The sequence below is a fragment of the Tamandua tetradactyla genome, chromosome 12, assembly GCF_023851605.1.
Source record: "Tamandua tetradactyla isolate mTamTet1 chromosome 12, mTamTet1.pri, whole genome shotgun sequence".
Taxonomy (NCBI): Eukaryota; Metazoa; Chordata; class Mammalia; order Pilosa; family Myrmecophagidae; genus Tamandua; species Tamandua tetradactyla.
Genome location: NC_135338.1, coordinates 91,072,852 through 91,137,822, shown reverse-complemented (window position 1 = coordinate 91,137,822; position 64,971 = coordinate 91,072,852). Strand labels below are relative to the sequence as shown.

Here is a 64,971-nt window from a genome sequence, read left to right as displayed (position 1 = left end):
TGCTTGCCAGCCCCGGGGGCCCCCTGCCAGACAGTAGAGCTGCCTTTCCACTGAGCCCGGCTCTGCAGAGGGACAGAATGGACGAGGGCAAAGCCAAGACCCAGGCCCTGTTCAAGGAGCCCACAGTCTGAATGGGGAGACAGCCGGGACGAGGCAGCTGAGGGAGCACAGGCTCCCCACCCACTGTGGGGAGGCCCTGTTCTGGCAGTGGGGACGTGCACGTGAGTCAGAAGGATGAGGCCCCTGCGCTCTTGGACATTCTAGCTGTGGGGCTGGTGCGGAGGCAGGCCCTCCAAGCAGCGAGAGAACAAAAGGTCAGGCATGGGGCTCGTCTGAGCCGGAGGAGCAGGGGTCTGGGAGGTGGGCAGATCTGGGTTGGATCTGGTAACATTCCTTACTGCCCCAAGCATGGGCTCCGGAACGCGGTTTTGGTGGGGATGAGTGAGGTCACCGAGCAGGGCATGTGACGGGCTCGGCACCGTCGTCATTATCAGAGGAGGTCACCCTTGCCACCCCAGCACCCGGGGGGGGGCCTGTGTGTGTTTTGGGCTTGGTTCCCACTCTCCCAAGCTAGGCTTGGGGGTCCCTGAGTGAATGTGCTTCTGGAACCTTCCTGCAGGGGGCAGCAGAACTCCATGGACACCCTGCCTGGGGCCGCCTCCTAACCCCACCTGGGGTGTGGCTGCCGCAGCGGTCATTCTCCCGCCAGCAGCTGGAGATTCCACGGTGGAGGCCCAGCCCGAGGCCTGACCTCCCCATGGCCACCCCGTCCATGCCCCAGGAGACAGGGGCAGATGGGAAAGGTGTGTGGTGTGGATGCGTTTCCTGGTCCCCGGGGCCTCACTCTTCCTTGGGTGTCCTGGGCCCCGGCTGGAGGGCGGCCTCCGGGCAGCAGTCAAGCTGGGAGCTCTCTCTCTAGAGGAGGGGTGCAGGCTCCGGGGGCCTGGAGGCCGAGCCAGGCTGGGGACTCAGGCCACTGTGGCCTGGGAGATTTGAAAGTAGTTAGTAGGCAATGGCTGCCTGCTGCTCCGGGAGTTAACCCCTTCCTTTGTTGGATTGCTGGGAGGTCCGGGCACCTTAGGATGGAGCCAGAGCGGCAAGGGCTCAGTCAGCAGCTGGGCCCTAACCACCGTGCTATAATTCCAACATCCTAGCACCCTGGGTGAGTGTGCAGGGGGCAAGCAGTTCACAGCACAAGCGGTGGGGATGGAAGGCTTTCCCCGGGAGGCAGCTGGGCCCTGGGCAGCACTCTCTGTCCCAGATGGAAGGGGGGCGGGAACAATGGCCTGTGGGTGGCACAGCAGAGCGGAGGGCCCAGAGGTCTGCAGAGGAGGGACCCGGAGTCCAGCAAGGAGTTCCAGGGCCCCGGTGGCTGGCAGGGCTGAGCGCATGGGCTCTGGCAGGGACTGTCATCGGGCCAGTCTGGCTGTGGCCCTGGCTGCTCGCATCCTCACCTGTGAACATGGGGGCCGGCACACTCCCCTCTGAGGCAAACCGTGCCTGGCATGCACCCAGCATGCCCGCTTAGCCCCAGCAGGGCCTGGCCAAGCCCTGGTGACCTGTCTGGACGTCAGGCGCGGGCTCGCTGCCCTCCTTGCCCCTGGAGAGGCTGGTCTTTGATGGCTCCTTTTGGGGTCTCCTCTTCTCACACTGCTCTGGGATCCCACGGCCCCAGCCCACCACCAAAGGGCCTCCGCCTCTGGCCCCACCTTGTGTCACTCTGTCTCTGTCCCCACTACCGCCCCAGAGCCTTGCCGCTCCCTTCACTTCTCTAGGAGTCCTGTTCTATCCAACAGCGGGTGCAAACAGTAATCAAGCTCATTTCCGCCTACCGGTGCACTGCGTCAGTGCCCTCCCCACCCCCAGCTTGGGGCCTACAGACTTAGCATGGGGGGGGGAGGACCACAGGTCTTTGGAAGAATTTTTTTTTTTATTTAAGTTTTCGTTTCAATGAATGTATTTTTAAATCAATATAAACAAATCCTGAATCTTTCAGAAGGGAAGGAGGAAGAACAGAAGTGAGTACCCTAGGGTGGCTCGGGGTGAGAGATCCATACCATCCTGACCTCCACGGGCCGATGGACACACACCGGGCTCCGCAGGGTCTGGAGAGGGAAGTGTGGACGGGATGAGAGCGGGTGGGCAGTCCCGGCCTTCGTCACATCGAAGTGTCTATGAAACAGCATCCTCACTTCAGCGCTGTTAATGCATGTTGTTTCGGGCTCGTCCTTTTGTTTCAGTTTAATTAGTAAATGCATCTGGATTTTATAGTTGAAAGGAGGTATAATCTCAAGGAGGGTATAGCTGGCCTTGTGAATAATAAAACAAATCCAAGTCTAATCCACAGGGCCTGGAGAAATATTAACCCTTAGAGGGGTTTGTACATTATTTATGTGTGGGAAACCCTGACTTTGTCATGACCTCAACCTGCTGAGGGTTCCTGGGTGCCAGGCCCACTGCCTGGCCATTTTTTCTTATTCAGTCCTCACACTAATCCTCCGAGGTAGGTTTTATCCCATTTTACACTTGAGGATCCTGAGGCCCAGAGACATTAGGTAATTTGCCCAGGGTCACACAGCAGTGGGAGGTGGTGGAGCGCAGATCGAGCCCAGCTCCACCGCACTCTAAAGGCCAAGCTTGTCCTTGCTCTATTTATTCATCGGCTTATCCTACTGCCACCCAAGTGCCTCTGCAATGGTGTGATCTTACTTGGCTCTCCCCACCGCCCCGGGATTAAGATCTAGTATGACCCCCATTTGTTGATGACGGAAATGAGGCTAGGATACAGCAGGTGAGAAGCCCCTGGTCAGGGAACGAGTGCGTGAGCTCCTGGGGACAGGGCTGTGCCGCTCGCCTCCACCTCCTGCTCCCAGAGCCCTCTGCACCCCGCTGCGCTCTGCTTCCTTCATCCGCCCCCCCACCCTGGCTCCCCCTACATCGCGCTTGTTTATTGCCTGTCTCTGGCTACTAGGATGTCATCTATTGGGATCACTGTTGTATCCCCAGCTCAGGGCCTGGCACATGATTTGCCCTCAGACGTTTGCTGAGTGAGTGAACACGTTCCCCCGTCTAGATGATGTCCTGCCGCAGAGGGGATGCTCCTGCAAAGTTCTGCAGGAGGAAGGAAAGGATGGAGGGACAACTCTCCTTGAAAAGTTACACCAAGAAAATCAACATCTCAAGGGGAGGAGAGCCAGGACACCTGCCTTGAGGAATTAAGCTGCGATCATTAGCAAGCAGGGAAAGAACCAGTTAACTCAAGAAATTGTCCTGCTCTGCTTGAGGAGAGGGGTCCTGTCCCTGCAGGCCTTGGCCCTTGGTCCCTGGTGGTGCCCTTGCTGGGAGAGAGGCCTGCTGCCCGGGACGTTGCTGCGCTAGCCCCTCTGATGGCGCCTGGGGCCTCCCAGCCGCCTGACCTCCAGGAAGGTGGTGGCTTGAGAAATCAGCGTTTGGATCAAGACCTTGGCAGAGTGCCTGGCACATGGCAGGTATCCCCAAAATAGAGTTGCACGCCATCGGTGGGTGACTCTAGTCTCCATGCACGGGGGCGTGAGGCCCGTGAGAAGCACTGGAACATGTCTGGCTCTGCTCAGAAGGCTGGACCCTACCTAGGAAAGTCAGTGGCCGCCCCTGGACCGTGATGACCAGCCGAGGGCCCCCCGGCACCCGTGAGCCATCTCCTCCTTTGCATCCAGGCCTCGCAGGCAGCAGATCTGGGGGACACAGTTGTCCTGCCCCGACCTCTTCTTCTTCAGTCCCGGGTGTGAGCCCCCCGACCTGCCCACCCCCAGGTGCGGGCCTGGCCCCTGCAGGGAGCCGTGTGGCTTGAAGCAGGTCACTTACCCTTGCTGGGCCTCTGTCTATTCATCTGAGCACTAGGGCAATGCCACCTGCCATCTAGCGCTGCTGTGGGAATCATGTCAGTGTTGCAAGACTCAAAGGCAGGTTCCAATGGAAGACCCGCTTCTGTTTCTCTAGGAGGTGGGGGTGTATGCCGGAGGATGGCGAAGGCGGCAGCCAACGCCGCGGGCTGGGCGAGAGCTCGCTCTGGGCAAAGGCAAGGCCGGCTGCTGGGTGGGTGGCAGGAAATTGCCACCTGTGATGTGGGTGGTGGCAGCAAACTGTGACAACAGTGGCAGTTCTGAGGCCATGCTGTGAACCAGCTACCAGGCTTCACTCTTTCCATTTACTCCTCAGGACGGCCCAGGGAGGAGGCTGTTCTTGTTATTCCCTCCTCACAGTTGTCATAACTGAGGCTGAGAATGGTGAAAACTCACCCCACGCTGTACAGCCAGTAGATGACAGAGCTGGGATGTTCTTTCCTCTGTCTCTGACCATCCAGGCCCACCAAGCACAAGGTCACTAGCCAAGGTGAGCCAAGGCAGGGCAGAGCTGGCCGGATGAACAGGGCAGGGCAGGGCAGAGCTGGCCGGATGGACGGTGCAGGGCAGGGCAGGGCAGAGCTGGCCGGATGGACAGGGCAGGGCAGGGCAGAGCTGGCCCGATGGACAGGGCAGGGCAGGGCAGAGCTGGCCTGATGGACAGGGCAGGGCAGGGCAGAGCTGGCCGGATGGACGGTGCAGGGCAGGGCAGGGCAGAGCTGGCCGGATGGACGGTGCAGGGCAGGGCAGAGCTGGCCGGATGGACGGTGCAGGGCAGGGCAGAGCTGGTCAGATGGACGGGGCAGGGCAGGGCAAGGCAGGGCAGAGCTGGTCCGATGGGCAGGGCAGGGCAAGGCAGGGCAGAGTTGGCCGGATGGACAGGGCAGGGCAGGGCAAGGCAGGGCAGAGTTGGCCAGATGGACAGGGCAGGGCAGGGCAGAGCTGGTCCAATGGACCAAGCTCTTGCATTCCTTGGGGGGTGGGGGATTTGGGGATGGTAGCTGGTTCCATTTCCAGCCCTTCTCCTAATCCTTTAATCATTCTGCTCTTAGCATGTCCCTGCCACCCCACCAACCTGCTTTAACAAACTGCCAAGCTCCCTTCCCCCATCCCTAACTGTTGACCCTGGATTTGTTGCACAAATGGAGTGTAGGGTGAGCTCAAGACCAATTCCCCAGATGAAGCCTGCCAGACCATTCCCAGCATACCTTGCTCTTCCCCTGCAGATTTGCTTGGCTAGGTGCATTTAACTTTGGCTTATATTTGGATGCCTTGGGCCTGCCGAGGACTCGGATTCCTAAGGAAGGGGGGAGGGGGAAGGAGAGGGAAGGATAGGGGTTTGGGTTCAAATGCGGACGAATTCCTGAGCCCTCTAGGGTTGTCCTGGGCAAGGACAGGGTGGCACAGGGACGTGGCTGCATGGCCTCAGAGGGCTGGTCTGTCTTGAATCCTGTTCCCGATTCCAGAATCATCCCCTGCCCCCACCACCAACTGCTGCCCATATGAAGTCTGTCCTGCTGGGGCTTTCTAAGCGCGTGTGTTTCTGTCCCTCTGACCTCAGTGTTCTTACAGCAACCCACACCTCAAGCAGGAAAGAGTTAAATGGTCCAAAGTGCAGAAAAGCCCAGGAGGATGGGGCGGGTAGCTAAGGCGAAGCTGTTGCAACCCAAAGATTTGCGAGGCCCTTGGACTCCTGATTGAGGAGTTGGGGATTGTCTTCCCACTGGCGCTTGGCCAGAAAACCAAGTGTCTTCTGCATAAGGAGCCTTCAGCTGCTTCAACCATCCGGCGACTCGCACCAGTGAGACTAAAGAGGTGATTCCTGGGCCTTCATCTCAGAGATTTGCACAGGAGAAAGGACACTGGACAAAACCTGGCTGCTGCCCTTGAGGCCTCGGGGGTCTGCAGGGGAGAAGGTGGCTGGAGGAGGGGCCCCCGTCCAGCCGCCCTTTCTCTAGTCCATGACAGTCAGCCCGGGGGCAAAGTGGGCACAGAAAACCGCCATCATTGCTGCCCGCGGAGATTTGCTCAGAGAATGAATCAGTGAACTTGGGTGGCCCCATTCAGGGCGCCCTGCCGGGGTGTGGGGATGGAAGGGGGCGGAGTGCGTGGCGTTTGCTCGGTGCTTTCTTGTTATATTCTCTCTCCGGCCATTTCTCCTGTCGGTTTTCTCAAGCACGCAGCGTGGGAACCAGGAGGGAGGAAAAGGGTCGGCGCACAGGCTGGCCGGGGTGCTTCCAGGAGCTGAATCTCAATCTTTTGAGCCCCAGGGCCCAACCCCCACCACTCGTGACTGCAGCCAGTAGACGTGGGGAGTCTTACGCCCCAGCTTCCCTTTTAATTTCCTTTCTTTAATGTTAGCATCATTGTCTTCATCAGGCTCGCAGTCAGGGGTAAAAAGGAGTCTCTGCTCAGGGCTCTGTCCCCCTGCACGGGACCTGGACAGTAGAACGGATCATTTAATGTTCACGAATACGAATGACCGTGAAGGGCGGACACAGCCATGTCAGTCACATTCCCACACTGCGTCCCCACGCTGCTGCAATGAGGCAGGGCGTGAGCGTTAGCTCCCGGGCGTTCCAAAACGACCTTGGGAGTAGATACTCATAATTCCACTTTTTTCAAATAAGGAATCTAAGGCTCAAATAAATCCAAGTGAGACCACACAGCCAGCGACGGGCCGACCTGCTGGGTGGCCAAGTCTGCTGCCGCCCCAGTCCCAGGCCCCGCTGTGCCCCACTCTGGGCTCAGCCTTGGCTGCCCGCGCCGCTCTGGCCGGGCTCGAGCTGGCCTCTGCTGAAGTGTCCCGCTCACTGCTTCACCCCAGGATATGCCCCCTCCGTTGTAAACGGCTCCCACTTACTTGCTTCAAGCCTCCCTTCTCCCGTCTTCTTCCACCCTCACATATCGAGGTTTGCCAGGAGTTCTCATCACACCTGGGCAAGTAGGTGGGGTGGGGTGGTGAGGAACGGGGCCGCAGCCCCATCGGGGCAGGCACTGGCCTTGGGCTGAGTGAAGCTGGCACAGGGGCGTCTCTGCTCCAAACCCAGCCCGCCGTGCAGGACGAGGCCACTTCTTGGGAATCACTTCACCCTAGACAGCTGTGTTCCATATTCATGACGACATGCAACTTTCCATGTTCACGATGGCAGCCAGTAGTACGGTACTTGGAAAAGAATTCCAGCTGGTTAAACGTAGGGGCCTGAAAAAATTCCAAACCAAGAATATTTGCTGGCAAGTGCCTGCAGTGTTTCCATCTGATGGTGAACTAGAGACATTTTTCCCTCCAGCCTGCCCTGGCTTCTCAATAATCTATTCTTCCGGGCTGGCCAGGTGCCAGTGGTCTGGGCGGGGCTGCCCCTGTCTTCATCTTGGCTTCTGCTGGAGGACGAAAGTCACATCACACCCACGGTCAGAAAAGTGGGCAAGATGTGGGGGTATGCTCCAGCCCCTGTTGGCCCCTCCAGCCTGTTGGTCCCTCCAGCCCCTGTTGGCCCCTCCAGCCCTCCAACCTGAACGAAGGCCAGCGAAACCCTCCCCTTTGCATCTGGCCCTCCCGCTCTGCTGGGATGGGGGAAACGCTTGCTCCTTGGTTATCTCCCCTGGCCAGCCTCGGGCCCACTTCCCCCCAAAGCCCCAAGGTCTTTGCAGTCCTCTCCCTCTCCTCCCATCACCATCTCACTCACAGCTCCTCTTGCTTTGGGACAATTGTGACAACACTAAGAGTGGACGCAGACTGTGGGCCAGGCCTTGCTCCAGCACTTCACAGGGGTTAGCCAGGGGACCTTCTGAAGGTCCTGAGTGACGGGCAGGCCCTATCATCCAGAGGTGGGAACTGAATGGCGGCCCAGAGGGTGCCGAGTCCCTGGAGTCCTGGAGGGGGGGTCAGTCCTAGATGCATACCCTGGCCCTACTCTTTTTTTTTAAAAAATTTTCTTTACTTTTTATTTTTTTCACAATCAGACAGTCACATTGTTAAAGCCTGTATAGTTGAACAGTCTTCTTTAAGAACAAGGCTACTGGAATCCAGCTCAACAGTTTCAGGTACTTCCCTCCAGCCACTCCGATACACCATAAACTAAAAATGGGATATCTATACAATGCATAAGAATGACCTCCAGGATAACCTCTCGAATCTGTTTGAAATCTCTTAGCCACTGAAACCTCATTTTGTCTCATTTCTCTCTTCCCCCTTTTGGTCAGGAAGGCTTCCTCAAGCCCTTGATGCTGGGTCCCAGCTCATTCCGGGAGTTCTCTCCCACTTTGCCAGGGAGATTTACACCCCTGGGAGTCATGTCCCACATAGTGGGGAGGGCAGAGAATTCACCTGCTAGGTTGGCTTAGAGAGAGAGGCCACATCTGAGCAGCAAAAGAGGTTCTCTGGGGGTGACTCTAAGGCAAAATTATAAGTAGGCTTAACCTCTCCTTTGGAGGAATAAGTTTCATAGAGGCGAACCCCAAGTTCGAGGGCTCGGCCTATTGATTTGGTTGTTTCTACTGCTTGTGAGAATATCAGGAATTCTCTAAATGGGGAAATAGAATATTTCCTCTTCTCTCCCCAGCCCCTCAAGGGGACTTTGCAAATACTTTGCTATTCTCTGTCCACATTACTCTGTGCTCTATGGGGGCATCTGGGATTTATCGGGGCATCACATTAACCTGGACAAACCAACAACATCGCACGCCCTATTCAAGATTCCATGTAACTATTGTGTTCAACTCAACTGACCATACAAGTGAAATTAGATAATATGCTACCCAAAATACAAATTTTGCACCAAATAAACATCTCTCCTGTGATCTCACACAGAGGTTGAAGTGTGAAAATATGTTGGCCCTACTCTTGCCAAGGAACTCTAGGCAAGTCAGTCTCTCCAAGCCTCAGTTCCTTCATCTGTCAAATGGGGGGGAATTTGCTCCTGACTCACTGGGTACTTTATAAGGATGAAAACCTGGCAGGAAACCTGGTCCCGAGCAAGCCTTGACCTTCTCCCCGATGTGGGCCAGTGGTGGCCCCTGGAAGTGCCATCAGCCTGCTGTGGGAGGATGGCAGTGACGGCCTCACGCTGACCGCTGTGGCTGAGACGGAGTGACCGGGGACCTCAGACTGGCCCACCCAGCCTGGTCAATGGCACTCAATGTCCTGCGACCACAGTGGCCTCAGTGTCCCATGCCTGGGCTCCAGCTTGGACAGAGCAAGAGAGGAAACTGGGCCCACCGAGCCCCAAAGCCAGGCTACCATAAAGACGCAACATAATTTCAGAGGAGCAGGGGGTTTGGAAGTGACATCACTGCACCCTGAGAACACATGCCACCCCCCGCATGCACATGAAGGACGCTCCTGCCACCTGCCCACCCTCCATGCCCGGGGACCAAAGCCGGTTCAGAAAATAAACTCAAAGACGTAGTTCAAAAAGAAATAACAAAACGAAAACTCAAACTTTACTTGCATTTAGCCATTAATAAATAATTTACAGTATGTACATGCGGTGACACTCCACGCAGGTCAGAGACGCAGGATGCAGCGAGAGGTCCCCACTGCCGGGCAGAACGCGATCAGACACAACCAAAATAAAGTGCTTCACTTTTCACTTCCAACACAGGGACCGTCTAAGAACCAGCAGGAGGAGGGGCCGCCTCTGCCCACCCACCCCGTTTTGGCAGAGAGGGCGGGACCTCCGGGGGGAGCGGGGAGACGCAAGGTCTGCAGCCTCCTGGGCCAGTGTATGAGAGGTCCCTGGGGGGTGCAGGGGGGCTGCCCATGGGGACTGTGCAGGGGCCTCCGGGGAAACCGCCTTCTGGGTGGGGGAGCCCATTCCTGTGCGGGGTCCCGGGGGGTTCAGGGACAGCAGCAGAGCCAGTCTCTTTCAGGGCCCCCCATGGCAGATCTGGCACTGGCTGTGTGGCCCCAGGACTTATGGGAGAGGCTACTTACCCTAAGTGGGAAGGAGGACACCCCGCTCGGGGCGTCCAAGGCTGCAGCGCCTTCCAGACCCTGTTCCTCTGCCCAGAGTCCGGGCTGGGAGGACGGGGGTGGGGCGGGGAGACAGCGTCTGCACCTGGTGCTCCGGGGGAGAAGGCAGGGGTCAGGGCCCAGGCCAGCTGGCCCTGTCCTCCGAGGCTCCTGCTTGTGCCCCGCGGCCCCAGCTCCCCTGCCTAGGGCTCTGCCCTCTGCTGGAAGGGAAGGAACGGGGCCGGAGGGTCTCTTCTCTGTTAAGCATTTAGAACTGAGGACTCAGCTTTCTAGGCAGGATGGGGGGTGGCTGGGGAAGGGGCCAGAGGAGGGGTCCGAGCTCACGAGGGGCTTCGCTGACCGTGTTGGCCCACGCGTGTTGTCCCCGGGCCAGGCCACCAGCAGCCAGGGAGGACATGGTGGAGTCCCCTCGGCCAGGAGGTCCAGGCAAAGGCCTGTGGGGGAGCGGGTGGGGGTGGGGGGGTCACAGCCTTTTGGCCGACAGGTCACATGGATTTGCTAACAGTGCTCAGGGGGGTTCCTAGTCCCAAAGGGAAAGGGGATGGGACATGGATGGCCTGCCTGGGGATCGGGTCTTCCCGGATGCCTCAGCCCTACCCCCCCCACCCCCCAGAGGCAGCGGCTCGGTGGGGGCGTGTCCTCCGGCGTCGCGAGCGAGTGTGCGAGTGAGTGTGCGTGGGTGGGCGCCCCCGGGTCGGCCTGCAACAGTCAGCCTGGCCTGTTTCAGTGCATTTCAGGGAGGAGTGGGCTGGGGTGGGGGCAGGGATGCGTGGGGTGGGGGAGGGCGGGCTGGACTCTTGACAGTTCCCAGTGTCTCTGTCTCTCTGGGGGGAGGGGTGGGGACCCTCCGCCCGAGGGGCTCTAACTTGCACATTCACACAGCGGGGGCTGGGGCGGAGGGGAGCTGCTCTCCCTCTCACACCACTCTACTGTCACAAACACCACTGTACAACCAGTCACCACGGCCTCGTCACGGGTGCTCGCCAGGGGGCAGCTCCGAGGCGACCGTCCTGCAGGCTCCACTGGCCAGGCAGCATCCCAGCGCCCGGACAGAGCAACCAGGGGCAGGGACAGAGGGACGTCTCTCCTCTCTCTCTCGCTGTCCCGGGAGGGACGGCCTACAGGAGCACAGGGGGCAGGGCGTGGAGGAGGAGGAGGAGGAGGAGGGCGCCGAGCAGGGGCCGGGGGGCGGGGGGCCGTCCCGGGGCGGCGGCCCGGCCGGGCAGCTCCCGAGTCCTGTCGTACAGGTGCAGCTTGTCCTTGTCGGAGTGCAGCGTCCTGACGTCCTCCAGGGCGTAGTAAGCGGCCAGCGTGAAGTTCACGTCCCCGGTGGTGAGCAGGTCGAACACGCAGGCCTGGTAGTACACGTCCTCCACGGGCAGCTTCTCCTTGCACCTGGCCGCCGCCGTCTCGTAAGGGAAGGCCTCGGGGGCCGCGGGCGCGGGGCTGGCGGCGGCGCGCAGGGCCCGGAAGTCGATCTGCTGGCTGAGGGGGCAGCCGTGCAGGCAGAGGTACAGGCCCTGGCCGTCCCGGTCCCCCACGGCGCGGACCACCTCCTCGGGCATGCGGACGGCGAAGGTCAGGTAGCGGCCCACCTGGCGCACCACGATGGTGGTGCCGATGTACCTGGCCTGGATCTCCACGTGCTGGCCCGACACCTTCTCCGTGATCTTCAGGCTGTTGGCCCCGTGCTTGTCCCCGCCGTTCTTCGAGCCATCGGCGAAGGCAGCCGGGAGCTCGTCCATCTCGGCCTGGTACACCTTCTGGTCCACGCACTCCTGGAAGTTTTTGAAGATGATGGTGAGCTGCCGGGGAGAGGGGAAAGAGGAGAGGCCGTTAGGCAGGTGGATCGAGGCTTCCGGAAGGGGAGGGCGAGGGAGGGAGGAGGACAAGGGGGGGGGGCGGGAGGGAGGGGGACAAAGGGAAGGGGAGGGAAGGTCCAGCTACATCCTTTGGATGCGGATGCCTTGGACGGAGGCCAATTTTGGTCTCAGCTCCGGCGGCAGTGTCATGCACTTAGTGTTTTTCTTTAAAACAATTTGCCATTTCCCACTTAGGAAAAAATGACTTAGATCACAATTCTAACTGGCAAACCAGGCTCGTTTACTATACACAGGTGAACCTAAAAATAAAAGCATGGCTAGTTTCTAAGAAAAGATCCTCTAGTCCGTGGTGTTGGCTGAATAACGGGTTCCATCCAGAGATGTCGGGTCCAAATACCCCGCAAACATGACCTTACATGGCAACAGGGTCTTTGCAGGTGTGATTGAGTGCAAGATCCTGAGATGGGGGACTATCCTGGGTGATCTGAGTGGGTCCTTGATGCAATCACCAGTGGCCTTACAAGAGGAAGGAAAGCGAGGTTTAACTGCAGAAAAGAAGGTGACGTGAGGATGACAGAGGCAGAAATCAGAGTGAGGCAGCCACAAGCCGGGGGACAGGAGCTGGCAGGGGCCAGGACAGTGTCTCCCCTAAAGCCTCTCTCCAGAAGGAAGCAGACCTGCCGGGACCTCCTAAGACTTGCTCTGGGCTTCCAGCCTCCATAAGAGAACCAGGATTGTTTTAAGCCACTTGGCGGGTGGTAATTAGTTTCAGCAGCAACAGGACACGGATCTGCAAACCTACGGCCATCCCCTTACACGTCACCAGTAATCCCTGCAGGACAATTCCTGAAAAAGGACCGCAAGCAACCGGTTGAACGCAAGAAACGGCGGAACGAAGGAAGCGAACGCTCAAAGCACAAGCGTGCACAATCCTTGCATGCAGGGAGAGGGGAGCGCAGACCCTTGTAGGGGAGCTGCCGCCATAAGAAAGAGTTCCCTGGGCTGGGCCTTGGAGGAGGGGAGCAGGAGGAAGTAAGGGAGAGGGGGACAGAGGCTGCAAGCTGAGCACACAGCCCTGGCTGGGCTGAGCTTCTGGGGGAGAAGCAGATGGCCGAGCAGCCCATGGGTCACTGCGTTCCTGGGATCACAGACCCAGGGGTCCTCACTGCATTTGCTGTGCCAGTACTACATTTATTACTTCTAGTTGCGACATGCCATTGCAAGCATATTCCCAGTGAGGAAATTCAGGCTCAGAGAGATGAAGTGATTTGCCAGAGGTTACACAGCCAGCAAGAGGCAGGGTTGGGATTAGGCCCATGGTTTCCATCCCACAGTGTTGGAATGCCAGACAGAAGGACCAGAGAAAACCAGCCTGGGGAGAGTGTATGATTTTCCCCGTTCGTCCTGGGTGAAGGTGAAAGGCTGGCCTCTCTTCCCTACATAACCCTGACTAGAAATATTACATGGGCTGGAGACATGAGTGAAACTGGGAGCAAAGCAACAGCTCCTCTCTCCCCTGGCCCCTCCCTGGTACCAGCTGTTCTGCCACTGGCAGCTCCGGGTACTTATCAGGTCACTGCCCCACTGGAGCAAGGACAGCCGGAACCGAGACTCCCAGCCTGCAGCCAGGGAGGGGAGGGAGTGCCAGACCTTCTGGGACCCTCAGCTAAGCCCCTACCCCAACTCCTGCAGGGCCCTGCACAGGCCCGGCCACCCTTCCCAGGCCCCTGGATCACCACCAACGCCACACCCTATGGGCTCTGCAGGCCAAAGCACCTCTCCCCGCCTGGGAGAGGAAGAGTCTAGGGGCCTGCTGGTCTCCAAGGGAGAGCCCCGCCCCTGCCCTCCTGGGGAAGGGGAGGGCGTTGTGACATCATGTAAAGTCTGAGCAGGTGGGGGTGCTTGGAGGACCCACATGGTGACCTGGACTGGCTCTGGGGTGGGGATGGGGAAGGTGGGGAGGCAGTGCTGGAGAACACCAGGGACTTTCTGGCCTGACAGTGGGTGTGTGGCCAGAGCATGTCCCAGAGGTGGTAGAAATCAGAGGGGACAAGAGAGAGCTCGCGTGGGGGTGGGGCAGCTGGGAGGGCCGGGAAGGGGCTCTGCTTAGGCTTGACAGTCAAGGGGAGGGTGGGCCTGGGGTGCCGGCTACAGGGTGCATCTGGCTGCAATTCAGCAGTGGCAGGGGGTGGGGGGTGGGGGGTGAGGGGGTGCTGTCAGGAAGGGCCCCCACCTGCAGGGACTCAGGAGACCAGGGTGCAGCCAGACCGGGAGTGGTCTTCAGTGGCAGGAGCCAGAGGCTAGGCCTGAGGGCTTTGGAAAGGGAGTGTGGGAGCTGCAGGAAGTTCTAGCTCAGGGCAGTCAGTGGGGTATAAAGCCAAGGGGTGACTGGAGGCAGGGGAAGCAGACAAGACTTCGCAAGAAAATCCCCCCTTACCCCTGTCAGGAAGGCAGGGTGGGAGGGACTCAGCGAGGGGCCCCCTTTCTCCACAAAAAATATTTTAAAAAACGGTCTTTTACAACCGTGCAGGGAGAAAATCCAACATCACCCATCTTGGATTATATGAATCTTTTTTCTGATGATTTTAAAAGAAACAGAACCATTTCCGTGGGCCCTAAGAAGCCTCCTATATCCTTGGCGCTGTGTCAGCCATGAGGTTGGCCTGTCCCTGGTCCAGGGGCTATGAGGGGGACCGAAACCCCCTGCAGGGGGGAAGGGCTGGTTCTCTGAAGCCAAAGGCCAGGGAGGTTGTGTGGAGGCCTGGAGGATAACCTGGGGACCCCATGCGAGGCTCAGGTCAGGCCGTGGCTGGGGTTGGATTTCCTCCCTCCTCCTCCAGGGGCTGGGCCTGGCCGCAGCAATGCACTCGTATCCGCTGTGGGCTGGGAAGTCGCCTGCAGCCTCCAGCCCCCCTGGAACCCCAAGACTTGAAGCCCATGAAACTGCCGCTCTTCTGCCGCCCCTGTCCGATAAAAAAGGCAAGTTCATAGGGTTCAGCCTCATCCTTTCCTTCGCTCCAGCCAGCGGCTCCCCCACCCCGACGTGGAGGCCGGGCGGTGGGCCGAGCCTGGGTGGTCCTGGCACCGGGGGCTGGGGGCGGGCGGAGGGACTCTGGTGTCCCGGCTTCGGTGGCAGGGCCACACAGACACAGGGGAGGGGGCCCTGCCCCCCGAGTCCCGGCGGCCTCCCCAGAACAGGAAAGGCTGGTTTCGGCGCTAACCGCCAAGGCTCCTGGAGACAGGCTTCTGGAAGGCTGACAGGTTGCTTGACTTTTCTTGGCTACCCGTGCCAGGGACTCAACCACAAGTCTCGGCACGAAGGGGGCCCGTCGAGAGCCAGGCCGGCCCGCCGCCAGCACGTCCCCGGGCTCCGCGGCGGCTGCGCCTGCCTCTGCGGCCCCCGGGCTGGCATGGTGCACAGCAGCGACCACCGCCAGGCCAGGTGCTGCCGGGGGCCGGGGACACACCGGGACAGGACAGCTCAGCCCCTGTGTTCACACGGTGCGTCCCGGGGGGTGCCACAGTGTGGCAGGACGGGAAGGGGGGCAGGGGCTGCAGGCAGAGAACCCCAAGTTCCTCTCTTCTCCGAGCCTCAGTTCCCTCGTCTGCCAGCCCCATGCACCCCAAAGCACCACTGGGAAGGGCGGTGTCAGCAGGTGCTTCCCCACTTCCTTAGGAAACGCACTAAGTGGGACCAGTCCCACGGGGGGCTGGAAAACACTTGATCTCACTCATCCACAGCACAGCAGGAAGCACTCGGCCCAGCAATGCCCACCCAAAGGGGGGCCGAGGGAGAGGGGGCGCCGTCCAGGGAGCTGGGGCCCAGCCTCACCCCCAGGGAGCTTCCTCATGAGAAGGTAAAGCTGGTGGCTGCCTGGCTGGGGGCTTGAGGGTAAGGGCCAGGCAGGGGCCGGGTCCCCTCCTGGGAGCCAGGGGTCATGCAGCCACATGCCATTGAACCCCAAAGGCAGGCAGGACGGGCGGGAGGGGAGAGGGGAGTGAGTTCAAGTCAGCAAGTGAGGAGGCTGGGCAGCTGGGAGGGCTCTGTGTATGTGTGCACGTGTGTGTGTGTGTGTGTGAATATGTGGGGACAGCAGTCACAGGGGTGCTGTCACCTTGGCCTCCCGAGCACCCCGAGGGCTCCCATACCCTTGCTTCCCTGGCTGCCCCCTCCCGCATACCTGGGGATGCCCACTGTCCTGCAGCGGAGCCCAGTGGAAGGCCATCTGGGCAGGCTGCAGTGACCTGCAACCCCAGTGTCCATGCATAGCACCCCTTTTGCTGACCTCTGTCCCCCTTGGGCCCAGAAGCTGCTGGAAGAGAGGTGCAGGGGGTACTGAGCGCAGAGGCTGGCACAAAACGCATGTGTGGGGAGCGCTTGTGGATAGTGTGAGGGACTGAATGGACACCCCGGGTGGTGGAGGTCTAAAGGGGCAGGCTAGGGAGGCTGAGGACCCCCAGGCCCGAGAATGGCCTGAGTGCTGGACCTGGCTCTGTGTGGCTTCCAGCCCGGCCCTGTCCTACTCCAGGTAATGGGATGACAAGCTTCCAAGTGCCCACGTCCAGAGCAGGAGGGACTGGGCCTGTCAGCCTCCACCAGGCAGCCCTTTCTGAAAAGTCCCATGCCACAGTGGGGAGGAGGATTCTTCCAGCCCTGCTCAGAGGGTGGTTCTGCTGTCCACTGTCTCCCCAGAACGGTGGTGGAATAAATGAATGAAACATAAGATTTAATGAATGAATGATTCGCCTGGGTTTTGACAGCATCACAGGTTTGAGGTCCCATGTGTGTCGGTGGGGCCCCGGAGTAGTCTCCAGGTATTCTAAGCCCAGGCACGTCACTGCTGCCTCGCTGATCAACTGTCCCCGCTCCTGTACCCCTGGCTTGGTTCTGTCCTCACACTTCGCACCCATAGTCCCTGGGTGGGGAGGGGCAGGCCGCCGAGGGTCCACACTCCCGCAACTGCCCTGCTCTTGCCGGCTCTCAGGAGCCCTTCGGATGTCACAGGGAGGCCGGCACACCTCCCGCAGCCTGCCTGTTGCTGGAGTTAGAAGATGCAGCCTCAGGCTCCCACGCCTATTCACCTTGGCTCTGGGGAGGGAGGCTGGTGGGGAGGTGAGGGTCCTGCAGGGAACGAGGCTGGGCCCTTCCAGTGGGCTCCCCGCGAGTGCAGAGGGCCGGGAGCGGGGCGGGACAGAGGGCACGCTGGCTGCGTCTGCCCTGGGTGGCCCAACCCTGTGGCCTGTACAAGTCACCTCTGGAGGAAAACCTCTGCTTATTTCCTTCCAAGCTGGACGGCCCAGGAAGGAGACTCCTCTGAGGGCACGCCCGGACCATGGGGCAGATGGCAGTGGCTGGGAATCGAGCATCTTCCTGGCTGCCGGGTCACCTCACAGTGTCCTCTGGGGTGTGGAAGGACGGGAAGAAACAGAAACACCCCTGTGGGCCCGGCAGGCACTGCCCAGCATTGGCCTCCCAAGGCGCTCGTCCGAGGAAAGCGCCCCGGCCACTCTGGCTGGGTGGTCCGTGCTGCCCATCTGCTCCACCCCCCAGAGAGACCAGCAGACTCTAGGGGGTGGGGCTGGGGGCAGCTGTGTCCCCATTGCCTGGTCTTTGGCTGAGTCTGAAGATGAAGACACGGGAGACTCTTTCCAGAAGGAGCTCGGGGGAGGGATCCTGGACAGACCAGCAAGGTCCCCTAGCTGGGTCGTGGGACACGTCGTGGCTGCCTCCTGCCGCGGCCCCGTGAGCTGGACCACATTCTGCTGCCAGGGCTCCTTGGGTGAGAAAATGACAGACTCCCAGCAAGCAGGGCTTGCTCCCAGCAAGAGGCGCCAGGCTGCACGGGGGCCCTGGAAGTGCTCAATGGAGCAGTCCCTCTGGCCTGGCTACGGTCCATCTTCGCCCAATTCCCAGACCCACCTGGGCCTCTGTGCTTTGGGGCTGTGGCCTCGCAGGTGTCCGAGCAGGGTAAAGAGGTAAAGAACCTCCTGCAGCCCTGGGCCCCAAGAGGTCCAGCACTCCCATGCCCGCCCGGCGGCAATCGCCAGGGGGGTCCAAAATAACCCACGCCCGACCCCACCCTCATCCAGAAATCCGGGTTCTAACCCACCTGGAGTGGGACCCAGAATCGCTACATCCTAAAATCTCTCCGCGTTTGGAAGTGCAGCCCGCAACGAGACCCTGGCATGGGCTAAGCGCGTCTAAGCCTGGCGTTTGCTCCAACCAGGTGGCGAGCTCCCGCAGGGCAGGCCGGGAGGCAACCCTGTTAGAAACCCCTCTAAGGCTTTTAACGTTGGAGTTCTAGCAAGATTTGGGGTGGGGGCAAGACAACAAATATTCCCAACGTTTGAAAATGGGTGACAGCTCTAGTGAAAGTTTCTAAGCTACTTCTTAAAAAAACTCGTAACAACCCCAGTATGAAATCTATTCTCCATCTGGACCCAGCGTACAAACACACAGAACCCTGCATCTGCCCTAATTCATGTCTGTCTGTTTTTTTTTTTTTTTTAGAAAGGGAGGAAGGGAAGGAAAGACAGAGAGAAGGAAGGAAGGATGGAAGGAAGGAAGAAAGGGAAACATCTTTAAACATTTTCTTGTTTTTTATTATATTTTGTTTGTTTGTTTGTTTTTTACATGGGCTAGGGCCGGGAATCGAACCGGGGTCCTCCGGCATAGCAGGCAAGCACTCTTGCCCGCTGAGCCACCGCGGCCCGCCCCATGTCTGTCTGTTTTTTAACTTTTGAAAGTCACTCACGAGCTCTGAGACCACAAATGCCACGATGAGAACTAGTTTTAGGGCAGCTTACAGAAACGAAAGCTTCCTAAAACAACTTTCCCCCTTCCTCCGCGCAATGCGCTCAGACGCCTTATCTGTGCTATGCTACCTTACTGTACCCCGTCAAAGCCAAATAACAAAATCTATACCTATATGTGCTGCTTTCCGATGCCAGAATACTGACTCCACAGTCCTCTAAAGGGTGCAGGCAGGGGACGCGGAAAGGCGCTCCCAGGTTGGTTTGCTTCTTGCCCCACAACAGACTCTCCGGAACATTCCCCCTTCTAAATATAAATTACTCGGCCATGTGGTAAGAAATAAGACCCAGCGGCAGCAGGCGGCGTCTGGGGGCGGTGCGGGGGTGGGGGCGGGACCCTCGGCACGGCGCACCCGCGGGGCTCCAGCCCTTACCTTGCTGGTGGCGGTGGCAGCCGAGCCGGGCCGCACGGGCGCGTTGGTGACCTGCACGTTCAGGTAATCGTTGTCGATGAGCGGCCAGGCGCCCTGCACCTTGCAGGTCTGGAAGCGGTCTGTGAACGTCCGCAGGTGCGGGTCCCCGAAAAGGCCGCAGTGCGTGTAGTTGGGGGCGGCGGCGTGCCGGTGGAAGCTCTTCTCGTAGTGGCAGGTCTCGGGGCTGTCCGAGCGCTCCTGGCTGTCCCCGGCGGGCGGGAGCGTGCGCAGGCGTGGCTGCGAGGTGGGGCCGTCCTTGGAGCAGTTGTGCTGGCCCATGAGGTCTTCGATGCCATGGACGGCCGAGTGGTAGGCCAGGTCTCCCCGGCAGGTGCGGGCGGTGCGCCGCGTGCAGTGGGCGTAGGCGCGCAGGGCGGTGCAGAACTCCGGGGCGTCCTCGGAGGCCAGGTAGTGGCCGCCGGCCGTGGCGCTCCAGAACTCAGAGTTGCACTTGAGGATCTTGCATGGGGAGGTGGCTGCGGAGAAGGGAACAGACCCGGTGACTTCAAGGCCGCGCACAGGGACGCCCCTCCTAGGACGGCACTGTCTACACTGTGCGCTTGCACGCAGATGGTGCGCGCTTGCACACGGATGGGGCAACCTTCAAGGTGGTAGTAAGTTTCCAGTGGACGGGGGTGGGGGGGCTTCTCTAATTTGCACAAAGGTGCTGAAAAGGCTGGCAGTTGCCCCTCACAGCTCCCAGTCTGCACCTAAGAGGACCTGGCAGGTTTCTGGGGCAGCAGGACCCAGAGAGCTGCCAGGCCACCCCTGGGCCTCTGATACCTGTTTACACCTTCCTGGCCACCCCCAGTGATTTTGGGGAAAAACACAGAAACCTGGCAGGGAAGTCAAGCCCTGCAATTAGGTCTGTGTCCCTAGTTCTGCCACTGTGTGACCCCATGCAAACAACTCAACCTCTGTGCCTCATGACAGTTGTCTGGGAAATGGGAAGATAACAGCACAGAATACAGGAGGCTGCTGAGCATTAAATGATTTGTCACATGTGGAGGAGCTACGAGGGCGCCTGGCATAGAGTGAAAGCTCAGTGAATGTCGGCTATTATGCTTAGTATAATAGCTTTCCCATTTTGATGATTATATTAGCACTGGCCACAGAGTCTGGTTCATCTTGTCTGCAAAGCAACTGCAGCAAGTGGTAGCTCCATCCCCCTCTGTCATGCCCAGGAGAGTAAATGGAGAAACAACTGAAAATGACACCCTTGGATCCACCCTAATTTAGATTTGTTTTTTTAAAAGTCATTCAGGAGCTGTGAGATCTTAGTGACAATTAGCCACAAATGACCATGACGAAAACCGTGGCTTTAACACACCCAGATATGGCACCTGAACACATGGAACCTGCCCTTTCCTGACCTTCCAGATTCTTCCGTGCAGCCCGTAATAGCCACACATGGCCAGGCACACAGAACGGGGCTCCTCAGAGAGGAAGGAGCCATTGCATTGATTTAGCTCTCCTGGCTGGGTGGCATTGGAAAAGTCAGCTTGCTTCTCTGGTGCTGACTTTTTATCTATAAAATTGAGGGAAGGGTAAAACCAGGGGCAGAGATATTTGAAGCAGGCTAATAAGAGACAACCAGAGCACACAACAGCCCTGCAGCTGCCCCCGTGAGCCCTCCTTGTGCCGTGGGGCCCAGCGCCTGGGGCACCCAGGGGAGTATACCTGCCTCCTGGGGGGGTGGGGGTGGGACAGGAGGAAGCCGGGTCTCAGGGAAGCTGAGGCCACCTGCCCAGGCCACCCAGCCACACGGAGGAAGCAGGCCTGGGCGAGCCTCTGTCTGCATCTTCCCAAAGGCAACCTGGGTTGGTGACACTGAAGGCAAACAAGGACCCACCAGGTATTACCTGGGTGAACATTAAAAAAAAAAAATCTAGGTGTGCATTAGGGGAAAAAAAATTAAAAAAAACTTGACGGCTATGTTACACGTTTTCTTTGTTACTAAATTTATGTAGATGAAGAAGTGGGCCAACTTAAAGAAACAGATCAGGTAGGGGCTCGTGGGACAGCACAGCTGGGAGGGGCCCACGTGGTGTGGGGAGGACACGGAGTCTCCTCCCTCCCCCAGTGCATGCTCCCCAGGCCAGAAGTGCTTCTTGTCCTGCTGGCTTCACAACAGGGGATGATGTCCAAGGGTGCAGCCACAGGATGGGTGGGGCCTGAGTGGGGAGGCAGCCCCCCCAGGGGTGGGTGCCTGTGCAGGACAATGCGGAGAAACCCCACAGCCTCGGTCCTCCCTGGAGCAGTGCGTGCTGGCCTGCAGGCTGCGGCCTCAGGCTTATGGAGACATGGACATCAGAGAAAGTGGCCTGCGAGGGTCCCAGGCTGTGCGCTACTCGGCGACTGTGGCTCTGCCTTGACCTGTTCACCCGCCAGCCAAAGGCGCCCCATCCAGGCTCGGATTTGGGTCATTCTCCTGCCCTCATATGCCCCGAGAATGAAAGGGATGCGCTGACCCTTTAAAACCAGGTCCTGTCCCCCCAGTCAGTGGCTTCCCCACCTCCCCGTGGAGGGTACAAATGACCCCCGGCCGCCCAGCTCCTTGCGGAGTCCTGTGGAGGCTCCCGGCTGCCCTGCCCGCGTCCCCGGGGCGGGAAGCGAGGCTCGAAGGCTCGCTGCTGGGAAGGAGCTGACGGGGCCTGAATCCAGCCCGGGGGACCCCATGCCTTGGCCTCAGATTAGTATCTCAGGAGCATTCATGACCCGTCCCGAGCTGCTGGGTGGTGAGGGCAGACTGCTTTGGGTGGGCTTCAGCCTCTCTCGGAGGCACCCCTCAACCCTGAGGGCTCCCCTTCCACCAGGAGGCTGGCGGACCTGCAGTGGGGCCATGTCTCAGGGTGGCGGTGCAGGGTGGGCAGGGGGCAGGGATGGACCACCGCCTGCACACACACGTAGCTGTGTGTTCTGTCCCCCCAACGTGGGCGACTCCACAGGTTCTCATACCTGATGGCGAAGGTGAGCTCTACAGCCTTGAAACTGGGCGCTGCGCAGTCCCAGCGGCAGTGTTTGAAGTGCATGACTGAAAGCCCAAGGAGGGACCCCAAAAGGGGCACCAGCTCTGGGGGCACCAGGTGAGACCTGCCAAGAGTGTCTTTCTAACATTACCAGGCACATGAACTCCCGAGTACTTATTAAACACAGGCTCTGATTCAGCGGGTCCTGGCAGACCTGAGATGCTGCAACTCCATTCAGCACGATTTCGAGGGTACCGAGGATGCTAGGCCACGGACCCCACCTTGAGTAGCGAGGCTCCAAGACTCTCAACAGTCTCAAAGGGGCCAAGTTAGAATCTGCTGGAGCCCAACCAGTCAGGGGAGTATATGCCCCCAGCAGGCTTCCTCCGGGGCGGGAAGGGGGGTGGAGGGTAAGGGTTAGAGGAGGGGGTTGCTGTGGGCAAGAGCGGATGATGAAAGGACTATAGCAGGGACACAGCAGGGCTCCAGCTGCCCCCTTGTCAACCCTGAGAGGTCAAGCCCTTTCATCTCTTCATTCCCATCCCCTTCTGGGGGTCCACAGGTACGAACAAGGCCACCTACCACAGCAGGTGTGGTGGGCGACAGAGGTTACTCTTCTAATGCCCCTGCAACCTGGAGTTCAGTGCCTCCCATCTGCACCCAGAGCTCGGTGCATCCCCTCTGCACCCGGGGCTCAGGGCCTCTCACCCATCCCCTCTGCAGCCTCCATGCTGGGGACGGGCCTCTCCCTCCCTGATTCCCTCTGTCCTGTGATCCCATCTGTCAGGCATGCGCTCACTGTTGTCACCCAGAAAATGAAGCGGTCAAAAACTACCCATGGTAAGGGCAGTTGTGTGGGGTGGAGGGAGGTGGGCCCTGCAGGAAGGGCACCTGGTTCGAGGTCCTTCTCCATCACCTCCTGGTAGTTGTGGGAACTTGGGCAAATTGCACCCCCACCCTGCCTCAGTTTCCTCATTCTATAGAAGTGAGACAGAAGCGCCTGCCCTGAAAGGATGCTGAGGATTCAGTGTGATGTACCCAGTGGGTGCTCGGTAAACAGGGGGCCCAACTGAGGCCTCAGAAGGGAACCAGCACTCACGAGCCTGTGACGTCAGAGGGTGGAAGTTACAGCAGGGCCTGGGGAAGGGAGGGTGGGTGAGAGCCGGCTGCGTACCTGGGTCTCAGCGCCCTCCTTTCCAGGTCAAGGCTGGCCCTCCGAGGCGGAGTGGGCCCTCTTTTCCACCTTGGTTTAGATTAGGCGCCTCTGGCAGCTCCTTCCATGCACTGACCATCTAAACCCACCCCTAGGTCCATATGGCCTCCGCCCTCTCTCTTCCCCATCCTGGGCCTTCCACATCTCTCCTGTAGAAGCTGCTGGTGTCCATGGAGACGAGGCCAAAGGACCTGGCTCATTCAATTTCATGTACTCCACTTTCAGCAGGGGTGACCTGGGCCTGGATCGGTGCCCTGGTCTCTTCACTCAGAGGGAGAGGAGGTCCAGGACAGGGCAGACAGAGACCCCGCACCCCAGCAGCCGGGCTGAGCAAGTCTCCACACCCTTCCTTCCACACTATGCCATCCCAAGGCCCCCTCGCCAGGGCTGCCCAACCTCACCTGAGCCTCCCTGACCCAGGCACTTCTGTCCCTACCTGCCTAGATCCCTTCTCCCCGCAGGTTTCAGGACACCCCCCAAAATGCCTCATCTGCCTAGACCCTTTCTGGGAGATGGTGGAATCCGAAACTCTGGGTTCTAAGACAGTTTGAAAAAGTTCCCCTTTGCCCTGGTTGATGAGTAGATGAGCCGACCTCTAAATCTGGGCTGTGCTGGGCCTGTGTTCTGTGTGAGAAAGAACAGTGAGCTCACGTGTATGTTTCTCATCCAGAGAGAGAATGTCATGAATTTAGTGTCCACCAGCAGAGGTGATGGGTTTTCTGTAAGCGAACAAGGCCAAGTTGGAGAGTCTCGCTGAAGCTGAGGACCTCCCTCTAGGAAGCGGTGGCAGAGGGCACTCAAAAGGCATGTGCTCTGGGTCATAGTCCCCACTCTGCCTCTCTGTAGCTGTGTGATCTTGGCATATCCACTAACCTCTCTGAGCAAGGTGTCACTCTCTGCGGCATGTGATGGAATATACCTACCCCACAGGGAGCTGAGAGGACGAAAGGAGCAGAGGCAAACACAGCACTTGACAGTGCGGCAAGGAAGCTCAGTGAAAACCCAGTTTTATGCTGCTAATTTTGTTCCATTAAATAACAATTTACAAGGAGGATTGAATTTAAATAACAGCCAGTGTGCGGGGAGCATTTACCACGCACCAGATATTTTACTTGTGTCTCCTCTTGCGAGAGATCATGACTTTATTATGCCCATTCAACAGACAGGGAAACTGAGGCCTAAAGGCATTAAGCAGGGTGCCCAGCGGCCGAGCCCAGGTGTTACGGGTGACACACAGATGAGCAAAGACAAAAGTTCTGCAGAAGGGCTGTCTACCTGTGACGGAGAACACCTCGTCCTCACTGGGTCGTGTGCAGGTTACGAAGTGCTTTAACATGGGCTCCTCACCACTACTGAGTACACAAGGCAGGAATTTTTATCTTCATGTTACAGTTGCCAAAACAGAGGCCCGAGGGGCTGGAGCGGGGCCTGGATTGCGTGGTCACTGAGCTGGGACGGAAAGGCGCGGGCCTCAGGGACCGTGTCTATGCCTATCAGAGTGCACTCCCCACTCTGCTCCCCAGGACACCGCTGAGAAGGATCAGCTCCTGCAACCCCCAAAGGCTTCATGAATTTCTCTTCAAAATCCATTCTGAACCCTCCCCGCAGCAAGTGCTGCCCAGAGCCCCCGGGAGCAGCGCCTGCTGAGGGCTGACCCGTGTCTGAGTTCCTGCCCACACAGAGGGTCTCTCCAACTGCCCCAAACACTCGGGGGGCTTTGAGCCAGCCTTTCCAATCTTCCTAGGAGTTGAAGAGGAAGCCTGAACAGACATTGGCCTACGGATGTTCAAAGCAGCATTATTCACAATACCCAAAAGTAGAAGGAACCCAAGTGCCCATCAGCGGATGAAGAGAGAAACAAATGGGGTGTGTACATGTTTTAGATTCCCATGTGCTGAAACAAAGCGGCACAATGGCCAGGCGCAACAACAGGAGTTCACAGGCTCCTGGTTTAGAGCCAGGAAGGCTGGCTTCCTGCCAGAGGGTGTATATGGTCTGGCCGGTGATGTTTGGGGCTCCTTGGCTTTTCCTTCACATGCCTATGCACACGACAGCATCTTCCTTCTCTTCTGGGTTCTTTGGACTTCTGACTGTGCTCCCTGTGGTTTGTTTCTCTCTATCTGAATTTTCCTCTGTTTATAAAGGACTCCAGTAATCCGGATTAAAGTCCAACCTGGGCCAGTCGGGCCACACCTTATCTGAAATAGAGACCCTGCTGACCTGGGTGCCTCCCACAAGACTAGGGCTTGGGGCCTGAACATACTGTTTGGGGGAAACAGGATTTACTCTCCAACAACATGCAATGGAATATTATTCAGCTATTAAAAGAAATGAAGTTCTGATGCATGAGACAAAATGGATGAACCTTGAAGAAATCACATTGAGTGAAATAAGCCAGACACAAAAGGACAAATATTGTATGATGTCACCTAGCAGAAATAATTAGAATATGCAAGTTCAATGAAGCTGAATTTAAGAATATAGATTACTAGGGGCAGGGGCACGGGCCGTGGAAGGGGAGTCAGTGCTTAACTGGCACAGAACATCTGCCTGGGGGGATGGAAGAGTTTTGGTAATGGATGGTGGTGATGGCAGCACAACGCTGTGGACGTAATTAACAGGGCTGAATTATATACACGAAAGTGGTTAAAATGGGAAGTTTTATGTTGTAATAACCACAATATAATTAAAAAATAAAGATAAAAACAGGAAGTCCCATCATAAGTGGAGAAGCTGAAGTGGGGGGGGGGTGGCTTACAAGAGACCGTGACTGTGGGCAGAGCTGGGACCAGAACGGATGGCACCTGTTTGCCTCTGTCATCCCTGCTGGGGTACGTGGCTCTCTTGGCTTCCCCGTCTGCCTAAAGGGGAGGTCCGTGGGGCCATCAGTTCTCGGGGACCTCAGGGAGGGGCTGTGCTGATGCCAGGGCTGGACAGTCTCCAAGGGGCGGTGAGCCGAAGGTGCATGGCCCCCACGCTGTCACACCCAGCCCCCGCCCCGGGTCTACTCCACACCACTGGCTGCCAGGCCCCTGGGGGGGGGGGGGTGGTGCCAGGGACCTAATGTAACCTGGCCTGGCATCAAAAGGAAAAGCCCCTCGGCTGCGGCGCCACCTACCAAAGAGATCCCAGAGGATTTTTATGTGCCGTATCTTAAAAAAAGGCACACACACACACACGTACAAGACCTTAATTCCAGGCAATAAACCTTGGACTTTTCCAGCGTGAGTGCCCAAGAAAGAAAAGAAGGAGAGGGAAGACCCAGGGCGTGCACAGATCTTACTGTACCCAGGCAAGCAGGAAGAGGACAGCGGCTTCTCAGATTGGGCCACCCCTGTGCTTTTGGCTCTGGGGGAGGGCAGCTAGCTTCCCTGCAGAGGGGCCCGCACTGTCCTTGCCCATGGCTACAGATGGGAAATGGCCCTGCCAGCCCTAGGTCACACATCCACTGTTCCAAGACAGACAAATGGGCTCGGGGCTCAGAGTTAAAGAACCCGATGGGAAGTTAAGAAGTTCCCCTGAGCTTCTGCCTCTGTCTCAGCGCTGAGCATGTCCTTGGCTAACCCTTTGTACCTGAAGCTCCACCTCACAGGCACTCCTGGAAATTGCCAAGGTGTCCACAGAGAACTTTATGCTCCCTAGAAGGAAGGAATAGAGATGAAGTACCATGTCCTTTGCATGGTGTGTTTTGACCTGGGCCTCTAGAACTTTCTGGACTAGCTACCATGGGCCAGAGGCCTGGCCTAGGATTCACCAATGGGTGAATGAATCCTCCACTCCAGTCCCGCCAGGTGGGGACTCGGTTCCGGAGGCTGAGGCCCAGCAATGCCTGGAGGACAGATGGGCTGGGATTCAAGCGGGAGCCGCTGCTCCTCTGCGGTCTGCTCTGTCGGAACGACCACTCGCAGCTCGAGGTGCGTCATGGAATGGGAGAACCTGGCGGCCGAGGGGCGCCGGGCATCACGGAGCCACCTGCAGCCGGCCCTGCAGGAGGAAATCTCCACTGCCACGGGAACTCGGCCAGAGCAGGGCTGGACCCTCCACTTGGGACAGCTCCAGCTGTAGACACTCCCTGGGACTTCTCATGGGGCCTAGAACCACATGGAAAAGGCTGAAATACAGTCGCCCTTAGAAGGTGTCCCTGTGTTGCCACCTTCGGCCTCGTCCCCTCTGTGGGCCCCACTGCACCGGGTGTGGCCTGCAACGAAACCTGTCCAGCTTGGGTTCCTCTGGGAGCAGGCCACCCACTCCCCTTCCCCATCTGCCCAAGAGCCCCTCATTTTCATTCTGGAATCCTCTGACTCCCACACTCCACACTTCTTAGGGGATGGAGACCTTTGTGACCCCCTCCAGTGCCCTGCTGGCTATCCAAGTATCACATTCCTGCATGAGCTCCAGGCGGAGAGGTGTGAGTGTGTGTATATAATATTTCACTCTTCAGGGGAGGTGGGCTCCAGACTGCCTTCCTGATGGGCTGAGGCAGGGTGGAGAGGGGGATCACAGGCGCACAGCTGGCCTGGTACCATTCTTTCCCTTTAAACAGCAACCTAGTGCCTCCGGGAAACAAAGGAGGAGGGCAGGGAGCTTGGAACATCAGCTGTACCAACCCAGGCAGGATGAAAATATTTATGCAGCAGTGCAGCATTAGCTGCTTTCAGAGACCTCCTTTGAACTGTTAATCAAGCCCAATCTCTCAGAATAATAGCCTGATTATTACTGCCTGGTTTGCATAACAAAGAAGCCCAATAAAACTTATTTCGCTCTGCGGGCAAAAGGGATGCGAGGGCAAAAGGGATGCGAACCGAACGGCAGGCCCCGGAGAAAGGAGTCTTAGGAATGCAGTGAGCCAAGGCAGGGCCTGACCCTGGGGAATAAAGACAATGCAATTTGCCACGGAGAAAAGCCCAATAGACCAATAAATTACCCGTGTGCAAAGGGATTAGATCAGGTTTCAGTTGCCCTCTGGGAGGGGGTGTGAGTGAGGGGTGCGGTGAGCCGGGAGGGAGAGGACCTGCCTCCTCTTAAAGGGGTAAAGCTCACTCTGACTACAAGCCCCATGGCCAAGTCGTGTTTGCCCATCTCTGGTTTGCAAGCAACTACTTGCTCATTGGCTGGAAGTTCCAGAATCTTCTATGTGCCGGGTCCTGTGCTAGATGCGGTACCCAGATGAAGCCCTGGCTAGTCTGTCTCTGTACTCCTGGAGCTGATACAGAGTCAGCCATGCAAACTTCTGGAACGCAAAGGTGGTTTGCACTGAACACCTAGCAGAAAACCAGCACCACCGCTTACGAAGGGAGGTGCTGGGGGGGTAGTGTCTCAACCAGGCCTCCAAAGACGGATGGGCTTGGACAGGTGATGTGGAGGGGGCAGAGATCTGGAGGCAGGCACGCACAGTGGGCTTCCAGAACAACTGACATTAGCTGGAGACCAAGTGCAGGCTGGGGGCAATGCAGCCAGGAGTTTGGAGTCAGACACGAGGACGATGCCAGCTGTGCCAATTACGAAGCAATTGTCAGCTCAGCTTCAAACCATTTTCCCATCTTCTCCTCTGGAGAGCTGGGACTCTGCAAACTGTATTTCCCCTTTGTCAGCGGGCTCCCTTTTAAGTTTCTGCCATAGGGGGGCCCTGGACAGAGCCAGCAAGGCTGGAAGTGGGAAGACAATGTCAGAAGGCTCTTTCTACCACCTCTGTGCCCCCTAAGTGGCAGCTGGGGCCAGCCTCCAGCATGTTTGCAGAAAATGCTCCCCAGAAGTGCCTCCACCAGCTGGACAGCTTCCCCTCCTCAGAGATCTGGGTCCTCCATTTACCGAACTCTCCTCCAAGACCCTCTTCCTTTGTTCCCCCAACCCCAGGAGCAGAAGCTGCTTCCTGCAATTATCTGTGTACCTCAGTGGTCTCTCTTTGCCTTTTCACTCCTCCAACACGACTCACTGAATAATTCCCTATATCCAGTGCTCTCTGTGGAAATACTCCGAGTGGTTTTTGTTTTCCTGACTGGACCCTCACTGCCATGTCAGCTTAAGAATTTCAGATTCTATCCACTGACTGTGGGAAGACCCTGACTATTTTTCAGGAAGTCCATGGCATGAGCAGAACACTGTTTTAGGAACTTATGGCCCATGAGGGCTTCAATTAGTAGTAGAGGCAGGTAGAGGAAAGGCAGGGAGACAGCTTACTGGAGCCATCACCCCAGAGCCTGTGTGGGAACGCCAGCATTGCAGCTGTGTCCCGCCTTCCACCCATGCCAAGTCACTGCAGGAAACTCAGTGCCAAGGAAAGGGCACACCTCAGCTTTCTACAGAGGCCACCCTCCCCCAGCTCTCACGAGGGGCCATGTGGGGCTGGATCAACAGGAAGCAGGAAAGGACGGTCAGGCGGGCCAAGGCTGGGCGCGCGCTTCCACGATGACACCCAGTGTCTTAGGGCAGGGAGCTGGCTCTGCTCTGGGTTCTGCTAGGTTGTAGGCAATGCTGCAACTTTTCAGATGTAAATGAAGCTTGCAGGTCTTTCTGCTTCAAGGCATAAGCTTTTTTTGCTGAGTCTAGGGCACCCTGCAGAGATGATCATTTTCCACCCTGACCCTGCCTTCGGCAAACCCTGGGCTCATCAGCTTGGCCACCCAGGTCAAAATGCGACTGAAGTGGCTTTTCTCCCTCACCACTGTCCCCAGACAGGCCTTCCTCCTCCACCTTCCTCCTGCAGTGGGAAGGCGAATGTAAGCCAGCTGGGCACACACCCAGCTGGCACACACACGTGTGTGTGTGAGCCTGTGTTCATGGGACATTCCTCAGTATGAGGAGCCACAATGGGCTACTCTCTGCAGGGACGTGGGAGCAGAGGGGCCACTTTAAAGGCGTCCGGGTGTTTTGACTGCCTGAGTGAAATGGTGCGTGAAATGAATAAATAAGCAAAACCCAAGGGCATAAATCGGACTTGGGAAAATTTGCACAATTACAGTCTTGCCAACTTGTCTTCCCAACCTGTGGCTGGGTGGCATCTTCCTGTGGAAGGCTAAGCCAAGGGAGGGCTCTGGAGAGTAGAGAGGACCTTTGAGAGGAGGCAAAAAAGCTAGATGCATGGAATATGTGGCCACCCTCCGCTCCACCATCCCATCACACTTCTAAAGTTAACTTTTTCTTCTTATCCCAATCCCCGAGATCTTTTATAAAGTACACAGAAAATGTGATGACTTCATTCGCAAAGGGGAAAAGGGCAGGGTCTGGGTTCGACTTGTGGTTCTGCCATATAACTAGCTGTGTAATGTCAGCAGCTTCTCTAACCCTCTGTTTCCTCATCAGTGAAATGGGAATGATAATCCTCATGTGATGAGCTCGCGAGGTGATGTACTTAAAGCATTCTGGTACCCTGTGGCCTTTCAAGACAAGGAAGGGCTTTTCAAATTCATCTCCTTCAAAATGTCATATTTGGAGGGAACAATATCAGGGTATTATTATCTTAGAGGACAAAAACACATGATAAAAACAAGGATCCTGTTGTCCCCAGTATTGTGCCCAGGTGTGCTTGGGCTCGCTGGGGCGGGGCAGGGCATAAACAGGTAGAAAATGGGGTTCCTCCTCTTACAAACAAAACAAGTGATTTAAAAGAGGACAAAACCCCAAGACCCATGAAGCAATGTGATGGGAGGATGTGCTGGTGTCAGCAGCCAAAGTGACAGTGCCAAGGGCACCTGAAGGACAGCAGAGCTCTTGGCTACATGTCTGCACTTGTAAGAGACCAAGCGCACTGGGCTTTAATCAAGAGGGTGTGTAAGTGGCGGGATTCCACTCTGAACTGGGTACCCTGGGTAGGTGGCGGTGAAGTGTGGGGAGGCCAGGAGTGACCTAGGGCCATGGAAATATGGCCTGAGAGGAGGACGAGGCCTGAAAGCCTTTCCCTTCTGGAGGCTCCAAAGAGCTGCAGTCACAGGAAGGGGGTCAGGGGGGAAGGGCTCCCAGCCCCAGGGGACCAGACCGCACCCAGAGGCCCACTTCAGAGTCCTGGGGCGGTGGGGCTCCTGACTAGTCTAGGGACAGGAGGGGAAGAAACTAGGGTGAGTGATTGCTAATGCGTGCCTGGGTCTCTATTTTCAGTTTTCAAACTAGTTAAACTCCAGACAAACTGGGACAAGTTTGGTCACCCTAGAAGAACAAACAGGGTTTCCATTTTTAGGCAAGCTGGATTTAGTCCATCATTAAAACCCCATGCCATTTGATCCGCACTCAACCAAAGCCACATCTGCTCAGTTCTAGACTTTGCACATTTCACCCAAAAACAGGATTTTTGTTTTTAGCAGGAACCACCTGTCCCGCCACCATGTAAACTGGTCCCCTCCTACCTCCACAGGGCTCTGGAATCCCTCTTCCCCATCTCATGAAATATCCTTATCTGAGCTCGAGAACTTAGGAATCACCTCTCCCCACATGCTTCCTTTGAGCCCTGGAAGCAACTCGTCCAACCTTGAAGGGAGGTCTCTCCTTCAAACCAGAAGACCAGGAGATCCTCTCCTTACTCCCCGAGTCTCCCTTGAGGCTTAAGGGGCTGACCACTGGTAGGGGCTTCATGTCCCCACTGTCCCCAGGGGCTCAGGCTCTGCTCGGGTGGCTCCCTGGCCTGCACACAGCACCCACTAGCTGGCTCCACCAGTATCTGGCTCTTACAACTGGACATCATTTCATTTTCTCTTTGCAACACGAAGTCCTACTGGGAGAGTGATGATGTGAAGAGCAGCTTGACCTTCTCGTACATTTCTGGGGAGCAGCTCTGGCTGACATAGTCCTGTTTCTCTAATGACACAGATGTACATTTGGACCCTGCAGAGGGAGCTGCTGTCCCCAACCTCGCTTTCCCCACCAAGAACTAGGACTAACATTTCAAAACAGCTGCAGTTGCAAAGGAGAGGGAAAGAACCAAGGAGAAAAGAAAGACTGCAATAACCCTCAGAACAGAGGTCCTTAGACTTGAGCAGGCTCCGGACTCCTAGGGCCTGTTGTAACAGAGGGCTGGGCCCCAGGATCTGTATTTCTAACAAGTTCTCAGAGGAATACACACTGAGAACCAGCGAGCTAGAGTACAGCATCAACATGCAACTCACAGGAAGCATGTCAACACGTCTGAAACGCATACCTTCGATGGAGCGCTCTTATTAGCCTGTTTTGATAAGTCACGATGATTTAAAAGTTTAAAAGGTATCTCCTAATCGTGTTTTGAGGAGGATGCTACTTGTGGACGCCTCTTTGGAGATGCCTTTTCTAGACTCCTCCTCCAGGCTAGAGGTGGCCATTTCTGTCCATCTGTCCTCTGCACCAGAAGCACTGCCCAAGGAGACACGCTTGCAGCCCATGGCCTTTTCTTCAACCAGAAAAAGCTGCCTGGGGCTCAGACCTTGCTGAGATGGGGGCCCAGAATGCTGTCATGAGTGAGGGACACAGTTGGGGGTGGGGGGGGGGCTGGACATGTTTAACGAGTAAATAAAAACACTCTCAGAGAACATAAACCCTCTCAGTCTCGCAGAAGTTAAGGCATCTCTCTCCACGGAACTATGTCCAATTTAATTTGCACCCCCTATGGGTTTATTCCTGGCAGTCACTCAAGTTTACTTGCACGGAACAAATCTCGGCTTTCACGCGGCTTCTCTAGAGAGCTTCCACCTGACTTCCATGGAAGAGCAGCCGCACACAGGCCTTAGATGCTGTCACTGGGCCCTGGATTTGCAAGTGCTTCCCCCCCCCCCCCCTTTGCTCTCTGTCAGGACCTGGAGGTTCTCTGATGTTATTCCAAAGGGACCTCTCTGGGCCATCGTGTCCAAGAACATGACGGTCCACCTCCTGGTCGTGGAAACTGCCCATTTCCTCTCTTAAGTAACTGCCTTTCGGCCCAGGCTTCTGGAGAACAAGCCTCGGAGCCCCCAGTTTATTTAGTGTGGGGATGCTGGAAGCTCAGTTTTCAATAAGGTGGGCAATTTTGACTAAATGCAGCTGTCCAGGGCCTCAAATGAGAAGAAACATTAGCCAGTTGGCAGGAGAGCCCTGCAGCTATCTGCTCTATCTGCCAGGTTTTAGTTACAGCCTCCACGCCAAAAAGAAATGGGTTTCTTGGAAACAAAAGTGATGGAATTTGGGTTGTGAATTATACAACTCACTAGCTTTTCTCAGACTATGCTGGGGTACTTTAAAATAAAATTCAAAAAATATTTTTAAGATGGAGAAGTAAATTAAGAAAACAAACAAACAAAATCAATACCCAGTCCTTCCAGCTCCATCCTACCTCCAGTACCTACTGCCAGCCCTTGCTCTCCCGTCTCTCTGGCCCACGAAGTTAACAACCGCTGCCGCTTTAAGAGCGGTAAGGTGTTGTTTTAATGGTCTCTAAGTCCCTCTTCTCAATTTCAGCTTGAAGCTGAGATCACATCCCCCCACAGCAGCCAAAGGACAAAAGCCATTTATCAACCCATCTGATAAAACTTCCAATGGGCTGGATCTTTATCTGGACCAAAAGGAGATGAGCACAAACTGCAAAACGCCTGCTACTCTAAAAAGAGGGTTTCTGTTTTAAAGAAGAGGGTGATTTTTATTTTATTGTTCTAATTATTGGGTGGGAACTAAATTCAGCCTTCAGGCCAGACCCTTCTGTGGGTAGGAAAAGGGCCTTTTAAAAGAAGTGGGTGGCTGCAGGAGGACACCCTGCTCGTTCAGCGAGGGCTCTGTGGGGGGCACGGACTTACTGCCGGCATGCCGTGGTCCGCTCAGGAACCGGCTGCGGCTCTCCCGGCCGCCCCGGGGCGCGCACGCCGCAGAGTGGGCCAGGCGCGGGGACGAGCTTTGGGGGCCCCAGGGGCTGGGCTGCGAAAGAGGTAAACTGATCAATCTCCTCCTACCGCTGCCGGCACGGCCCGCCCTCCTCTGGGAGCCCCAACTCTCAGCCAGCCCCAGCCCAGACTGCCCAAATTTTGCAATTCCTTGAAACCCAGTTGGCTGAGGCGCAAAACAAAACAACCCGATTCGAGTCTTACTCAAGTCCCTTCTTGCAAAGTCTGGGTGTGCGCGGGGGCTGCGGCTCGGGATCCAGCCGCAGCGGGGCAGCCCGGGCCGTGCAGGACCAAGCCCGGATTTTTGCAAAAGGGCACCTCCGAACCCCGTAACACAATGGAAACCGCCGGGAGATCGCGCCTCGCCATGGGGGCCATTTGGCCCGTGACACAGTGTTTACTTGTATTTTCAGCAAAAGAAAAATGGGTGCAAAGAGTTTAACTGGCGTTCCCAGGCTGTGAGCAGCATATGGCAAAAATGAAATAAAGTTTTACGAAACATAAAGAAAACAGACCAGGGATTTAAGTTTCAGGCCTTCTCCCCCTCTCCCCGAAGGGGGGGGGGAGGAAAAAGTAAAGAAACTGGAGCGTTTGGGAAGGAACAAATGCTTCTCTGTGGAGTTGGTCTCCCTTCCCCCAACAAAAACAAGAGGTCCGGGCTCCGAGGAATTTGAAAGCAGCGATCTGCCAAAAACATTGTGAAAAACTATGGGGGATTCATTGGAAACAGATGGGCTTTTTCAGCTTTAATTCTGAAATTCTCTCCTTTTCTGACACAATAAAAACAAACAGGGGGCGACGCGGAATGTTATCAAACTGGAATACGGGCGCCTTGGGGCAGGACGCGTGGGCTTCCCCGCGTGGACGAACGCGTGGGGGCAGGACGGGGTCCCGGAGGACCTGGCTCTGGGACTGGGCGGGGAGCTCAGGGACGCCCCCGGCTCCACCCCTGGGTATCGGCAGGTTTGCAAACTCAAGAGCTAGAGAAAGTGACCAGAGCACCGAGTCCGTGCCTGCCCTTTCCCCCCTCCCACGGGGCCCGATCCTGGCACCCCCTTTCTCACAAGGAGGCAGGGGGAGGCGAGGCGACCCCGTTCCCTGAGACCTCCCTGCCCAGCTCCATTCTCACCGTAGCCTGGGCAGGGTCCCTTCCCGTTCCCCACGGGCATCATCGCTCCTCTGCCGGGCGCGGGAGAAACAAAGACCCGCGGAAACGGGAGGGGACAGTCCGCGGGGAGTCTGCAAACTTCAGCCCCGACTTGCTCGCGGACATGTGGCCGGGTGCTGCGGGAGGCCCAGGGCTGCGGGCCCGGCGCGCCCGATCGGTCGTCCCGCCGGCCAGAGGGCCAGTGCCTTACCTGCCGGGAAGCTGCAGAGGAGGAAGGCGAGGGTCGGCCAGAATCCCAGGGCTGAAGGTCCTGCCCCTCTCCCCATACCCATCCATCCAGCTCGGCCTGTTACCACTAGCCTCTCCCTGGAAGAAGAGTTCAGAAGAAGAAAAGAAGAAAATAAATCACGCTGCGAAGAAAGAGCAGCTTGGCTCCGCCGGCTGGAGCAACGAGCCGGGAGGCTCGGTTCCCCTCGGCCGCGGGCGCCCGGCCCACCCCGCACCCCCGGCCCCCTGCGCCCGCCCCCTGCGCGCCCCTCCCCCGCCATCCATCACGCGGCCCCGCCTCCCCACGCTCGGATTTCAGCGCGGCCGGCTGCGGGGAGGCGGCCCGGCGGGGACCCAGGCGATCTGGCTGCCGCAGTTGCCGCGGGGACCTCAGGAGTCCCGGGGAGTGGGGGCGCGCCCCGGTCCCGCGACCCCAATGCGGTCTCCATGTCGCGGCGGCCCGCGCAGAAATGGTCCCGTCTCCCGGGACTGCAGGGCCGCAGGGCGCAAAGGGCGACAGCGCGTTCCCCCAACCCTCCCCATAAATACTGAGTCCAAGTACAAATCCTGTTTCGAGAGGAGCCTCAACCCCTCTCTCCGACTGGAATGAAGTCCCGAAGCCGCCACCGATGCCCCCCCCCCCCCTTACTCCGGCTCAATTCTCTCTCAGACGTGTCCCTGGTACTGTCGCCTGGCTGAAAAATCCGCTCGCGAGTTGTCCGGGGCTGGGCGGGATGGCCTGCTGGATTTCCGCCACTAATGCGCCTCCGGGTTCCCGCCTGGCGTCACCCCGGGCCATCCACCCCGCCTGGGCTCGGGGTGACCTCCAGCATCCTCGGCGAGCACCTCCCTACTTCCGGAGGACTTGCCCCGGCTTCGTCCCCGTGCGCCGACCTGCGAGCCTGACAGTGCGACCCGAGCCCAGAGCGCCGACCCCCCGCCACCCCCCGCCCCCGCCCCGGAGGTGTGGACGCGGCGGTCCCCGCGGCGCGCAGGGTTCTGCCATCTGGCGCTGCCCTGGCGACAGGCGCAGGGCCCCTCCTGGGAGGCTATCAGGGTGGTGACCTTTCCTAACTCTGTCGCTTATTTTTCCAACACTGAAATGTCTCCTTCCCAAGGTTTCCTAGGCCCTGCGGCTCTTTCTGTGGTTGGCAGATTTCAGGGACTGGTAACTTCCCCAGAAACATCTTTTGGATAAGACACAAATAGGGCTAGAAAAATGTTTTAAGTCAAACCAGTTTCTCCCTTGGCCCCTGTCATCTCACTCCCTACCCTACTCATCTGGTTCTCTGGGGGGGAAAAAACCTGGGTTTTTACCCAATGGAGATGTTTCTCTGAAGCGCAGTGGGAGCCCTCACTTGAAGGCCACACAGGCTGTGGCGCTGGCTCTCCACTTAGGGCTCCGCCTGTAAGGAGGGGGGAGCGTGGGTGGAGCAGGCTTGGGGCAGGGGAGGAAGGCTAGGCCCTGTGTCTGCAAAGTGACAACTTGGTGCAGTGGGACTTTCCCTCCACCAGCAGAGTGTGCACTGGGGCGACAGGAAGCTGCTGTTTCCTCGGGGCAAATGCCGTGGGGCAACTGTTTGCATTTACAGTTGGGGTGCTGCTGCATGCCCCTCAAAGATTTAAGGTCTAAGAACAACAGGCTCTCATTCTAATCCCCCCAGATGAGGGTGCACTGTAGGAACAGGTTTGCAAAACGCTACAGGACAGTCCAGTGACTGCTCACCCCACCTCAAAATCCAGGTCTCAAAGGGGCATTCATTTCAAGCTTGGCCAGACTCCCAACAATTTACCCTGCAGAACCCCAGGTCAGCAGCCCATTCCACTAGCATCCCTGGCCCACCGAAGCGCCCACCAAGAAAAACCTCTGCCAGGCACTGCAGCTGCCTCTCCGTCTTTGAGGTCTACCAGTTAATACCATTTACTGGATTCGTCCTTTCGCAAGCTGGTGCTAGGCCCTTGCTAATGAGAGAGAATGGGTCCATCAGGCGTCCTAGCAGCTGGGACAGTAAGTAACACTGCCACCACTGTGCAGTTTCTCCAGGGTTAGAGATCACCACTCAGGAGCCCTGGGAGGCTCTCTGGCCCGAGAATGGACTTCCAGCAGGACTTCTAACCTCTACCCCTCAATTTTGTCACCTGAAAGGGGCAGGATGATGGCATTGTCATCCCAGGCCTGCAGCTGGGAGCTGTGCTGGGTAACGGGAGTCCCTGGTGACCCTGCCAGGGCACTGGCCGCCATTTTGGAGAGACATCCAAGTCTCATGGCAGAAGCAAATGAAAACTTTAGGACAGGTATGGAAAGGGGCTTTTTTCTCTCTCTCTCACAAGGAGAACATGTGTTTACAGAGGCTGTATTTGGATTCTACGGTGGGGAATTGGTTATTACACAGTTTAGACTCTCAGGAGGAATCCAACCCCAAATGGAGCAGTAGGGGCTATGCTCACCTTGAGGACTCCATCTGTACTGGCCAAACCAACCAGCGGCCTGACAGTTCCCCAACTCTCCACCGGAATGAGATGCTTGAAAGGTTGAACTTTGAAACTCGGCTCCACTGGCCATAGGAACTCACTTGAAGTGTAAATGATTTCAAACAAATAGCCCCATGGGGTCCGAGGGCCTAGGCTTTCTGCCCTAGGTTGCAGTTTAGAGGCTGGGCAGCAGAGCCTTCCTCACGCAGGGTCCTGGCTCCCTGTGCCCCTCCCCCACTCCCCTCCCCCTTCAGGATGGGGGCCGTGGGCTTCCAAGTCAAGGCCCTGGAAAGGAAGGTTCTGCAGAATTCCACAGCCCTCCCACTGATAGAGCTCTGCAGGAACTCCTGCTTTGCCAGCCTCTGGGTTCAATGAGGTGCTCCCAAGTCTAGGACCTGAGTCATCAGTCAACCAACATTTATTTAGCACCTACTGCATGCCCCCTGCACTGTGCCAGTCCCTGGGGCAATAAAGAACTAAGACGGCATCTATCTTTAAATTGCTGGTGGAAACAGACAATAGGGGAAGATGAGAGGCCATGAGTGAACAACTTTAACTGTCCTTGGGGGGCTTTAGCAAAAAAGTCACTTTTGCGAGGGGTCTTGAAGCATTCATTTATGGAAATAATTGACAGTAATAATGGCTAATATGTTCTTGAGCTCTTACTTTGTGCCAGGCGTTGGCGAAGCACATTACACTTCGAGACACTTGACACTAAAGTGGGCTGTCTCACCCTCCTCATTTTGCATTTGAGGAAACTGAGGCTGAGAGGGCTTACGCACGCCCCCGACCACTGGCTAATAAAGGGCAGAGCTGAGCATTCCGAACCCTCTGTTTGGTGTGCTAGGTGCGAGTCGCTGCATCAGTGGTGAGCAAGGCCACACCAGGCTTCATGTCACGGCAGAGGGTAACAGCCCTCGTTCCAACATGCACAGCACGACTGCCAGGGGAGGCACGGGGCACAGGTGCCCGCGGCTCCAGGCCAGCCTGAGGTGAGTGGTGCAGAGGGAGGTTTTCTTGGCGTGGGATCGAGCCAGGGGAGACAGTGGGCAAGGAGGCAGGGGACGGGGAAAGAAGTCCAGGTAGAAGGAATGAGGCCAACGCGCACAAGGGCCTGGCTTGCCTGGGGACCTGCCGGGGCTTGAGCCTGGCTACAGGGGAGAGGGATGGGGCTGGAGGGAATGGGAGCTGGAGAAAGCCTGGAGAGCCAGTGCCTGCTCAACTGCGACGGTGATTTTATGCACCTGGGAGGGAGCCCCATCCCCAAGGTCTCAAGAAGCTCTCTTTGGGGAGACCATGTGTAGCTGAATCTAAACCTCTGGGGGTGGGACCTGGGGCTCAGTGTTTTCGTCAGTAATATCACAAGTTCTATCGGTCTCTTGCCCTTGCCCCCTACCCCCCACCCTATCAATCCCTGGCTGCTCACAAGACCCAGGTTGGGTCCATCCGTTTATCCCACTGAGTTTAAAGTCAAGGCAAAACACACAGTTTAACAATCCGGGCCAATAAAGCAGTGCCTGGCATGTGGCCCAAGCTGGAGTAATCAGAAGCTTCTTTGAGACTCTGGCTACTGGGGAGCCTCGCCCCAGGTCTGGCCTGTGATTCCTACATAGGCCAGGTTTAGGGGTGGTAATCTGGCAGGAAGGCGAGTATGTTGTTGTTTTGCATGGGCTGGCACTGGGAATCAAACTCGGGTCTCCGGCATGGCAGGCGTGAATTCCGCCACTGAGCCACCATTGCACCACCCTGAAGTTTGAATGTTTTTGAGTGCGGAGGGTTGCAGCTGCATTTGCGAAGCTGGCATACTGGTTTATTTAATTTGCATTGTAGCTGGAGAGCTTTGGGGGGCTCGATGGAGATTTCCAGGGCTAACCTTCACAGGCCACTCTTCAGCACAGAACTCTCCCCGCAGCTCTTCATTAGCTCCTTGGAGCTACACCAGTACCTGTTCCAGCTATGCCAGTCAACAAAACTCCTCAGTTTGCTTAAGTTTGAGTTCAATTTCTCGCATTTGCACTAACAGATCCTTGACTAATATGGAAGAAGCTAATGGGCCAACACTGATCCCGAGAAGTATTTCTGCTGATCTCAGTTGGGCAGGGATGTGGAGCCAAATAGCTCTTAATCCATTATTTGTTCATTGATTAAAACTTCGGCAAAACTGCTTGAGCACCCCCCAGCCCCATCGGTTTCTATACCATGTCTTGAGGAACTGAATTCAGAATGTACAACTCCAACTGGGAACCAATCCTTCCTTTAAATTTATCCCTCAAATTTTCCTTTCGAACCTCCAGGGCTATCCTGAGGTCTGGGTGTCTCAGATGGGATGAGCCAGTCCTTGTCCACCCTCTCAACACCCTTCAAGGTTTTATGGATTTTGATCGTATCACCTTTCGGCTTCTTCTTTCCACTCCCAAACCCTAAAAGAGCAAAGCAGCCCAGCCTCTCACGGAAGCCCTCTGCCTGGGCGATTACTTTGGTCATGCTTAGACAGTTCCAAGATCCTTTTCTGGAGGGGAAGGTATTAGAGCTGCCAGGTTTGGGAACAGCCTGGGTAGAATACTATTTTTGGCCTGGTTTCCAATAGTATTTTTGAAAACATTTCAGCATTTTCTGAACACTTGGTCCTGCACACACTTCAGCAAACAAATATTTTGTAAAGACCCCAAGATCCCTTTTTAAGCCTGTAAACAGACAGGGCAGAGTCTATTTTCTTGTAATTTGGATTACGTTCTCCTAAATGCATTAACTTAGGAGAAGCTTAGGCCTGCCCCTGCATAAGCTTAATAAGCATCTTCTTGCTTGTCCTGCAGTTAATCACCATTTGTTTGCCCTTTCTTTCTGCACAGCCTTCATTTCATCGGCAGGCCAAGAACCATCTGAACATTCTCTCCTTCAGATAATCTATGCACATTTAAATTAAGTCTGAGTGCAACAGCCTTCCTTGGGGATCCCCACTGTTTATAATTATTCATCCAGAAAAGTACCTGTTTATCCTAGTTTTTGTTTCCTGTCTCTAAGGACAATTCCAATTTGTGGCGATTCCCTCCCCACAATCTGGGGCGATTTAATGTTGGAATTGACCTTTGGGGTGGAATTTGTCAGAAGGAATTTCGAAAGTCTAAACATAATTCATCCCTGGGTTTTTCCCTTGTCTCCAGGCCTGTTTCTACCTCCTCAAAGAATGCTGATAGATTGGTGTGATTTCATGTTCTCTTTTCAGTGTCCCTGGCCCAGTTGATTGGGACTTTAAATCATACTCAATATGCTTAATTTATTTTTTAGAATATAACCCACCCAGATGGCTATTAAAAGTGACACTTGCTAGGTGGGTGGGTGAGGCACCATGTGCAAACCTTTGGGTACAGGACCTGTGTGCCTTTTGGCCACCAGGACATTCCCATGCAATCCAGACAGTCCTGGGATAAATGGCCTTAGAACATCCTTGACCTGTTTCCATGACAATTTAGGAGCAGACCTTCCCTGCCAGTTTTCTTGCAAAGCATCTGTGAATCTGGCTTCCTGATCTTGGCAACAAAAACCTCTTTACGGTGGATTTCACTGAATCTTAGAAGTTGCTTCTTGGGTCCTTTTTAAGTCCCATAATTCTCCACGTATGCTTTGGAGTCCGGGAACTTTCATGGCTTGGAGGGCCACTGTGGCTTGTGTGCCCCCTTCAGAACATTCCAGAAGCATATCCTTGCTGATAGGCATGGATGTATTCATTGTGCTGGGAAGACATAAAAGGGACCTTTTTTTCTTCCTTTTTAAGGAAAACGCTGAGAGAACAAATTTTCTGGACTTTCAGTTTCCTTCAATGTAGCATCAAATTTATTTATTCTTTAAAAAAATAAAGCAGTAATCTATGCACAAGTTAAAAAAAATCAATTTCTTATTAAACGAAGTCAGGTCACTCTCCCTGGAGGTAATCAGTGTTAACAGTTTCTTGGGTATTTTTCCAGATGTTTCCCTGTGCACATAAGCACAAATAAAATGTGTCTATCTCTCCAGCAACTTCATTTGCTAGTGCACTAACTGCTCCCCCACCCCGCCCCAGGGGGCACTTCCTACTTTATTTTCCCTCCTAGGTAAAAGGCCTTGGGGACTCCTCCACCCCAGCAGGAGATAAGTGGTCCAGGAAGACCTAGGTTTGCTAGCCAAAAGGGGTGTACAGATGTATGTATAGACAGAATTAAATAGAAGACATTCCATGTGAGGGATGCCAAGTGCCTTTAAACAGCTACATAATCTCTTCTGGTCTTGAATTCCAGTTCCCATTTAAAGATGCATGACATTTCTTTCCCCCACGCCCCTGCCGAAGGTTAAGTACCCAGCCTGGGATCACAGAACTGGCTGGAGGGCAGTGTGGGGAGAGGGCAGGCCTGCGTGCCTCTGCTGTCTCGGATGGGCTGACAAACTCCTTTCCGGGCAAGACATTTCTTGGGGTCCTTTCTCCCTCTATCAGCCCCGCTGCGTCGTGCGTGGTAGGCATCCCTTTTCTCGCTCATACTCTTGCCCTGAATGGCACTAGGCTCCGTTTCTGACCTTCTTGTTCTAGCCTTCCTGATGATCTGCTAACAGTTTCCAGGTCCACTTTTCAGTGGATTTACGCCCTTTTCACATTTGTCCTTCTTGACCTCCGAGCTCTTCATTAAGCTCCTGGAGCAGCCATGGTTTTTTTCTTCAGTAGATACTTCTCCTGCTTCTTCCTCCTGGGATTACATTCGATCTCATATATGAAAGTCCCCCCTCCACTTTCCTCTTGGCCTCTTATTCCAGACTCTCAGGTATGCCTCCTATCTGGTCTACAAGTTTACAAATTCTTCCGCCTACAAAGCCCAGTGTCCTTCCAGACCCATCGTAAGAGAGTAATAAGCGATTGCCAATTGCTGAGGTGTCTGTACTGAGGTTAAGGCTTCCAAGATGCTGCCACAGAAAACATGGGGAAAGAGAGATCTGGGATTTGGGGCTGGCCCCACCCCGAGCAGTGTGGCCTGAGCAGGTCCTGTCCTATTTCTTAAACCTGAAGCTTCTCACTCTGCAGAGCCACAGGCCTGGCTGCCCTGGGGTGTCTCCTAGCTCCACAGTTCCATGTTTCCAGGGATCCCGTGACCTGGTGCTGGCTCTGGATCCGACTCACACTGTCGACACCCGACTCCGAGGATTCATTCTGGGGCCTCAGCTGTGATGCTTCTGGATTCCTCAAGTGAAAATGTTACTGAGCGAGTGCAAAATGTTATTTGAAGCATAACATTTTATGTTTTAGGGAGTCGGCATGAAAATTCTTGAGTGATAATTCCCAACAATAGTACTGTCTACCTAAAATCATACCTCAAAAGCATTTAGTACTATCCTGCCATTTTAAAGCAGCTTCAAGCGTCCACATAAAACACCTTCCAGTTTCCTGTGATGGACCACAGACCACGCGGCATTTTCCTCTCCCCATTCCAGTAAGTTCTTGGGAGAAGAACCAGCTTGGAATCATTTATCCACCAAATGGCAACTGTTTGAACAGACAGTGAGTCTGTGTCTCTCTCTTAACCCAGCAGAAGGCTGGACTATTTGAATTAGTGAACACTTTTGGTGCCAAACGCAAATACCATAGACATTTAGCAAGAGGAAGAGATAACCAAGTTATTCATCAAATTCAAAATTGTTTAGAACGGCTAATGCAAGGCTGAAATAGAGAAGATCCCCAGCTGATGGGAAGTGAGGAAGAGTGCCAATCCAGAAAGAACACATTTTTATGACATTCTCCTCTGTCGCCATCATTTGAAAAAAAGTTTTGCATTTCCACATTAGAGAGGCAATACGACACAATGGCTAAAAACACTCACTCTGAATGAACACAGGCTCTCTCTCGGCCTTGGTGATCACTTCTGTAAAATGGGAATACACTTGTAGTTCCCTCAGAGAGCTGTTGAGAGGATTAGATGAGTTAATGCAATAATAAACCACTTAGAACAGATGCCTGGGACAGAGTGAGTGTTGATAAGTAAGTTAATAAGTAAGCTAATAAGTTGATAATAATAATTGATTATCAAAAAATTGATAAGTAAGATAATAAGTAAGGTAACAAGTTGATAAGTAAGCTAATAGGAATTTTATACCATGGATAAGGCTATTGTATGAAGTACAGCAGAGTGTTTGCTATGCACGAGTCACTATGCTAGAGCCTCCTTTGTGTGGGAAATGGGGAAATCTACAGAGTTCCCGAAGGACTCCTAGGTAACTCTGACTTCTGTGTGGGTTCAAAGTGCATTATCAGTTACACTCAAATCCTATGGAACACCCATTAGAAGAGAAACTCTCTGATACAACTCTGGAGTCCTCCCAACAAGCCATGTGATGGGCACAGCCACCTCCACTTCATAAATTAGGGAACTGAGATTCAGGGAGAGTAAGCGACTTGTCCAAGGTCACCAAGAGTGTAAATGGCAGGGCAGAGGCTCAAACCCAGGCCTCTCAGCTCAGAAGTTCTTTTCACCCTGTCTCCCTTGTAGAGCTAGAAGCCCATCTGAGAAAATGCAAGAGCATAAAACAATCTGTTTACTATTCATGCTCCATCTCCTTCCATCAAGGAGATTAGTTAAATGTAAATGAAAGTACATTATACACCAAAACTTCCAAATGAAAATCATTCTCCTTCTCAGGACACAACTGTTTTGAGGAGACTGAGCAATTTGTATGATGCCATGAATGAAATATGCATTTCTGGGCGCTCTTCCGGCAACCAGACATAACCCCATGTGGAAGAAAAGTGTCCCAGGGATGTGTTCCAGGGAGAGCTATCTATTCTGCAGGACGCCACTGTCAGGAGTTAAAAATGCTTCCAGGCTGCAAGTTTCTAAGTTACTACAGTGACCCAGTATTTGCCCAACAGACAAGATTTTTGACCAAGCCTCTTTGAAAGCCAGAGTTTGAACAGGTAATGGAATTCCTGCAAGGGAAAACCAACCAGCAGACTTCCAAGTGGATGAGCTAATGTGTTAGAGTGAATCAAACTTGGTGAAAGTGCCTTAAACAATTTGGTTTTTAAACAAACAGTCTGGGGGGAAGAGACATAGATCAGCCAGGAAATAAAAGTCTAACGGGATGGTGTTGGAATAGGGGATTAAGGCTTAAAACGTACAGAGTGTCTGTTGGGGGCAATGGAATGGATGGTGGTGAAAGTAGCACCAATTGTGAAGGTAATGGACACAGCTGGGAAAGAAAACTGTCTAAGGAGAGAGTGAACCGTAAATCACTGAGGCCGACCATGAGTGTGACACAATGAATGGGCAGGACGTTGTTTCGAATCAGTTAAGTTGGCTTTAAATTTGGATCCGGGTGGAGGTAAGGTGGGACACAATGGGAAATCGAGGCCAAAATGCCTGAGAAAAGATAGTTACTCACCCGTCCCAGGGAGGGGGCGTGTCCACAGGAAGTGTGATTGGCTTGGGGGGCTCACCCAGGGGTGGGAGCACAAAAGCTGAGCGAGAGGAACTGTGGGGTCTTTATTGTGGCCCAGGGGTGCAGCTGGGAGATTTTCCGCGGAAGTCAAGGCTTGGTTCCTTTAAAGACCTCAAAATGGAAAGGGACAGGGGGTGCGAGGGTGGTCGGGGTCGGGAGCTTACCACTTGGGGCCACCTGTGGGTGCTGGGGAGCCCTGTGGGTGGTGTGGGCGTTGGCCGCAGGTGTGGGGGTGAACGCCTAAGAGTCCAGGCTTCAAGGTGGAGAACTGTTCACTAACTGGGCCAAAGGTCAGCGTCGGGGAAGTGGCTGAGCCAAAGTCTGATGGGTGCTGATAAGCTCTGATAAGCACCTATATGCTTTGATGGTTATGACAGGCTATTAAGGGTAAGTCTTCTCGTGGTATCCTGTTTTTTTTCGTTTTTTAAATATTTTCATTGAGATATCTTCACACACCATGCAGTCATCCAAAGTATACAATCAGGGGCCCACAATATCATCACATAGTTGTGTATTCATCATCATGATCATTTTAGAACACTGGCATCATTCCAGAAAAAGAAATAAAAAGACAAAAGAAAAACCCCATACATCCCACATCCCTTACCCCTCCCTCTCATTGACCACTGCTATTGCAATCTACCCCAATTTTTTTTTTACCCTTTAATCCCTTCTATTATTTATTTATATTTATCCTTATTTTTGTACTCATCTATCTGTCCACACCCTGGATAAAGGGAGCATCGGCCACAAAGTTTTCGCAACCACACGGTCACACTGTAAAAGCTATATAGGGGTACAGTCGTCTTCACAAATCAAAGCTACTGGAACACAGTTCAACAGTTTCAGGTACTTCCCTCCAGCCACTCCAATACACCATAAAGTAAAAAGGGAATATCTATATAATGCAAAAGAATGACCTCCAGGAGAACATCCTGACTCTGTTTGAAATCTCTCAGCCACTGAAATTTTCTTTTGTCTGATTTCTTTGTTCCCCTTTTGGTCAAGAAGGCTTCCTCAATCCCTGTCGTGGGTAAGTCTTGGTACGGGCATATTTCTACCTAATCTTTTTGGAACATTATCACCAAGGAAGACATTCTTCAAAACACCTATCAAGGAGAAAAACTGTTAGCATCATCTTCAAGAAGAAAAGAATGCTAAGGATAAAGCAATGGAATTGAAGTTCTTCCTGAGGGCTTAGGGACAACACCTCTCTTTATAAGGACAGAAAGAAGAAGAGGAGAATATTATTAGAAAAAAGGACAAACTGTTGCTGTCAGCCAAGGCATGCGGCTGCAAAGACCCTGGTCCTAAGATTCCACATTCCTCTGGGCAACTAAATGGCACTTGAGGTAAGAGAGGTAATTCCAAAAGTTGTGTCCTCTCCTGAAAATGTCTGAGCTGCCACTTGGTAGCAGCGTGTACCTGCCACTCCTGGCAGGAGATCGGGAAGATGGAAAATGAAGCCAGGAGAAGCTACAATGTGTGGTAACTGCTAAATAATGTTCCAGTGAGACAGGAGTCAATGAGTTTTAGGGCTTTTCATGCAGATCCTCTGCTGATATCTGCTTGCCCCGTGCAGGACACAGAACCCATAAGAGTTGGCCTTGTTTTACCAGACTGTCGACTGACTTCTTTTGTTTTCAAGTTATCGCCTGATTTTCAGATGTGACAAATCCAAAGCATCTTAATTCATTAAAGTTCTACATCTTGTGGCACTGCTTTCAACAAACAATTGAAAAATGAGAAGTAAACTCAACCAGTGATTCTGGAATTAACTCTCTCCACAAACTTTGTTTGCTATACTTTTGTCCTTTACTGCAGCAAACTGGATATAACAATTTCATAGGTACGTGGGACATTTTATGGTCATCAATTAGCCATGACTTTAAATATTTTAATGGTGCTATAAAATATATTTGCATATATTTTGTCTACCTCAGTTCAACTTTCAAAATTTCTTCTTTCTCCTGCCCTTAGAATTTTTGTTTCACACCTCACTAAGCATTTCTGCCTCTTGACCCCTAAGTTCTAATATGACAGGACAGACCAGGCTAAGAAATTGGGCATCTTCCTAAAGGTTTTTTTCATTTGTCATCAAAGAAACTGACTTTATATGTGCACTTGGGGGCTGGGTGAGGCAGTCCTTAATTCTCCCCACTGTCCTGCTCATCTCATCTGCATAGCACTGTTGATAAGGTAAAACAAGCTGAAATGGAGCAGTCACTCAGTGAAAATAAGAAAAAGAGGAACCTGTCATCTGAAGGGGGAATTTACCAGACAGGTAAGAAATCTTATTAAATTTCTTTTTTCAGGTTAAATTTCTGTTCAGTTACATTTGTGGAATGAATGAACAATGAGTATTGCTTGAGCGGCAAAGTCATTCTCCCAAAGAGCCACAGGAACACCTCGGACACTTAAAAGTTATTTTAACAGACCCTTGGGATATGAGAGGTCAAGTTCCAGAACAATTAACGTTAAGGGGGTAGTGCCTTCTCATGTCAGAGAATGAACAGATCCAACGAGCCCACGCTGGTTTCCAGTAAACCCTGCTTTTTTTGTTTGTTTGGTTTTTTGTTTCCCTGTTACTTGTTTTTGTGCGGTTCCCCTTGGGTCTGCCCTGTCTTTCTGCCTGGATGGTAGACTTCTGGAGGGATCCGTGACCCTGTCTGTCACCTTACAGGCTGTACATGGCATATTTTAAGGGGTGACCAAATTTTGCCACCTTATTTGGTATCAACAAGGGTGCGAAATGAATTCCATTGGCCATGGGTGTAGGGAAAACGCACTCTAGCCCAGCAGCACCCTGGCTATGCCACTTCCATGGGCGCCAGCTTCTTCCTGAGGAAACTGCACCTGCTCCTGTTGGCTTCCAGGGAGCAGGGAGGATCCCCAGGAGAGGGGATCTAAACCTCCCTGTCTTGACGTGAGTGTCAAGGATAAGCCGACCTGCTCATCTCATTTGCACCTCCTCATCTAAGAACCTCTGTATCTGGCCCCTCAGGGGGCCAAGCCTTCTGCCAAAGAGCCAGGTGGAAGGGTCTCATTGAACAGCAGCTCCCGGGGCCTCTGTTCCGTGTGATGACACCCCAAGGAGACAGCAGCTCCCGCCCTGGGAGAGGTTGTAAAGAGAGAAAGCAGACAGAGCCTTCTTAGCCCAAGACAGAGACACCCCCTCCTTGGGCTAAGATGCCAGATTCCCGTGAGACTCCTGTCGGCACGGGTCTAGTTATTTAAGAAACACCTGCAAATGGAGAGACAGCTTGAGGAAGCACAGGGAGGACAAGTCACTCACCATCCCGCAGGGCTGTTAGGATGTAAGCACCTGTCTGTCACCTGGTCAGGAAAGGGTTGGAGCAGGGCACTTGAGAAAAGGCTGCAGAGCCCTTCCTCACCACCACCATGGCTTAGGAACATCTCAAAGGGGCAAGCAGCACACCACGATGGAGCCACCACAAGGAACCAATATGCCCTTCGGCATAGGTGGAACCCAGCTCACTGCTAGCATTATCTGGCCTGGAAGGTGGCAGCAAAAACCTGCCACAGAGAACGTGGAGCCTTTGTCCACACTATTGCCACCCAACAAAGCCTGCCCAGTTCTTAATTGGAGGTCACCTTTCTTACGACAGGGGCTTGCTCATAACCACACTTCTGCATGGTAGTGGCACCATGCAGAAAACCCCTTTATCTGTGCAAAATAATAATAATAATAATAATAATAATAATAATAATAATAAATGCTATTTCCAACCAGCCCTTGTACACTGCATTTTTTCTTGCACAGATAGTCAGGAGGCCCCTTCCCAGCTGTCCTGGTCACGCCAATCTCTCTTCTACAGGTCATGGTTCAAGATTCACCTGAGAACTCACCTGTCTGTGCTGGACAGCAGGAAAGCCAGGTCTGCGCATCGGATGCCCTAGGAAGGGGCAGCTTCTTCCAGCAGGGAACACGTTATGTTATGATTTTGAGGAGGAAACTAAAGGCAGATGCAGAAGGTAACGGTGTTCCTTGCAGTGACAGAGGCACTCAATGTGAGCCGCAATTCTGTCCCTGAAGTTTGGCGTGCTGAGCTCGGGGGCGTCGGGGCGGGACTGTGGATACTCTGAGAACTGCTTTCCCCACTTTAAGAAAACCCTACTTCGGGGCTCCCCATTTCCACTAGATGGCGCTATTTTCCCTAATCCGTCCTCAAAACACCCAATTTATAAAATAAATACAATTCAACGCCTTCTGAAACCGCACCACGTAACAACAGCTCGCAGGCGCCCATTAAAATCTCAATTTGGGGGAAGTGATTCTACCTCCGAGAAAATCTAATGCAATGACATAAACAGGCTGCACTCCAGGACTGCATCCGAGCGTCCCTCCACGTCGGCCCTCCCTGTAAATACACCTGTGCTCCTGCCCGGCCCGCTCGGTGGTGCGCGACGGCGCGAGCCAGGCTCGGGCTTGTCATCGTGCCCCTCCTGCTCTTCCGCTCAGGAACGCCCGGGCGGATCGAGAGTCTCATCCCTTCGCGCTTAACCCAAGCCCCGCACCTCCCTGCGCCCCGGAGGACCCAAGCAGAGGGCCGCTCGGACCCGAGCCGGGACAGTGCGCCGAGCCGATGCCTGGGGGGACCCGCGCTCGCTCCGCGGCCCCGTAGCTGATCAGCGCAGCCCTGTGGGAAGCCTGAGGCGGAGGCGACGCAGGCCAATGGGGATTCCCAGGGGACGGCGGGTGCCTGGGCTCCGTCCGCGGCCCCACGCACCGGGTGGGGCGGCAGCCCCACGAAGAGGTGGCAGCGCCGGAGAGCTGGAGCTCCCAGGCGACACACAGAAGGGACGTGCGTCGGGTCTACCCAAACACGCGCGCTGCCGGCTGCCCGAGGGAGAGCACTTAGGGAAAAAAGAGCAAACACCAAACCATAAAAACTTTTCTGCCCAGAGCCAAAGCGGTCGAGGCGCAGCAGAGTTCCAAAGCTGGGCAAGATGGGTGCAAGACGAGACGCGGGATTGGGGAAAACCCAACCCGGGCGGTGGCCGGGCAAGTGCCCGAGGCGCCTCGGGGATGTCAGTAGCCGCGTCCGCCCAGCTCCCGGCCCGCGCTTACCTTGGCGGCTGCATGAGCCCTTCCGGCCCGCGGGGGGTAGCGCTGGCGCGGCTGCGGGCGAAGACGGGGTGCCGGGGCGCCGCTTGTCGGCCCCCGGGGCCACGTTGGAGGGCTCGGCTGGCGCTCGCCCCTGCCGCCCTGGCCCGCTCAGCAGCCGCCGGGGGCGCGCCGTCTGCTCCCGGGCTGCATGCCTGCGAGCGCCTGGAGGAGCCGGGCCGGGAACGAGCCGCCAGTGCTTCCCCGGCCCAGCGGCTCCGGCGGCGCAGCCAGCGCTCGGGAGACAGCTGCGGAGCCGCTCGGCGTCGCAAGCTCGGTTTGCGCGCGGCGAGGAGGGGGCGGGCCGGGCGCCTGGGGCGCGGGCGGGGGGCGAGCACGGGCGGGGCTGGCGGGGAGGGGGCGGGGGAGAGAGTGGGGGTGCAGGATGAGGTTGCCCCGCCCCGCCGCGGCCCCACCCCCCCCCGCAACGGTACCAGCGACGGAGGGTGTGGGGTGGGGGATGGGGGGTGCGTGTGGCGAAAAGTCCACACTTTCCTTAAGCGCGTGGGTTAGTGGGGCACGGGCTGCAAGTGCGGCGACTCTCCGGGCGCCTCCAACTTTCGGAATCCCCCGCCGGGATGCCGCGGAGAGCTCGTTTCCCACCTTCTGTTCCACGGTGGTCAAGAGGGAGTGACTTTGAGGTTTCTGGAGAAGGCAGCCACCTCCCGGACGAACGCTGCTGCGATCTGCGGAGATGCACCTTTGTTCTATTGAGATGTTATTTTTGTTTAAGACTCTTCTTTAAAAAATATTAACATATGCGTTAAAGGTGTAATGCATGGTTACATTCGTGCGTGTGACTTTACACGACCCAAGAGTATCTAGAGCAAAAAGAAGGCCATCTCGCACCCCCTCCCCATTGCATTCGCTCCCCAGAGGTCACCTCGGGTCAGGGTGTGCCCCGCCGCGGTTCTTCGCAGCCCTCGCTCTGCGCATTTGCATGCACACGCACACATTGCAAACCGATTCTGACCGGCTTTCAAAAGAATGTTTCAGTATGCAGCGCATGCACATACTGGCGAGAACACAGTCACTTCAGCCGCGTTAAATCCCCAGAGATCTCCGGAGCCCAGGGGAAGGACCCCTTGTTATTAGAATCTGTGAAACCGCTAAGAGCCACCCAACAGCCCTTTGACCCTCTGAAACCCCCAGCTGGGGAGTGAAGTCAGCCTGGACTCACGGCTCACGCCAAATTAGCATTGCACCGTTACAGAAACTTGTTAGTGCATTTTAGATAAGGTTATGATGTTCCGGTTCTTGCAAAAGGAACTGTCTTGAATTTTGATATGTTGAGAACTCTTTGGACTTGAAAAATAAAAAGGTACCATAGGCACTAAAATGTGATCACTGTTTATGCATGTGGGATGTGGTTTTAGTTCAATATTCTGGGTTTTAATTGACCAAATGTATTGGGATAATCCATAACCGGGATATAAATAAAATCCATGAGATTGAGTTGGAAGGAACTGGTGATTCCGTGGGATCCTTGGGGATCATTGCTTTCTAGTTCTGGCTTTGTCTGTAATTAGCTCTGACCTTGGGCAAGACCTTGGGCCTCAGTTTCCTCATAAACAGAGGAATTGTACTATTGTCTGTATTGTGTGAGTTGGTCTAACGTTTGGCGAACACCCTATTCCTTCCCTGTTGATCATTCATAGCTCAGTTCTAACACCAAATCCTTAGGGAAGCTCCCTACAGTACAACTCTCCTGGAACCCCCCAGTCTGACTCTACCGGAATCCCACCTTTCCTTCCTAACATGGCTCTCACTGTAGTTATGCATTCATCATGGTGGCCCTTCCATCAGTGTCAGTATCTCCCACTAGATATAAGCACGCGATGGCAGGACCCAGGGCCGCCCGGTGTCCCCATCTCATCCCCAGAACTTAGCCCAGGGCCTGGCAGGTAGTAGACCTGCCGCAGCAATCTCTGAAGGACTAACGATTGTTTTCTGCTTTTCCAAACCAGGCGCATTTTCAGGAGATCTATAAGTGGAAACACCACCTTTTAAAATGAAGCATTTGGAAAGTGTCCAGCAGGGTTTTTCCGTCTTGGGGGACAAACAGCCTGCTGTGTAGGATGAGGAAAGACAAGGCTTAGCCCAACCACAAAGCTTTGGAGGATTCCAGCAGCTATTTACCTCGAGCATAGATACCTATGGGGAAGACAAAGAGTATTAATGCAACTCATTAAGTACTTGATTAAGTTGGAACTGTGCAGGGCAGTTGAAGTACACACATGAGCCGTGAGAATTAAATGAGGCCATGGAGTGTGTTGAGGGTACAAATTAACAAATGGATGTGCTTTCAACCAGAAATCTAGAAACATTCCTAGTAGAAAGCTCTGGGGAACCCTTGTCTTTTCTTACTGCAGAAGGCCTGGATTCCTTAAGCATACGAACAAGAAATAGGCTAACTTTATTTTAAAAGTTAGAAAAATAAGTCAAGGTGGGGGAGTGAACGTCGAGTGCAGTTCAAGACTAATGTCTACATTACTTTCTCTCTTGTCCGGTGTTCGGAATTGCTAAGGGAGAGTTTAAAATCTGGCCTTACATTTATAAAGGAAAGCAGAAGGAGAGCTGGGTTTTCCTCCTGTACTTGATCATGCTTTTCTCCCCTTTGTGGGGAAGGACTCGTTCTCTTTCCTCTGTCGTCTGAGGCAGCCTCAGTGCCACTTCTGGAAACCCACAGTTAATGCTAAGAGCTTTAGCGCCACAGACAAGGGTGTTGTGTATGTGGGACCTGACAGGGCTGCGATCTGGTGTGGGAGGTTCCCCAGGGACACACCACACCCAGCACAGGGAGAGCCAGTGCTGCCAGGGTGTGGAGCAATTCGATGCCTTTGTCTGCATTTCAAATGAGGGGTGGCGTCTGCTGGCAGAGAGGGCACTCTCAGAAGGTGGAGTTGTGATGAAACTGATGAAGGATTTCTTCCCAGCTGACCAAACAATGCCAACATGAACTGGTGGGACTCTTTGTAGGGCTGGCGCTCAGGGCTGTCCCTTTGGACTGGGGGGTCTGAACAGCTCCCATCGGGTGCCACCCCACTAGGTTTTTCTGAGTATATTGAGATGCAGAAGCAAAAGGGCAGAATGGAGGTGAAAGCAGGAAATCTCTGGGAGCCTATTAAAGAAGGAGGGATTGACTGTCCCACCCTTGGCTTCCCCCGTTGGGGTAGGAATGGGTGCTGGGGAAGTACTTGCTTTGCACAGATCAGAAGTTGTGTTTCCCTGCAGGCTGGATGCCTCCTAGAAGCATCTGCTCTAATGAACCAAAACATTCTGTCAACACTTACTCCATGTCAGCCCTGTGTTTCTGTGGTGGACTTTAGCACTTACAGGTGAGCAGGGGGAGAGAAAAGAAGAGCAAATAAACTTTGGTGGCTGGTTGGGAGAGAGTGTCTTAGCAGTCTATTATCCTTTTGAGTATCCCCTGCCCTCAAAGCTTTTAATAAAATATGTAGCTTGTGCAAATGCAACTTCAAGGCAAGTCTCCTGCCTTCCTTTCCAACGAGACTGCTGCTCAGAAGTTCCTCTAGACATTCTGGAGTTGGTACTGCAAACTAGAGGGAATTAAGAGGCAGAAGGAAAGTACAAGTAAAACGTCATGAGATTTAGAAGACAGGCAGGATTATTGCTAGTTGGGAGGGTTAAGAAGGTCTTTATGGAAGAGGTGCCACTTGAGATGGATGACTGGATTTGATTTAGTGAGTGCGTGATAGGGAAGGAGGGAGAATATTCTAGGCAGGGAATTGCACAATGGTGTGGAGATGGCGGAAGGTGGGCGTGTTGGATAAGGAGTGATTGAGTCTTCGGAATGCGTGCACTAGAGAGGAGAGAAGTAAGGGAGAAGGGAGGCTAGGGCCACATCGTGTGCACGTGGGTAGTAGGGGGAGCAACAGGGAGCCATCGAAGGTGATTGAGCAGAGGAACAGTGCAAGCGAAGCTGCATTTTAGGTAGGGTAATGGAGGTTAGAAGAGGTGGAAGAGTAGCTAGAAGAGTCTCCTATGAATCTTGGCAAGATTTGATGAGAGCGTAACCCAGGGTGTTAAGAGAGCGCTGGAAAGTATGGGGCTGATGGAACACCCAGAAGCTTTGCAGAAGCAGGCAAGGGAGGAGTATCAAAGTGGCAGAGGTGGTAAGTGCTCATCACAGGGACTGGGAAAGTTACGAGGAGAAGCTGAGGAGTGGGGTTTATGGTTACTGGACCAACCAGCCTGGCATCAGTGCAGCAGTGTGGGAACCCCAAAACCATATTGAGAAAATCACTCCAGTTTCCATATTGGTATTTTAAGCTAAAAAACCAAGCACCTGCACCCAGGAGCAGAAAAGAATGACCTAATAAATTTGTAATGCTTCTCTTTAGCCTTCTTTCCAAGTGGTGTCCTTGGGTTGCTCTCTAATGACAAGGACAATACTCAAGCCAAATTTTTTTGCTTAAATGAGCAAACCGTTAGCCTCAAGAATATGGTGGCCAGAAAGCGGACTTGTCTGCAAGGCTTTGACTGTGCAGTTGGCCGGCTGGTTAGACTGTGGGATGGATGGACAGTTTGAGCGACTACAGTTGCAGGTGAACAGCCGGGATGTGGAGGGCGGCCACAACCACAGCCCCCATGACAGCACCCACAGAAACTCCGTCCTTGGCAATTGAGAAACTGTAGGACCAGCTGGCCCTGTGTCTCCTTCCTGGTCACCTGCAGGGAGGGCCAGGCAGCCCTGAGGAGTCTCGCTGCCTTCACCTCTAAGAAGGATCTGTCGGGTTCTGTTTTCTTACCGTTTACTGAGCTCCTTCTCCGCACGCAAGTACTATATATGTTATATACTATGTGTAGTTCTCAAAACCACCCTGTGGGGTGGGCATGATTAGTCCCAATTTATAGGAAACTGAGGTTTACAGGCATTAACTCAGTTGATTAGTAAGTGGTGGAGTTGGGATTGGAATCCATGCCCATTGGCGTTCAAAGCCAGTGCATTTTCTCTAAGCCTCTGGGCCATTTTCCTTACTGTCCCTTTTCCTGCTAGGCTTAAGCTAGAAACACCTAAATCCTTACTCTGGGGAGAAAGCTGGAGCCACTTTCCAAAGTTAGCGTAGTATGAATTTAGTGGTCTAGTGTCCAGTAAGGTGCCCCCAAGGCCGCAGACCACACTGCTGGCCAGTTGCTTTTCTAGGGGGCTCTGGAGGGCCTGGTCAGTCTCATGGCCCACAGGGCAGCGCATGGAGACATTGGATTTCCTTAAATATTTGGATAAGGGTCCTAGGAAGTGACTGAGGTGCACTTGGTTCTGGGGATCTTGAGTCAGCCCCCAATTCGGGCCTTTGGGAAGGAGCTAACTGGGGCTGACATAAGCTCATTCTCATACTTCATGCATGGTGGTCTTACTGATTTTGGTTTCCAAGCAAAACAGGGTTTCCACGTTCTTCTTGGAGAGCATTAGGCGCTGGATTTAGTCCATAATTCTGCCATAGATAGGAGTGAGGAGACTTAAGAGGCTACTCCCTGACCAGGGGTGTTGCTTGTGGTATTTAAAATATATATAGAGCATGTTGAGCTGTTGTATCAGTTAGGATAAGGCTGGGCTAGTGTAACAAAGAATCCCCAAAATAATATGACTTAAAGAACAGTTTACATGTCTCTCATATAACAGTCTAGGGTGAGTTTTCCAGGCTGGTGGGAGACCCAGCTCCATGTGGCCACTCAGGGATTCAGGTTTCTTCCAAGTCATTGTTCTCCTATCCCTCAAAGCCTTATTGCAATCTGCAAGGTTGAAGTTGGGTTGTTGCCAATCTGGGCTGCAGCCTGCAGGAAGAGTCAAGAATGTAGAGGAGGCAGAACTCTTCTTGCATTATGAGGTCCTATCATATTCCACTGGGGATAAATCATTTGCCCCTATCTAACTGCAAGGGAGGCTGGAAAATTAAATCAGTTGGGCAACATGTGCCTAGCTACAATTCCATTACTATGGAGTAAGGGGCTTAGATTCTGGTGCTCAGACAGCAGTACAGGTGGGTCTGGGTGGCCAGAGTGAACTTTAAGAACGTTAGTGAGATCACGTCTCCTGTTTGAGTCCTGCAATATCTTCCCACATGCCCACAGAGTAAAATCCCAGCTCCATGCCCTGGCTTACCCAGGTCCACATGATGTGTCCTACCCCTTCCCTGACCATATCTACCACTCTGCCCCTCTCTTTTTATGCTTGGGCCCAGCTGTTATCTAAACATGTCATCTAAAACTTGCACCTGCCTCAGGGCCTTTGTACAAGCGATTTCCTCTGCCTGGAATTCTCTCATGATGTTCTCCTTCTAGTTATTCAGATCTCAATATAAAATGTCAGAAAGTCCTCTCTCCATCATGTCATCCTACTTTTAATTCTCTGCATAGCAGGTATCGTAATCTGATAGTCTTCTCACTAATTTATTTGTTTATTGCTACCAATCCTCAGACCCCACCAACTCAATAAATGCAATCTTTATAAGACAGAGGACTGTCTGTCTTGACCTTTGATGTATCCATACCTCTTGTAATATTTGTTGAATGAAATAAGTAAATTAAAAAAGTAAATATATTTTTATTGTTTGCAATCCTTTTAAAACTGAACAATGTATTTTGAATCCTTTTTTCTTTTTTTTTACTTTTTTATTGTATAGTATAACATATATACAAAGCAAAGAAAGAAAAAAGCAATAGTTTTCAAAGCACTCTTCAACAAGTAGTTACAGGACAGATCCCAGAGTTTGTTGTGGGCTACGATGCCATCATCTCAGAGTTTTCCTTCTAGCTGCTCCAGAATATAGGAGGTTAGAAGAAGTAAATATTTTTTATCATCACAATTAAGCTTTCTTCTTTTTTGTGAAAAATAACATATATACAAAATAGATTTCAAATCATGGCACAACTGATTCCTTTTTTAATTCAGCAAATACACCACTACTTATCATTTAAGCTTATACTATTCTATTGTTTAGCTATATCATAACTTCTGATTGTTGGATATTTAGTGACCATTCTTTCATAGGGACATCTTCACACATTCTTCATTATTTTCTAGAATTCATTTCCACAGGTGAAATAGCTGGATCAAAGGCTATGCATGAAACTGACTTGGTGGAAAATTGTAATAGTTTCTACTTCCTTCTGAGAGCACCAGTTGCTCCAGGCCCTAGGAAACAAGGAATATTTTTTATTTTGCCATTCTGATGGCGAAGAACAATGTCTCATTGGATGAATTTGCATTAAAAAATTACCAATGGTGTTAAACATTTTTCTCCTCTTTATCGGTCGTTTGTATTTACTTTGTTCTTCTTTTACAAATTACCTGTTCAGCCTCTTGGCCCCTTTCCAAACTGAGAGGTTCCTCCCAGGTGCTATTTCTTGGTTGTCGGCTTCCTCTTTCGTCCTCAGAGGCCCCAGTCCAGGTGGGAGAACATCTGCAGGAATGAGGGAAGTCCATTCTTTCCAGGGACTCCCCGCTCCCAGGAGGCCTCTCCTTCCTCCCCATTAGAATACAAATTGGGCAGGGAGAAGCTTGGGAACGTGTAGGGAGAAAAGTCAACTATGATTAAGAGGCTGGGGATGATACAGCCCTACCCTCCTTTCAAAAGCTTCTAATCCCTCACAAATTGCTTCTGAATGACAATGCGGCTCTCTCCCTAGCACAAAGCCTCAGCATCCAACGAAGACATCAATTTCTGCAATCTGCAGGTCTGTGGGTTAGACGGGCATTCAGCAAGCCCCAACACCCTTGCCCGCTCTTTGAGATCTAAAGGGGCCTCGCTGGGTCTTCCCTGGGGCATTTGGAGGGATTTAGACCTTATAATAAAATACAAGGCAAATGGAGCTTTTGCTACAACTGCTACCAAAGTTGCCGGGACCACAGGGTTTTGGCCAAGCCTCTGTCACCACTGGCTTATAATTAGGAGCTACAGACTAAGCGGAATGCAGAAATCCACATTAGGAAGGTAGTTAGCAAAGGCGAAATTATAAGAATGATTTTTTTTTTTGTCATTAGTCTTATTTTTCTGCTCCAAAATGGGGGTCACTTTTAGGAGGGTTGATTCATTCTCACATCTATTTACTGGAGAAGTTGGCCAGGAAATTGGGACTCTCAGACCTATTGATATATATATTTTTGCATGGGTAGGCACTGGGAATTGAACCCTGATCTCTGGCATGGCAGGCAAGAATTCTGCCACTGAGCCACAGTGTACCACCCAGACCCATTGATTTTTTGCTGAGATAAGATGTGGATGCACACACAGCCAAGGAGGGCACTGATAGGGAGGGCTCCTTCAATAGTGGTCAGCTTTCCAGAAGCCCTCTGTTGTCAACTAAAGGCTGTTCTTTCCTCTGAGACGTTCATCTTTCCCTGGGTATGTGTGCATGCATATATGTGAGCGAGTTAAAGCATTCTTTCTGCAAAGAAATGATGGTGATAGTAGAAAGTAATTGTTTAAAGACATCCTCTCTCAGCAAAATAAAAAGCTGGCAAATGCGTATTTGTCTCTCCAACTTTTGTTCTTATCTGTGCAATCCCCAGATGATTGGGTTTACTGCTTTGATAAGGTCACAGCTATGGCTGTGATATTCTGTTTTAATAGGAAGCTTAGCGCACATTTTGCAGCGAGCTCCAAAGGACAGAAACCCGGTTCAATTCCAATGCTGGGAAAGCCCTCTCCTTATGCAGTGGGAACTAGGGCTCCTCTGGCATCACCTCAAGGAGACAGTGCTGCCAACTTCAGGTCTGCCTTCCCTAGGACACCGGGCTGGGGTGTCCGAGGAGGGATGGGCTTCACTCGGCCCCCCAACTGTGTGAGTCCTTGGGATTCAGGGATCGGCTGGCCCAAAAGCATCCCTGAAGGAAAAACAGAGGAGGAAAAAACAGGGACAACTTCTCCTCAATGACTTTCCTCCACCCCACCCCCACCCCCACTCCGGGACCTTCTTCTTAAGATTGGACTCATTTTAGAAATCTTGGGGCCTCCAGGGAAATTATTTAAGGGATCAAGTTTATACAGCGGAAGTTAACTTGCTTGTTTTTAAATAACCAGGGACTGGACAGTGGGTTTTCAATTTTACAGAACTCCAAAAATAAGGTTAAAAGGAGAAATACAAGTAAAAAGAATCTTCACTATTTTCCCTCTTGTTGGAAAAATGCACGGTGGAGCTTTCTGGGACCCAGAGCTGGAAAACTATATAATCAATTAATTAGACAATTAAATAGAGCTGTGGCAGGCGGCAGCGGCGAGCGTCACACTGTCATCACCCTTGGTAACTAAGGGCAGGAGAGTTTAGAGGGATTATTGGGAGACAAGGGGCCAGTTTTATATTCCTGGGAGAACAATCTCCCCTTTTCCCTGCCCCGTATGCACTGAGATTTTGGATTTGACCTATGACTTGTGTGTCACAAAAGATCAGTGATTGCAATTCGGGTAACAGAACAGGCCAAGCCAGCTTTTGCTTTTCTTCTTTTTCTCCCTTCCTCCCCTTTTTCCTCCCTCGCCTCCCCCTCCCTTCTCTGTCTCTCTTCAAAGGATCATCTCCGTTTCCTTGGCGTTACATTTAAGCAGCGACCTTCTGGACCATCTGAGGCCAGGCTGGAATCCACCTCCACCGGCGTTTGGGGTAGGAATCCGCGGCGCTGCGACTTGCTTCCCACCAGGCGAGGCTGCGGGTGGCCCGGTGCCCGGAGCCCAGCGCGCGGAAACCCCGTCACCTGCGCCCCAGCCCAGCCCCGCCGCTGCGCTTGTTTCCCCGCCGCATATCCGGGGTGGACAGTAAGGGTAGAGCGGTGCTTGTATACTTGAAGCTTGGAAAGGCTTAGGAAGTGTAATTAAAAAACCTCCTAAAAAGCTGCAAACCAAACCCCACAGCTGCGCTGGAAGTGCCGGAACTCCCGGCGCCTGGCGGCTCCGACGCAGCTGGCGCAGTTTCCCCGGGAGGCCCGAGGCACGGCGGTGAGCTCCCAGCCCAGGGACCCCGCGCGGCCCGGGGCGGCCTGTGGGTTTCTGCGAGGGGGTGGGTTGGGAGGATTCTCGAGTTCAAAGGGAAGGTTGCAGCCGCCTGTCACCGGGAGGTGGAATTGGTGGGGAGGCTGGGGGTCGGGGCGGGCAGGGAATTTACAGCAGGAGAGCCGGGCCAAGGCTGGCCTTCTGCAGAACTGCATCCACCGCGCCTGAAAGCGGGCACTTTGCAGCGGTGAAGACCTCTGCTGCCTGGGAAGAACCGGCAGCCGGAAGCCACTGCCATTTCTAAATGATTAAACACGTTGTCTACTTTCACTCCAGTGTAATGCTTCTGTTAGCAGATTGAAGAATATTCATGATGGAAAAAAAATCTATAATTGAAATTTTTTAAATTGAATTTGTGAAATCATAATGGAATTTGCATACAACTGAAAAGTAAAGTTACTGCCTGGGAGTAACTCTTGTTGTTTGCTATGGAAAATGCCTTGTGTGCATGTGGCTGGGTGGGTGGCCTAAGCAATTCCCAGACACCCCGGATCCATGGCTTGCAAGTAGGATCCAACAGACCAGAGGTTTAAAAATTCAGCCCCAGTCCCTTCATAATGGAAATCACTGCGATTCCATATGCATCACTGGGTTTAAATGCACCATCCAAATGCTTGTCTGCTGCATGGTTGTCTTGCAGGCAAAACACAAACCTTTCCAGAACCAAATTCTTCCCCAGCTCAGTGAGAAACCGGGAAATCATTCTGGATTCCTTCCTCTCCCTCAGTGGTGCCTCTCCCTGTCTCCCTGGTCACCACATTTGGCCAACTTCACTTCCTAAAGCATTTCTGGAACCCCTTTGCCCCCTGTGCCTCTCCATCCCTTCATTATCACGGCCTGGCTGGAGCCCTTAAGGCCTCTTAAGAGGGATTATTAAAACCACCCTGTCCTACCTCAACTTACTTAGTGACCTTTATGAAATGCCTAATATGCATGCCACTCACCAGCCTCAGACCCCTGAATGAAAAGATGCTCAACATCAGTATCCAGTAAGGAAATGCATGTCAACATCACAAGGAGATATCACTACACACTCATTAGAATGGCTAAACTAAAATAAAAAAAAAAAATGACAACATGAAATGCTGGCAAAGTTGCAGAGAAATGTACATACCTTGCTGGTAAGAATGTAAAATGGTACATAGCCTCTCTGGAGAAAAAGTTTGGAGATTTTTTTGAAAGACTAACCATGCAACTCCCATATGGCCCAGCAATTGCACTCTTGGGCATTTAACCTAGAAAAATGAAAACTTATATTAGCACAAAAAGCTGTACATGCATGTTCAAGGCAGCTTTAGTTATAACCTCAAACTTTTTGAGGTCCTTCAATAACTCAAGTGTCCTTCATTACATGACTGCTTAAACTTACTGCAGCTCACACATAGCATAGAATATTACTCAGCCATAAAAAGGTGTGAATTATTGATGTATACAGAAGTTGGGTGAATCTCCAGAACATCAGGCTGAGTCAAAAAAGCCAAATATCAAGGTGTGTGTGTATGTGACTCCATTGATGTATAACGTTCTTGAAATGAAAAATTTTAGAAACTGAGGACCTATTAGTGGCTGCCAGGGGTTTGGGAAGGGGGTGGCATGAAAGGGAGGGGTGTGGTTATAAAAGAGAGGCAGGGGGGGCTCCGGCATTTTCGGAGGTGTTGAGTAGCTTGTCTGTGGTGGTGGGTGTATGAACCTGCATGGGTGATCAAATTGTGTAGAACTCGATACACACAAGCACCCAACACACACACATACATGCACACATGAGTATGAATAAAACTTGGGGAATCTGAATAAGATGGGTGGTTTGTATCAATGTCAATGTCCTGGTTGTGATTTTGTACTATCCCTTTGCAAAAGATTGCGATTGGGGGAAAAAGGGTAAAATGAACAAGGGATCTCTCTGTAATTCCTTATAACTGCATGTAAAACTACAATTATCTTAATTAAAAATTATTGATTTTTTTAAATATAAAAAGAATATTAGGAGACGCAAGGGTAGTTCAGTGGTAGAATTCTTGCCTGCCATGCAGGAGACCCGGGTTCGATTCCCAGCCCTTGCACTTCCCAAACAAACAAACAAGCAAAACACGCATAAAACAAATAAGCAAACAGAAATTCAACAAATGGTGCTGCAATAACGGGACACTTGAATGGAAAAATAATGAAAGGTGACCCTGCTATACAGCATACAAAAAAAAAATAAAAACAAGAATATTAGGTCAATAATTGCTTGTGAAAAAAAAAAGAAGTGATACAAAACACACATGGGATAAAGGATGTTTAAGACTGATTTTACCTACTTTATAATTTTGACTTCAAGAAAACCTAACCAAAAATTAAAGGCAGATAAAATAAAGAGATTCTGGATTTTTTTTTAACCCACCATAATTTTTTTCTTTCTCTGATTAAAAAATCCTCCCGAACTCCTCACTGCCGCAGGGAAAACTCTCTCAGCACCCTTGCTGTGGCATGTCTCACCTGCCGGCACGCCTGCCCGCCTGCCTTGCCTTGCCAAGCCTCTAGGGGCTTTGTGGAGGTACTCTCTTTGTTGGTTCACCCCACTTCTCTCTGCCTGGAACATTCAGTTTCAGGCCCCCCCCCCCCCCCCATAGCCCTGGGAAGGGTCCCTGGCACTGTGCTCACAGGATGAAAAGTTTTTGTGCAAATGTGCACACGTAAGGTAGTTAATGTGTAATCAGGAGTCATCTCAAGCATTTTTCTTTCAGTGCCCTCCTGCTGCCTCTCCACCTTGCCTCAGTTGTTGATTGCTTTGAAATTTTGCATCTGTTACATGTTTTCTTTTCAGGTTTGCCAAGCTTGGATTTTCCGTTCAAGGGTTTAAGTGTCATGAGAATGTCTGCCTGTTAGGAAGCTGTCAAGTCTTGCAATGTGGGTGCAACGACACAAGGTCTTTAAAATATATTTTTGAAAACTTGGAAGAAGAGCCTGAACGTAAATGAGAGGCAAAACGCTAGTCAAAAAGTTGATAAAGCTTGAATATCCATTTTTCTTGGAATTTGGAATGATATTTCAGAATATTTCAACAGAGGAAATGAGAAATCCTAACTCCTACCGTGGAGGTATAAGACAAGTGAAGCTATTTTGTTATCTTTAAATTTTTTAGTAAAGAGCTGTGAACAAATTCAGGTAAACTAAATGGACTATGAACAAAAATAAACAATGAAATCGGTAGAAACCACTTGACACTAAAAAAACATAAAAACTTTTTGTTAAATATATCAAAAGCTGAAATTCATTAAGGGAAAGATACATTTCTAATAGACGTCAAGAAGAAGCCTGCAGATTTTTGATAATTCAGTTAATTAAGAGGAGTGAATTGTATGAATACCTTGGAAAATGATTTACGTTTCTTGCTGATTTGCCACAAAATATTGGCATCAATATGATAATGTAAACTCATAAAACACATGATGAGGGACAATGAGGCACTGGCTAATGAGTTTCATTCATTCAAAGAATTTGAAGACTACTAAGATCAGTCACTGCATCAGGAACCTGAAATGCCCTGAAATCTTACAGCTCACACAAAAATCTTGAGAGGTCTCCCCAGTTTTCACAACTATCCTCACAATTTACATGAGCAAACCAGAAATTAGTTTGGAGGTAAAAAGACTGCTTTCCAAACTGTCCAAGTATAATAGTCAAATTTCTACCAGTTATGCCAGAGGACTGGCTAGATTATTATTCTATTTTATCTGTTAGAAAATATGATGTTGTCATAGGAAAGGGGTGCAGACAAATGTGCAGAGGGTAAAAGCATGACAGGTGAGTCTGGCAGGTCAGAAAAAGATTATGTTATTTTTCTGGATTGTGTGATATTAGTGGTAGCTGATCAACTTTTAAAACTTTGCATTTGGGGGGGATTATTTTCCTTATTCTAAGTTAATACTCATTTTTATAACAAATTTTGTATTGACAATTTTGTGTTTTTAAGGAGGGCCCCCAAATTATACTAGCTTCAAGCCCCACAAAATCTGGCTCTCTTTCCTGTTTTAGCTGTGTAACTCTCAGGCACAATCTAAGACTCCTGTCTAGCATTGCCCTTCTCAATACATTAAAAAAAAAGATCTTTGTTTATGCCTTTTATATCCCCTACCATTCTAGTTTGCGAGCTGCTGGAACGCACTATACCAGAAACAGAGTGGCTTTTAAGGAGGGGAATTTATTATGTTGCAAGTTTACAGTTCTAAAGCCGTGAAAATGTCCAAATTAAGGCAAGGCTATGAAAATGTCCAAATTAAGGCACCAAGAAGAGGTTACCTTCATTTAAGAAAGGCCGATGAAGTTCAGGGTTTCTCTCTCAGCTGGAAGGGCACATGGTGGGCACGGCGACGGCTGCTAGCTTTCTCTCCAGGCTTCTTGTTTCATCAAGCTCCCCAGAGGCGTTTTCCTTCTTCATCTCCAAAGGTCTCTGAGTACGTGGGGTCGTATGGCTCTCAGGGCTCTTACCAAAATGCTTCCTCTTTAAAGGATTCCAGTAAACTAATCAAGACCCTCCGGGAATGGTGGAGTCACATCTCCCTCTAATCAAGGTTAATACCCACAATTGGGCGCACACAACTGCGTGGAAATAATCTAATCAAGTTTCCAACCTACAGTGCTGGATAGAAATGAAAAGAAATGGCTGC

The 64,971-nt window shown here is 53.1% G+C and overlaps 2 protein-coding genes and 1 non-coding gene across 17 annotated transcripts; 2 read left to right on the top strand and 1 right to left on the bottom strand.

The window, feature by feature from the left end:
• Positions 1–4,806: 4,806 nt before the first annotated feature.
• On the bottom strand, positions 4,807–51,009 carry RGMA (repulsive guidance molecule BMP co-receptor a). 6 transcript variants are annotated; one of them, XR_013160704.1, is made up of 6 exons: positions 50,283–50,379; positions 35,250–35,365; positions 18,866–19,380; positions 9,817–11,660; positions 6,745–7,083; positions 4,807–6,319 (listed from the first exon to the last, which is right to left on the bottom strand). XR_013160704.1 is itself a non-coding variant. In XM_077124095.1 (4 exons), the coding sequence occupies exons 2-4, from the start codon at positions 35,329–35,331 to the stop codon at positions 10,974–10,976; spliced, it is 1,284 nt and encodes a 427-aa protein (XP_076980210.1). In that variant the 5' UTR covers positions 35,332–35,365; positions 50,922–51,009; the 3' UTR covers positions 9,290–10,973. The 6 variants fall into 6 exon arrangements, 3 of the variants coding, with proteins under 3 accessions (XP_076980210.1, XP_076980208.1, XP_076980209.1); XR_013160702.1 differs by lacking the exon at positions 4,807–6,319 and having other exon boundaries at positions 6,356–7,083; XR_013160703.1 differs by lacking the exons at positions 4,807–6,319; positions 6,745–7,083 and adding an exon at positions 9,290–9,419.
• On the top strand, positions 13,481–18,178 carry LOC143652472 (uncharacterized). 10 transcript variants are annotated; one of them, XR_013160708.1, is made up of 6 exons: positions 13,570–13,682; positions 14,209–14,335; positions 14,519–15,179; positions 15,428–15,535; positions 16,208–16,447; positions 16,967–18,178. XR_013160708.1 is itself a non-coding variant. In XM_077124097.1 (5 exons), the coding sequence occupies exons 2-5, from the start codon at positions 14,258–14,260 to the stop codon at positions 16,209–16,211; spliced, it is 945 nt and encodes a 314-aa protein (XP_076980212.1). In that variant the 5' UTR covers positions 13,481–13,570; positions 14,209–14,257; the 3' UTR covers positions 16,212–16,404. The 10 variants fall into 10 exon arrangements, 8 of the variants coding, with proteins under 8 accessions (XP_076980212.1, XP_076980217.1, XP_076980218.1 ...); XR_013160706.1 differs by having other exon boundaries at positions 15,425–15,535; XM_077124097.1 differs by lacking the exon at positions 16,967–18,178 and having other exon boundaries at positions 13,481–13,570; positions 15,355–15,535; positions 16,187–16,404.
• Positions 51,010–62,311: 11,302 nt separating the features above from the next.
• On the top strand, positions 62,312–62,382 carry TRNAG-GCC (transfer RNA glycine (anticodon GCC)). Its single transcript has one exon. It is a non-coding gene; the product is annotated as a tRNA-Gly (tRNA).
• The last annotated feature ends 2,589 nt before the right edge of the window (positions 62,383–64,971 follow it).

Bases quoted from the DNA above. Each gene is read 5' to 3' on its own strand.
- LOC143652472 (XM_077124097.1), top strand. From the start codon at position 14,258: ATGATTTTAAAAGAAACAGAACCATTTCCGTGGGCCCTAAGAAGCCTC. The intron at 15,180-15,354 runs GTGCGTCCCGGG...CCACTTCCTTAG, and splicing joins TCAGCCCCTGTGTTCACACG to GAAACGCACTAAGTGGGACC. The intron at 15,536-16,186 runs GTAAAGCTGGTG...TGTGGCTTCCAG, and splicing joins GGGAGCTTCCTCATGAGAAG to CCCGGCCCTGTCCTACTCCA.
- RGMA (XM_077124093.1), bottom strand. The intron at 19,381-35,249 runs GTAAGGCACTGG...CCTTCTCCGCAG, and splicing joins CCTCTGCAGCTTCCCGGCAG to CCACCTCCCCATGCAAGATC. The intron at 11,661-18,865 runs GTAAGGGCTGGA...TCTCCCCGGCAG, and splicing joins CTGCCACCGCCACCAGCAAG to CTCACCATCATCTTCAAAAA.